General features: G+C 42.1%; 3 protein-coding genes and 1 long non-coding RNA gene across 8 annotated transcripts; 3 read left to right on the top strand and 1 right to left on the bottom strand.

The window, feature by feature from the left end:
• Positions 1-1,393: 1,393 nt before the first annotated feature.
• LOC139553953 (GTPase IMAP family member 7-like) lies at positions 1,394-7,562 on the bottom strand. The gene is made up of 3 exons (XM_071366761.1): positions 7,401-7,562; positions 5,597-5,635; positions 1,394-3,700 (listed from the first exon to the last, which is right to left on the bottom strand). The coding sequence occupies exons 1-3, from the start codon at positions 7,426-7,428 to the stop codon at positions 2,778-2,780; spliced, it is 990 nt and encodes a 329-aa protein (XP_071222862.1). The 5' UTR covers positions 7,429-7,562; the 3' UTR covers positions 1,394-2,777.
• Positions 7,563-30,307: 22,745 nt separating this feature from the next.
• On the top strand, positions 30,308-39,139 carry LOC139553930 (uncharacterized). The gene is made up of 3 exons (XR_011670760.1): positions 30,308-30,540; positions 36,050-36,222; positions 38,271-39,139. It is a non-coding gene; the product is annotated as an uncharacterized lncRNA (long non-coding RNA).
• Positions 39,140-42,556: 3,417 nt separating this feature from the next.
• Positions 42,557-45,066, top strand: pomk (protein O-mannose kinase). 5 transcript variants are annotated; one of them, XM_071366711.1, is made up of 3 exons: positions 42,557-42,770; positions 43,849-44,136; positions 44,232-45,066. In XM_071366711.1, the coding sequence occupies exons 2-3, from the start codon at positions 43,864-43,866 to the stop codon at positions 45,006-45,008; spliced, it is 1,050 nt and encodes a 349-aa protein (XP_071222812.1). In that variant the 5' UTR covers positions 42,557-42,770; positions 43,849-43,863; the 3' UTR covers positions 45,009-45,066. The 5 variants fall into 5 exon arrangements, with proteins under 5 accessions (XP_071222812.1, XP_071222813.1, XP_071222815.1 ...); XM_071366712.1 differs by having other exon boundaries at positions 42,586-42,763; XM_071366714.1 differs by having other exon boundaries at positions 42,757-42,997.
• A 447-nt stretch (positions 45,067-45,513) lies between these two features.
• ivd (isovaleryl-CoA dehydrogenase) lies at positions 45,514-56,723 on the top strand. The gene is made up of 12 exons (XM_071366709.1): positions 45,514-45,773; positions 46,454-46,543; positions 46,876-46,927; positions 47,083-47,252; positions 48,993-49,086; positions 49,224-49,354; positions 53,015-53,111; positions 53,229-53,322; positions 54,528-54,609; positions 54,999-55,103; positions 55,263-55,335; positions 55,527-56,723. The coding sequence occupies exons 1-12, from the start codon at positions 45,651-45,653 to the stop codon at positions 55,658-55,660; spliced, it is 1,245 nt and encodes a 414-aa protein (XP_071222810.1). The 5' UTR covers positions 45,514-45,650; the 3' UTR covers positions 55,661-56,723.
• Positions 56,724-71,466: the final 14,743 nt, after the last annotated feature.

Raw genomic sequence — 71,466 nt, 5'->3', positions numbered from 1 at the left:
TATAGCGCCACCATCTGGTCAATTTTGTAAATGCTGGATATCTATGGCAAGATGCATCATTCACATAAGTTTCGACAAAGTCAGGCCAGTGCTTATATGAAATATTTTGTGTGACTAATGTACGAAGACCGATCCACAGTCCCCTCCCCAATTTTATTGTTGGGAACAATGAAGTAGCCTTCTCAAAACATAAATACATTCATCAATACTTAGTCAGTCTTTTACAAAATCCCAGTAGATTAATACATTTTCTTTACAGTCACTAAATCATGAAACATGGAAATACAACTATCGAAAGGTGCAGAATTATGGGTGATTACTCTCCTTTTATGCATATTTCACCAAACAATTTGATACACATCAAATATTACTCCTGATAAGCATATTGTGTGCAGGATTCATTCACTGGTATCATCACAATCCAATTCCATGCATTCAGTTGATAGGCTTGTCTGCTCATAGGTTTGTAGACTTCCATTGAATCAGAAACACAATCCACAAAATAAATAAGAAAAGGTAAATACAGTGGAGGAACACAACTGGTATAAATGTATAGGCCTCAACCCAAACCAAAGCAAAGCTCTGCAATGTTGGAGATAATGACTTCATTCTTTGCATTGTCTGTAATGTTGTAAAACAATTCCTAGAAATTAGACAGTCCCCTTTGTCTGCAATGTTGTAAAACAATTCCTAGAAATTAGACAGTCCCCTTTGCTAGATCTTTCTCTGTGTTGTATCTGTTTCAGACCTACTACTGATAATTACATGAATCATTTTGTGCAGTAGTATTTACTGACTGCCCGGAAACAGTGAACACATTTGCAACCTTTTTTCTATTGATGAAAACAACGTGTTGGTATTCTATGAAGAGAACACTTTACAGTAAATGTTGTATTTATTGATGACAATTGTATTTTAAAGTTTTGCAAAAGGTGGTTTAAGATATACAGCCCAGGTACAAAAGCAAGACATTCTGAAAATGTATTTAAAGCATGAGAACATTGTTGTTCTGCCATTGTTACGTTTAACGACAGTTCCTAAAAATGCTTCTACGTCATTGAGAAAAGTTGTAAATTGTAAAGTTTTGAAAAACAATCAACATCCTTTTTTCTCTCCTTCATTATGCTTCGACAGACAATACAGTGATGCTCGGATGGGGTTTCTAGTTGTTGGTTTTCTCCCTCACAACATTATGGCCACCTGTAATGGCAGTGAGAGCTAAGCTACCCACATCTGTCCTTGAATGTTCCATGGTGAACACGTAATACTGGCTACAGTTATATCAAGGCTACACCTGGGGACAGAATAGAACCGTCACCGATGTTGACATGTTGACCTGTACAGGGACCTATCCTGACCCCTGAATGCTAAGTAGCAGGATTTTTACACAGGAGACAGTTTCACTCTTTATTTGTTTTAAACAATTTGCAACTAGATATATGAAACATATTCCACTGTAAATTCAGCTAAAGTCACAAACATTTTCATAATTCCCTTTTGTTAACAAAAACAATGATGAATTCCTGTTTTTACTAACATGAGTGGAGCAGCGGTCTAAGACACTGCATCTCAGTGCAACAGGTGTCACTACAGTCCCTGGTTGGAATCCAGGCTGTATCACATCCGTCCGTGATTTGGAGTCCCATAGGGCGGCGCACAATTGGCCCAGCTTCGTCCGGGTTTGGCCGGGGTAGGCCGTCATTGTAAATAAGAATCTGTTCTTAACTGACTTGCCTAGTTGAATAAAGGTTAAATAAATAAATAAAAATGGACACACAGGGATGTTTATTTGGTAACTTCATTGCTATTTAAGCTTCTACACCCAAAATATTTTCATTATTATTTTATGAAAATGAAGGCACTGTTAAAGGACTAAAGAATAATTGGACAAAGTTGTTTTTGGTAAGTGTTTCCCTGGATTTATTTGTAGCAATGGTGACAAGGTCGCGGAGGGACCTAAAAACGTTTTGTAGAACGAAGGTCCGTTCTGGTGACTTTTCAAAAAGGATTCTACTCCAAAATGAATAAAAATGCAATTATGCTGTCACCATCTAAAATATAAATACCCCCTCCAGAAATGATCCAATAACATATTGGTCCATATTAGCAAGCAGGTGTGGTATTTATCAATAACAAGTATTACCTGTAGCCCAACTGATGCAGCATAGTGGCTATATCATTAGCTAGATCACAAACTATAAACCTTATCTTATTGCTAGTTAGCAACATATTGATGAATTGAATGTCCCCAAAAAAACATTACACTGGCACTCATTCAAGTTACATATAGCATCGGTCTCCCCTATGCATTCAACGCCATTGGCGAGCTCTAAAACAGATCATCCCTGCTGTTGCTAAAAACTCTGGTTTTAAAAGGGTGCAGTCCGCACATTTTCTGGAGTTCAGAAATAAAATGTAGAAGCACTAGAAAGCTGAGATCCTCCTCTTTTTAACAGTAGCCATCAAAGCTGAATGTTGTGCAATGACTGGGGCATGCAAGTTTCTTTTCTTGTGGCACTCTCAATTTGAAAGCGCCTCAAGATAAATATTATTTTCTCACATAGAATGCGACAAGCTGACCAATTGAATAGGTAAACTATTCCACAATGGGGTTGTCTGATTTTGCGGTTGATTACTTGTGTTGTTGGACAAATGTATGTGGACCAAAGAAATTCATTATAATAAAAAATTAGGAAAAACCAAAGCTGCAAGGGCACAGCTCCGCCTGGCTCTCATTAGGTTCATAGGTGCCAGGTTTGTCTGGAACAGGCCCAATTTTACACTGAGGCAAGTGTGCCAGCTCCACTTCTTTGTGTCTTGAAAATCTTAGCTATTATGACACCTGCTATTATGACACCTGCTACTCCTACAACAATTACTGTTATTCCAATAGCTTTTGCCACTGTTCCCCCTATAGTAGCTACTAAAAGCACCCCTCCTATGATTAACAGAATAGCAACAAGCAATATCATACGGAACATTAGCTTTCTCCTCCCCTTCTCTACTATCTCATGTCTTATTCTTTGCTCTATGATTCTTTCCTGCTCCTGCCTCTGCTTTTCTTCCTCCGCTTTCCTCTTCTCCTCCTCCTCTTTGATCTTTTTCTGAGCTTTCTCATACATGTCATTGGTGTAGTAATTTCCTCCATTATTCTCCACCATTTCTTTTATTTTCTCCAGAAGCTCTGTAACCTGAGTGGGGTCTTTATCGTTGTTATTGAACGAGTGATATCTGCCCCCACAGGTGTTGAGAAGTTTCTGTACATCCTTGGACTTTCTCAGAACGTTGACCACTTCTTGACCATTCAGCTGATCTTTACAGGTGAACAGCAAGAGGGTGTGCAATGAAGCGTCCTCTCCAAAGTTCTCCTGGATCCACTTCACGGTGTTCCTCTCCTCCTCTGTGAACCTTCCCCCCAGCCTGATCACCAGCAGGAATGCGTGGGGTCCCGGAACAGACATGTTGACACACTCCCCTACTGTCTTTTTCACTTCTTCATCCGTCTTCACTGTGTCGAAGATGCCAGGAGTGTCAACAATATGTACCGGCATCCCACACACCTCTCCAATTGTTTTGTAACACTTGTCTGTCACAGAATTAAGAGAGGCGTTCACTTCAAACACCTTTTTCCCCAGGATGGTGTTTCCGGTTGCACTCTTCCCTGCTCCAGTCTTACCCACCAGAACAATCCTAAACAAATCTAAAAAGACAGGACTGTTCACTACAAGATGTTCTGTTGTTTTATTCTTTCTTAGTGCATTCGGGAAAGTATTCAGACCCCTTGACCTTTTCCACATTTTGTTATGTTACGGCATTTTAATTACATTACATTTTTTTCCTCATCAAACTACACACAATACCCCGTAATGACAGCAAAAACTGTTGTTTTTTTACATTTTGCCAATGTATTTTCAAATAAAAAACTGAAATATCACATTTACAGAAGTATTCAGACCCTTTACTCGGTACTTTGTTGAAGCACCTTTGCAAGCGATTAAAGCCTAGAATCTTCTTTGGTATGACGCTACAAGCTTGGCACACCTGTATTTGGAGAGTTTCTCCCATTCCTCTCTGCAGATCCTCTCAAGCTCTGTCAGGTTGGATGAGGTGTGTTGCTGCACAGCTATTTTCAGGTCCCTACACAGATGTTCAAATCGGTTTCAAGTCCGGGCTCTGGCTGGGCCACTCAAGGACATTAAGAGACTTTTCCCGAAGCCACTCCTGCGTTGTCTTGGGGGTGTGCTTAGAGTCGTTGTCCTGTTGGAAGGTGAACCTTCGCCCCAGTCTGAGGTCCTTAGAGGTCTGGAGTAGGTTTTCATCAATGTTCTATCTGTACTTTGCTCCGTTCATCATTCCCTCGATCCTGACTAGTCTCGCAGTCCCTGCCGCTGAAAAACAACCCCACAGCATGATGCTGCCACCAATATTTATTTATTATTTATTTCACCTTTATTTAACCAGGTAGGTCAGTTGAGAACAAGTTCTCATTTACAACTGCGACCTGGCCAAGATAAAGCAAAGCAGTGCGACAAAAACAACAACACAGAGTTACACATAAACAAACGTACAGTCAATAACACAAAAGAAAAGAAAGATATGCTTAACCGTAGTGATGGTGCCAGGCTTCCTCTACACGTGACACTTGGCATTCAGACCAAAGAGTTCAATCTTGGTTTCATCAGACCAGAGAATCTTGTTTCTCATGGTCTAAGAGTTATTTAGGTGCCTTTTGGCAAACTCCAAGTGGGCTGTCATGTGCCTTTTACTGAGGAGTGGCTTCTGTCTGGCCACTCTGCCATAGAGGCCTGATTGGTGGAGTGCTGCAGAGATGGTTGTCCTTCTGGAAGGTTCTCCCATCTCCACAGAGGAACTCTGAACCTCAGTCAGATTGACCATCGGTTTCTTGGTCACCTCCCTGGCCAAGGCCCTTCTTCCCCGATTTCTCAGTTTGGCTTGGCGGTCAGCTCTAGGAAGAGTCTTGGTGGTTCCAAACTTCTTCCAATTAAGAATGATGGAAGCCACTGTGTTCTTGAGAACAATGCTGCAGACATTTTTTGGTACCCTTCCCCAGATCTGTGCCTCGACACAATCCTGTCTTGGACTCTACGGACAATTCCTTCGACCTCATGGCTTGGTTTTTGCTCTGACATAGACTGTCAACTGTGGGACCTTATATAGACAGGTGTGTGCCTTTCCAAATCATGTCCAATCAATTGCAATTACCACAGGTGGACTAACATCAAGTTGTAGAAACATCTCAAGGATGATCAATGGAAACAGGATGCACCTGAGCTCATTTTTGCCTCTCATTGCAAAGGGTCTGAATACTTATGCAAATAGGTTATTTCAGTTTTTATTTTAATAAATTTGCAAAAAAATCTAAACCTGTTTTCACTTTGTCATTATGGGGTATTGTGTGCAGATTGATAATCGATTTTAGGATAAGACTAACGTAACAAACTGTGGAAGAAGTCAAGGCGTCTGAATACTTTCCGAATGCACTGTAGATTGAGTATAGATCTGAATCGGTTCAGTTGATGGAAATATTAAAGTCCTTATAATCTGGGGTGGTATTTTTGGAGATGAATGAACTCACCAGTAGAGGAGGTCTTGTCTTGGGCTACCAAGGGAACAACTGAATGGTGTAAGACAAAATAATACACAGTGAGACATTTTTTATAATGGCAATAGGAAAAAGAATAACTCATTATATACAGCAATCATTTTAAGTGGACCACAACAAATATCAAATACTTCGGATGCTTAATAAGTGACAACAAACAATACATATATAAAGATAACCTTATCCTATTACTGAACAATATGAAAGCAGATCTAATTATATGGAATAATCTTCACTTACAGTATATCTTACAGGTAGAATAAACCTGATCAGAATGGCTCCTAAAGTTTTTAGATTTATTCTCTGTAATACCAATTACCCCACCTGGGACATTCTTTAAAAAGTATCCTCGGTCAACACAGACTTTATATAGGCAAATAAAACTCATAGAATAAGAAAGGGAAATGGTGGTTTTAACCTCTCAGACTTGGAATTGTATCATCTAGCCACCCAGGGCTTTTACTTGCAACATATCGTTAAACGCACTAAAGAGGAACAACGGGTACATATTTTCATGCATCTGTTTTCAAAGGATAAACCTAAGAACATGACCAACTTCATAGTTAATAACACTAGAACAATATGGAAGACAATGAAACCTATTCTACAGGAACCAATATCACTTCCTGAAAACACAACCCTGTGGAACAGCCCTTGGATAGCTATTCAGAATTCACAAATTAATTGGCCCGCATGGAAATTAAAGGAATGGATACCATAAATGACTTGGTAAAAGGAAATACATTTATTTCCAAGACAGAATTAAAAAGCAATTTTGGATTGACCAATGTAGATATTTTTAAATACAGGCAACTTAAGTGTAATATCAAGAAAGGTCTATTTGAAATCTTTTGGACATCAGAGCAATCTTGAGGGAATCCTATTTGAGTCATAAAAGGATGCTCATATGATAAGTAAGCTGTACAACTACCAAGACTTAAAAATATCTGGATATTGACACAAGATGGAGGGAATGTTGGAAATAACTAACGAGATTACAGTTAACGAAAATGCTGCTTAATCCACTATAAAAACGAATGTATAGAACGTATTATACAAGAGACTCAATTCACAAGTTCTACAGCACAACGGACGAGTCGTGTCTTAAGTGTAAAACGAACATTGACTCGATGTCTCAATAAGTATTACAATGCAAATATACTTTTAATAATGTGTCTGTCTGCATATTTTCGGACAACGCATATGAGGGTGCAGTGATATACCCGATGTGTTGGACAATACTTTTCTCGTCAATCGTTTTGAGAAAAAAAACGTATACTTAAAAACTGGAAATCAACTAATCTTCCATCGTTAACACAATGGAAAGGTCAATGCTTTATTATCTAAACGTTGAAAGTGCGTGGGCAAGGGAAAATATTTTCTGGGGGCACAGTTTGAGGCCATGTTGCGGAGTGTGATACGGGCGCTGGATATGGGGATGTGAACAGGTGGGTCTGTAAAGGGGTGATGTAGTTGATGTTTGTGTGCGTCTGTCTGTATGTTGTCGTTTGTATGTGTATTTTTTGTATTGTAAAAAAAAAACATGAATAAAATCTTACTAAAATGTGAAATACATGTCACATGCCATACTCAGAATCAGATTCGTTGAACATGTCCTGGCTTGACATCAGGCTCTGTTTAATGTTCAATATAAGAGATCCCATTTAAACTACTAAATTCAGTACATTTGGAAACATGACAACATTGAATCAGTTTAACACGGATAATATTGCAAAATGTAAATATTTATAATGTACAGTTGCTGTTCAATACTCACGCTCGTCCTCAGCCATTCTTTCAGTCATTCTTTATCTCCGATATTCTACACACACCAAGGTAATAATATTCTACACACACCGAGGCAATAATAACGGACGTGACTATACCTCACTCCTTCCTCTATAGATATACAGTATGATATCAGAACTGACATGTGACGTTGTTGTGGCCAACCCCATGTTTCAATGCAGGTGCAGAGGGACAAATATAAACCCTGTACAAAGCAGAGGTTTGAGTTTCAGTTTTGTGAACACTTGACGTTGACAAGGTCTATTTCATAGTCCTAACATTTAAGTAATTTGTTTTTTTACAACAATCAACATGATCAACATCGTCATCATCCGTCTTCAACTTTATGTCAGCTGATAGCATTAAACTCTTTACAAAACATAAAAGCAACAACAGGAAATGTAAAAAAAAAACGTGCCTTCAGAAAATATTCATACCCCTTGGCTTTTTCCACATGCACACAATACCCCATAATTTCAAAGTATAATTATTTTGACACATTAAAAATGAAAAGCTGAAATATCTTGAGTCAAAAAGTACTCAACCCCTAAGTTATGGCAAGCCTAAATAAGTGAAACTGTGCTTAACAAGTCACACACTTACAGTTGAAGTTGGAAGTTTACATACACCTTAGCCAAATACATTTAAACTCAGTTTTTCACTATTCCTGACATTTAATCCTAGTAAAAATGACCTGTCTCAGGTCAGTTAGAATCACCACTTTATTGTAAGAATGTGAAATGTCAGAATAATAGTAGAGAGAATGATTTCATTCAGATTTTATTTCTTTCATCACATTCCCAGTGGGTCAGAAGTTTACATACACTCAATTAGTATTTGGTAGCATTGCCTTTAAATTGTTTAACTTGGTCATACGTTTCGGGTAGCCTTCCACAAGCTTCCCACAATAAGTTGGGTGAATTTTGGCCCATTCCTCCTGACAGAGCTGGTGTAACTGAGTCAGGTTTGTAGGCCTCCTTGCTCACACACGCTTTTTCAGTTCTTCCCACATATTTTCTATAGGATTGAGGTCAGGGCTTTGTGATGGCCACTCCAATACCTTGACTTTGTTGTCCTTAAGCCATTTTGCCACAGCTTTGGAAGAATGCTTGGGGTCATTGTCCATTTGGAAGACCCATTTGCGACCAAGCTTTAACTTCCTGACTGATGTCTTGAGATGTTTCTTCAATATATCCACATACTTTTCCTGCCTCATGATGCCATCTATTTTGTGAAGTGCGCCAGTCCCTCCTGCAGCAAAGCACCCACACAACATGATGCTGCCACCCCCGTGCTTCACGGTTGGGATGGTGTTCTTCGGGCTAGCAAGCCTCCCCCTTTTCCCTCCAAACATAACGATGGCCATTATGGCCAAACAGTTCTATTTTCGTTTCATCAGACCAGAGGACATTTCTCCAAAAAGTATGATCTTTGTCCCCATGTGCAGTTGCAAACCGTATTCTGGCTATTTTATGGCGGTTTTGGAGCAGTGGCTTCTTCCTTGCTGAGTGGCCTTTCAGGTTATGTCGATATAGGACTCGTTTGACTGTGGATATAGATACTTTTGTACCCGTTTTCTCCAGCATCTTCACAAGGTCCTTTGCTGTTGTTCTGGGATTGATTTGCACTTTTCGCACCAAAGTACGTTCATCTCTAGGAGACAGAACGTGTCTCCTTCCTGAGCGGTACGACGGCTGCGTAGTGCCATGGTGTTTATACTTGCGTACTATTGTTTGTGCAGATGAACGTGGTAACTTCAGGTGTTTGGAAATTGCTCCCAAGGATGAATCAAACTTGTGGACGTCTATAATCTTTTCTGAGGTCTTGGCTGATTTCTTTTGATTTTCCCATGATGTCAAGCAAAGAGGCACTGAGTTTGAAGGTAGGCCTTGAAATACCTCCACAGGTACACCTCCAATTGACTCAAATGTGTCACGCCCTGGCCTTAGTTATCTTTGTTTTCTGTATTATTTTAGTTAGGTCAGGGTGTGACATGGGGGATGTTTGTGTGTATTTGTCTCGTCTTGGGTGGTTGTATTGTATAGGGGGTTTTGTAGAGTGTATGGGGTTGTGTTCAGTGTAGGTGTTTAGGAAAGTCTATGGTTGCCTGGTTTGGTTCTCAATCAGAGACAGCTGTTTATTGTTGTCTCTGATTGGGAGCCATATTTAAGGCAGCCATAGGCATTAGGCTGTTGTGGGTAATTGTCTATGTCTAACGTTAGTAGCTTGTGTATGCACTTTCGTTTGTAGCTTCACGGTCGTTTGTTGTTTTTGTTTAGTTTGTATAGTGTTCGTTTTTCGTCTTCATAATTAAAGAAGATGTATCTATATCACGCTGCGCCTTGGTCCTCTCTTCCACATCAAGACGATCGTGACAAAATGATGTCAATTAGCCTATCAGAAGCTTCTAAAGCCATGAAATCATTTTCTGGAATTTTCCAAGCTGTTTAAAGGCACAGTCAACTTAGTGTATGTAAACTTCTGACCCACTGGAATTGTAATACAGTGAATTATAAGTGAAATAATCTGTCTGTAAACAATTGTTTGAAAAATGACTTGTGCCATGCACAAAGTAGATGTCCTAACCGACTTGCCAAAACTATAGTTTGTTAACCTTACATTTATGGCGTGGTTGAAAACGAGTTTTAATGACTCCAACCTAAGTGAATGTAAACTTCCGACTTCAACTGTACATATACACATACATACACACACACACACACACACACACACACACACACACACATATATATATATACAGTGCATTTGGAAAGTATTTAGACCCCTTGACTTCTTCCACATTTTGTTACGTTACAGCCTTATTCTAAAATGGATTAAATAATTTTTTCCCCTCAATCTACCAGCAATACCCATCACTAAAAATAAAAATAAAAACTTAAATACATTATTTATGTAAAGTATCCAGACCCTTTGCTATGCGACTCGAAATTGAGCTCAGGTGAATCCTGTTTCCATTGATCATCCTTGAGATGTTTCTACAACTTGGTTGGAATCCACCTGTGGTAAATTCAATTGATTGAACATGATTTGGAAAGGCACACACAGACCTGTCTATATAAGGTCCCACAGTTGACAGTGCATGTCAGAGCAAAAACCAAGCCATGGGGTCGAAGGAATTGTCTGTATAGCTCCGAGACAGGATTGTGTCGAGGCACGGATCTGGGGAAGGGTACCAAAACATTTCTGCAGCATTGAAAGTCCCCAAGAACACAGTGGCCTCCATCATTCTTAAATGGAAGAAGTTTGGCACTACCAAGACTCTTCCTACGGCTGGCCGCCTGGCCAAACTGAGCAATCGGGGGAGAAGGAACTTAGTCAGGGAGTTGAGCAAGAACCCGATGGTCAATCTGACAGAGCTCCAGAGTTCCTCCTTGGAGATGGGCGAACCTTCCAGAAGGACAACAATCAGGCATTTATGGTAGAGTGGCCAGACGGAAGGCACTCCTGAGTAAAAGGCACATGACAGCCCGCTTGGAGTTTACCAAATACAAAACATCACAAGTACCACTCTTCATATTTTCAAGCATGGTGGTGGCTGCATCATCTTATGGATGTGCTTTACATTGGCAAGGGAGTTTTTTAGGATCAAAGTAAACATTTTTATTTTTATTTTCCTAGAGGAAATCCTGGTTCAGTCTGCTTTCCAACAGATACTGGGAGACAAATGTACCTTTCAGCAGGACAATAACCTAAAACACAAGGCCAAATCTACACTGGAGTTGCTTACTAAGACGACATTGAATGTTCCTGAGTGGCTTAGATACAGTTTTGACTTAAATTGACTTAAAAATCTATGGCAAGACTTGAAAATGGCTGTCTAGCAATGATCAACAAACAACTTGCCAGAGCTTGAAGAATTGTAGGTGTGCAAAGCTCTTAAACTTATCCAGAAAGACTCACTGCTGTAACATGTATTTCTGTATTTCACCTTCAATAAATTTGCAACAATTTCTTAAAACATGTTTTCACTTTGTCTTTACGGTTTATTTTGTGTAGATGGGTGAGAAAAAAAACAATCAATTGAATCCATTTTGAATTCAGGCGGTAACAACAAAATGTGGAATAAATCAAGGGGTCTGAATAATTTCTAAAAGGCACTATACAAGTGATTAAAGAAGATCACAGGTCAGGAATCACCTCAGGGGGGGTTGAAATCATGCAGCAGTGTTTAGTGTCTGGGTCTTTTTCCTGATCTGACCCCATGGTTCAATAGTTTGATTGACTGGAGGATGAATGAGTTCCTGTATCGGTTTACTTTGCATAGTGTTTCTCTGTAGCGTCTTTCTGAGGGCAGGACTATGTATTCTGAGTGGAGGACATGGTTGGAGCCCGTGGAGATTTTTGATGCTAGTCTGTTCACGCTCTTGATGTAATTACTGTTGAAGAATTGTTTCACAGGTAGCCCAATTATTTTTGATGCAGTCTTCAGAAGGCGAAAGGATATCTTGTTTGGTGTGGTACGTCATGCAGTGTTGTCATGCAGTATTGTGTGATGGACTGGATGGTCGGTGATGCTCAATGTCATTTTTAGTTGTTGTTTTTCTGCAATTTAAGACCACAGCTCTTTGAAACCAAACAGATCAGAAAGATGTGAAGTATTCTTCTCTAGTTAAGGAGATTGTTAACAGGAAAGGTTCACTCATTAGACTCTGGTCTGTGCTCCCTGGGCCTCGGTCTTCCTGGTCCCCATACAGTACATAGCCCTCTGACCCTGTAATGGTGGTCTGCGCCCCCTGGGCCTCGGTCTTCCTGGTCCCCATACAGTACATAGCCCTCTGACCCTGTAATGGTGGTGTCATGACGTTGGGTTGGGGGTAGGTTTACGACAGTCATAAATACCTCTTTCCCCCTTTTTCTCTCTCCCCACTATAACTGATGTGACATAAGGAAACCCATGGGTTAACATAGAGATTCTGTGTAACATCAGAAGTTGGGGGAAATGAACTATATTCTGATAATCCAACCAACTGAACATATGCGGTGGTACTTAAGGTATATTATGTCAGTTCGGTTGCCCTCTGACACATTCTCATCAATGATAGAATGACATAAACTCTACTGTGGAAAGTATAAATGTCAGAGGTATCGGATTCACATGGAATTGTTGTTTAATTCAAATGTTTGAATATGAGATTATTTGTGAAGAGATTAAATGTAAATTTAGCTTCCAAATGAGAGATCTGTGCTTTCATAAGTTTTCCTCAGCTCAACCAGTGGCCCGCCCCTGTGAAGAGGCATGGGTTAGAAACTTTTCAGACACACCCCTCTACCTCCACTATATAAAGCCAGTGACAAGAATATAACTTCCTGTTCCGGGTACACCAGGACGACGGTCCTGTGTCAGAATGGTTCAGACAATAACTACAGAACTAGGCCAACATCAGCATGGACTTTGATTGTGAATGGTATGAACTTTGAACTCGTGTTCACTACAGAAGTGATATCTCCTAGCCGTTGAGTTGGCAACAGCTGCTACAAACGCAGGTTAGGAAGGACAGTCCGAGTATCCCGTCTTCCACACACAACGTTACTACACGTATCCCGTGACTACCAGAGACATTCTCCAAAGGACAGAGGACTCGGGTTGGCGACACGGTCCATCTACCACCAACCTACTGAAGCGCAGCTCAGAGTAAATATGTATTGCATTTTCTTTTTCAAATGGCCGGTAATTTAGAATGCATCAGATACTGTATTTACGACAGCACAGCTCGCCTATGTTCGAATCTCCCGCTCTTTCACTAAGACTCAGACCCTTTTCTTTGTGTAACAAGCTGTCATATCTGTAACGCCCGCTAGGGACGTTTCTCTGTATGACGTAATTTGTGATCAAGTTATGATTTAATTGTATATGTGTGATTCTGTGTGATTAGTTAGGTATTTAGTAAATAAATAATTAAACCCAATTTTGTATTGCTGATTCAACTTGTTAGCTAGGATTCCTGCAGATAACCAAGGATTTACAACTTTCAGATGAGACTGAATCAAATGACGATTAATGTGACTGTTATGCATGTAAAATATTCCTAAATCTTTAAGAGTTTATTCGAAAGATAACAGCTCTATAAATATTATTTCGTGGTGTCCCTCTCTAGTTAATTAATATTTACATGATTAGTTCAATCAGGTAATATTAATTACGGAGAAATTATTTTATAGAATAGCATGTCATAGCAATCAATCTGGCATAGTCAAAGACACGACAATGGTCTGCGCCCCCTGGGCCTCGGTCTTCCTGGTCCCCATACAGTACATAGCCCTCTGACCCTGTAATGGTGGTCTGCGCCCCCTGGGCTTCTGTCTTCCTGGTCCCCATACAGTACATAGCCCTCTGACCCTGTAATGGTGGTCTGCGCCCCCTGGGCTTCTGTCTTCCTGGTCCCCATACAGTACATAGCCCTCTGACCCTGTAATGGTGGTCTGCGTCCCCTGGGCCTCGGTCTTCCTGGTCCCCATACAGTACATAGCCCTCTGACCCTGTAATGGTGGTCTACACCCCCTTGGTCAGGCAGTTGTGATCCAAAAAGGGTCCCAGAAATTGGACAGAGACAACTATCCACACCTACAAGCAAAGGAGTAGGAATTTAGATAACTTGTTTACACCTAATTAACAAAAAAATACCTAAAACCATAACAGCCTTGCAGTATTGCTCATTGTCTTGTCCTTCATGGTGTTGTTAAATAAGTGAGTAGAAGAAGAGGAGAGGAGGGGGGATGCAGGCAGATACTGGGAGAGCACAGTCTTTTTTTGGGCTGCGGATCTGAACTCTCTGGAACCTTCTTCACGACAGCTAAAAGTCTGAAGCTTCTGCGAATGTGTGCAGGATTCTACTTTACGCACTGTCTCTGCTTAACAGAACCGAATGTAATACCATATTACTGTTACTGTTGGACAAAAAACATTACACATTTTAAATTCGATTTTAGGATGATTGTGCGAACGGTCACATTTTTCTCTTGTGTGGCCGAAACTTTAACAGCGTGCAGGACTAGGCAAAATATGTACTTTGATTGAAAAAAGAAACAGGTACAGATTGTTAACACCATCTGCTCTAAAATTCGCTCACTGCACATAATTCAAAACACTGTACAGTAATCCCTCGTTTATCGCGGGGGTTACGTTCCGAAAATGACCCGCGATAAGTGAAATCCGCGAAATAGAAAACTTTTTTTTTTTTTACAATTAGCAACTATTACATGTATACAAATACAGTGACTCACGTGTAGGCCGTTTCGTCGACATTATGGGTTTAGGAGATGTTCGAAATTACAAGATAATTTGGCCAACTTAATGTAAATTTGCCAAGCTGTTTTATGTACGTACACATAACTGCACGAGACGACAAAATGATAGCACAATTCGTAGCATGTTTTGATACAAGAAGCGGGAGTGAGTTTTTAGCGAATCAGAATGCAGAGCACAATGCACCAAAAAAAAAAAAAAAATGCATTATGAAAATCCGCGAAATAGCGAATCCGCGATAAGTGAACCGCGAAGTGGCGAGGGATCACTGTACTTCAAAACACTGTACTTCAAAACAACACTATACTTCAAAACAACTGAAAAAGATCTAAATGCATATTCCCATGAAACTGATTGAGATCAAATGATTGGCATGAAGATGCTTTATTATCATTCACGATTGACAGTGTGAAATGTGAAGGACATGCATCGACCACGTCATCCCCATAGTGGCCGTACGTACATATCCCAACCAGAAGCCATAGGCAATATCCACACTAAACTAAAGGGAAAGGAAAGGGAAAGGGGGATAACTAGTCAGTTGTACAACTGAATGCCTTCAACTGAAATGTGTCTTCCGTATTTAACCCAACCCCTCTGAATCAGAGAGGTACGGGGGCCTGCCTTAATCAACATCCACGTCTTCGGCGCCCGGGGAACAGTGGGTTAACTTCTCTGGGATATGTGGGACGGTAGCGTCCCACTTGGCCAAAAGCCTGAAAAAATGTAGTGCGCCAAATTCAAATATATTACTATAAAATTCAATCTTTCATGAAATCACACATGAACACCAAATTAAAGCTACACATGTTGTGAATCCAGCCAACATGTCTGATTTCAAAAACGATTTACGGCGAAAGCACACCAAATGATTATGTTAGCTCAGTACATAGCCACAGAAAAACACACCCATTTTCCCAGCCAAAGATAGTAGTCACAAAAAGCGGAAATAGAGATAAAATGAATCACTAACCTTTGATGATCTTCATCAGATGACACTCATAGGACATCATGTTACACAATACATTTATGTTTTGTTCGATAATGTGCATATTTATATCCACAAATCTCAGTTTACATTGGCGCCATGTTCAGAAATGCCTCCAAAATACCCGGAGAAATTGCAGAGAGCCACGTCAAATAACAGAAATACTCATCATGTCACGCTCTGACCTTAGGATTCTTTGTTTTCTTTATTATTTTGGTTAGGTCAGGGTGTGACGAGGGTGGTATGTTTGTTTTTGTCTTGTCTAGGGTTTTGGTATGTCTAGGTGTGTGTGTGTAGTCTAGGCATTATGTAAGTCTATGGTAGCCTAGATTGGTTCCCAATCAGAGGCAGCTGTTTATCGTTGTCTCTGATTGGGGATCCTATTCAGGTTGCCATTTTCCAGTTTGGTTTTGTGGGTTATTGTCTATGTTGATGTTGCATGTCTGCACTCATTGTTTATAGCATTCACGTTAGTTTTGTTATTTTGTTCGTTTGTTTAGTGTTCTTCTTGTTTACATTTACGTCATTTAGCAGACGCTCTTATCCAGAGCGACTTACAAATTGGAAAGTTCATACATATTCATCCTGGTCCCCCCGTGGGGAATGAACCCACAACCCTGGCGTTGCAAGCGCCATGCTCTACCAACTGAGCCACACGGGCGTTATTTCGTCTTCCATTAAAAGTGTGTATTCACATCACGCTGCGCTTTGGTCTCCTCACTACGATGAACGTGACACATCATAAACTTTGATGAAAGATACATGTTTTACATAGAATTAAAGATACACTTGTTCTTAAAATGCAACTTCTGTGTAAGATTTCAAAAAAAGTTTACGGAAAAAGCACACCATGCAATAATCTGAGACGGCGCTCAGATATAACAACATTTCTCCGCCATGTTGGAGTCAACAGAAATACGAAATTACATCATAAATATTCCCTTACCTTTGATGATCTTCATCAGAATGCACTCCTAGGAATCCTAGTTCCACAATAAATTGTTGTTTTGTTCGATAATGTCCATTACTTATGTCTAAGTAGCTACTTTTGCTAGCATGTTTAGTGCACATGTCCAAACGCTCGCGCAGATGCAGGCGAACTCGGATGAAAACTTCAAAAAGTTGTATAACAGGATTTGTATAACAAGTCGAATAAACTGGTCAAACTAAGTAGAGAATCAATCTTCAGGATGTTGTTATCATAACTATCCAATAAGGTTCCAACCGGAGAATTCCTTTGTGTCTCTAGAAGTTATGGAAAGCAAGACGATATTGTTTGGAACGCGCGTGACCAGGAACTGGCATTCTGCCAGACCAATGACTGAAACACCTCCCATCCAGCTCAACATCACAGTAGAGGCTTCATTCCACATTCTACAGACTGTTGACATCTATTGGAAGGCGTAGGAAGTGCAAACAGATCCATATCTTACAGGGAATTGAATAGGCGATGAGTTGAACATCGACCAGCCTCAGAATTCTCACTTCCTGTTTGGATTTTTTCTCAGGTTTTTGCCTGCCATATGACTTTATTAATACTCACAGACATCATTCAAACAGTTTTAGAAAGTTCGGAGTGTTTTATATGCAATAATATGCATATATTAGCATCTGGGACAGAGTAGGAGGCAGTTCACTATGGGCACGCAATTCATCCAAAAGTTAAAATGCTGCCCCCTATCACAAAGAAGTTAACTGCCTTCCTCAGGGGCAGAACGACAGATTGTTACCTTGTCAGCTCGAGGATTCAATCCAGCAACCTTTCGGTTACTGGCCCAATGCTCTAACCACTAGAGGCTGGTGCTTCCGCTTTAAAGGAGCGGGACTCTAATCCGAACGCTTATAAGAAATCATGTTATGCCCTAAGAAAAACCATCAGACAGGCAAAGCTTCAATACAGGACTAAAATAGAATCCTACTACACCGGCTATGACGCTTGTAAACAGGACTGTATCATGGGTAACAAAGGTAAACCCATACGCGAGCTTCCCAGTGATGTGACCCTACCAGAAGAGCTAAATGCCTTCTATTCTCGCTTCGTGGCAAGCAACACTGAACCATGCACGAGAGCATCAGCTGTTATGGATGACTGTGTGATCGCGCTCTCCGTAGTCTATGTGACTAAGAAATTTAAACAGGTTAACATTCACAAGGCCGCAGGGCCAGACGGATTACCATGACACGTACTCAGAGCATGTGCTGATCGGCTGTCAAGTGTCTTCACTGACATTTTCAAACTCTTCCTGACTAAGTCTGTAATACCTACTTGTTTCAAGCAGACCACCACGGTCCCTGTGCCCAATAATGGCAAGGTAACCTGTCTAAATGACTATCTGCCCGTAGCACTCACATCTGTAGCCATGAAATGCTTTGAAAGTCATGGCTCACACCATCATCCCAGACACCCTGGACCCACTCCAATTCGCATACCGCCCCAACAGATCCAGAGATGACACAATCACTATTGCACTCCACACCTGCCCTTTCCCACCTGGACAAGAGGAACACCTGTGTGAGAATGCAGTTCAATGACTAAAACTCAGCATTTAACTGCTTAGCTCATCACTAAGCTAAGGACCCTGGGCCTGAACACCTCCTTCTGCAACTGGATCCTGGACTTCCTGGTGGGCCGCCCCCAGGTGGTAAGGGTAGGCAACAACACATACGCCACGCTGACCCTCAACACGGGGGCTCCTCGTGGGTGCGTGCTTAGTCCCTTCCTGTACTCCCTGTTCACCCATGACTGCGTAGCCGTGCATGACAACGTCATTAAGTTTGCCGACGACACGACGGTGGCAGGAATGATCAACTAATCACAACCTATAGAGAGGAGGTCAGAGACCTGCCGGTGTGGTACCAGTACACCAACCTCTCCCGCAACGTCAGTAAGACAAAGGAGCAGATCGTGGACTACAGGAAACGGAGGGCTGAGCACGCCCCCATTCACATCGACAGGGCTGTAGTAGAGTGGGTTCCTCATGTTCCTCTGTGTCCACATCACTAAGGATTTAGCATGGTCCACACACACCAACACAGTCTTGTAGAGGGCACAACAACTCCTCTTCCCCCTCAGGAGGCTGAAAAGATTTGTCATTGGCCATCAGATCCTCAAAAAGTTATACAGCTGCACTATTGAGAGCATCTTGACTGGCTGAATCACTGCTTGATATGGAAACTGCTTGGCAAGGTGCAACAGAGGGTAGTGCGTACGGCCAAGTACATAACTGGGACCGAGCTCCCTGCCATCCAGGACCTCTATACCAGGCGGTGTCAGAGGAAGGCCCTAAAAATTGTGAAAGACTCAAGCCACCCAAGTCAGACTGTTCTCTCTGCTAACGCACGGCAAGCGGTACTCTTTACACCAAGTCTGGAACCAACAGGACCCTGAAAAGCTTCTACCCCCAAGCCATAATACTGCTAAATACTGTAGTTAGTTAAATAGTTAACCAATAGCTACCTAAACTATTGACCTTTTCTGTACTACCTTTCTTGACTCATCACATACGCTGCTGCTACTGCTTATTATCTGTCACTTTATTCCTAGTTGTACATATCTACCTTAATTACCTCGTACCCCAGCACAATGACCGGTACTGGTACCCCGTGTAAATAGCCAAGTTATTGTTACTCTGTGTATTTATTATTACTTTTATTAGTATGTGTTTATTTTTCTATTTTCTTTCTCTCTGCATTGTTCGGAAGGGCCCGTAAGTAAGAATTTCACTGTTAGTCTACACCTGTTTTTTACGAAGCTTGTGACAAAAAATTACTTGTTTTGATTTTGAAGGGAGGGTGACCACAAAAATGTGTGGGTAAATTAGAGATAAAGAAACACATGCGGAGAACGTGATTTGAATCTTCAGTTCTGGGGAAGAGGCTTCAGGGGTGTAGGGACTGGTGTGGAACGGGGTGGTTACCTTCGGATCCAGCCTCTGCCTTTTTATAGGTTTTAGTTCATGCTTTTAGGTCACACATTACGTGCAGGTTTCAGAAGATAAAGGAAACTAAATCAAATGTTTTTTTATCTAAAGAAACATTGAACATCTATTAGAGTAGAACCAACTCCCCTGCTTTTACACTATCATTTGACTATTTGGCCATTTTCTGATGTTTTGTGGAAAACTGAGCATAATACGTCAATCGTGTTACTCATAAATACTGTAAGTAGGCTAGAAATGTTTCAGCACATAAAAAAAATGTTAAAGCTTGAATTCAATTGCCCGTTCCTGTTGAACATAACAAGCTTCCATTCCCTCTGTCACAAGGAGAGTAATGGCTAATTTAAGAATATATCGTGAACCCTGTTACGGTCAACGCTGTCACTTTTCTAGTATTTCTTTCTCAAATTAACCTCTTGAAATTGTAAAATAAAAGTGTCATTAAGTTGAACGTGTTGTTTATGACAAAATTGTACAATTAGGTGAAATAAATTGTTATTTTTGACCAAATTACACTACCAGGCAATATTCGTGGAACGAAACTACTGTACTGCCACTACTACTTCTGTGCTACTTAAAACAATTTCAAAATAAGATCTGTGTTTTGTTTTTTTTACACAAAGCTCTGCTAGTGGTTCAGTCTCTGGTCTTGTCCCATCTTGATTACTGTCTGTTAATATGGTCAGATGCAGCGAAGAAGACCTAGCAATGCTGCAGCTAGCTGAAAACAAAGCAGCACTAATATAGTTAGTCTTATCAGATTAATTGTGATATACCTAGTTTATCAGAGATGCCTCAACCCCCCCCCCCCCCCCCCCCACCCACACACACACACACACACACAACTCTATTTCTCTGTGTTTATGTCTCTGCTAAGGCGTTGTGGTTGGCCCTCTGCAGCACAGCAATAATGATCGCAACAACCTGTACTTTCCATCCTGTTGCAGAAACCAAAGCATTCTCCTGTCCTGTTGAGAAACTCTAGCAATAGCTGCCTTATCTCTGAAAAACTATCAGCAGTATAATGACTCAAATCTCAGAGTGTCACAAAAAAACAGCCTGAATAAAAAACAATGTGTTTATTAGGATACGTTTTATAATGCAATTTTAGCCCCAAGTGATACAAATTATGACTGTTTAAAGGCCCAGTGCAGTCAAAAACATCAAGAAAGAGACTTCCAAAAGTCATTGCAATAACAGCTAGTTTTCGGTTTTCCCCTCCCCACTCAGACCACTCCCAGACAGTCCTAGAAAAATTCATGATTGAGAAATTGGTCTTGCTAAGAAGCTATTTCTGTTTTTTTTTGACAATTTTTATAAAAAATAATCACATTAACATACTTAATTGTTACAGAGAAATTATTTATATATTGAAATAAAAAACAGCTGCATTCGACTTTTACGACCAAAAATTAAGTAGGAAAATATTAATTGTGCATTTGGAAAACAAGTTAATTAATTTTCCATCCATTTATACTGGGGAAAACCAGGACAGATCTTTTTTTATTTATCAAGCAGTACAATAACATACATTGATTACTTAAACATGATAATTGTTATATTGTAAGTTGCCATTTGTACCAATATCTTTGAGAAGGCAGTAGATACTATAGCTGTGTTTACTACTTAACTGCAGTCTCTACTACTGCTACTACCACCACTATACTACCACCATCACCAAGACTAACACCACCACTACTACCACCACCACTAATACTAATACTACCACTAATGCCACCACTAATACTACCACCACTACTACCACCACCGCTACTACCACCACCACTGCTACTACCACCACTAATACTACCACTAATGCCACCACTACTACCACCACTAATACTACCACTACTACCACCACTAATACTACCACTACTACCACCACTAATACTACCACCACTACTACCACCACCGCTACTACCACCACCACTGCTACTACCACCACCGCTACTACCACCACCACTACTACTACTACCACTAATACTACCACCACCACTGCTACTACCACCACCACCACCGCTACTACCACCACTGCTACTACCACCACAACTAATACTACTACCACTACTACCACCACCACTACTACCACCACCACTAATACTAACACCACTACTACCACCACCAGTAATACTATCACTAATACTACAACCACCACTAATACTACAACCACCACTAATACTACCACTACTACTGCCACCGCCACTAAACAAATCCAAATATATTTTACATTTGAGATTCTTCAAATAGCCACCATTTGCCTTGATGATAGCTTTGCACACTCTTGGCATTCTCTCAACCAGCTTCACCTGAAATGCTTTTCCAACAGTCTTGAAGGAGTTCCCACATATGCTGAGCACTTGTTAGCTGCTTTTCCTTCACTCTGCGGTCCGACTCATCCCAAGCCATCTCAATTTGGTTGAGGTTGGGGGATTGTGGAGGCCAGGTCATCTGATGCAGCACTCCATCACTCTCCTTCTTGGTAAAATAGCCCTTACACAGCCTGGAGGTGTGTTGGGTCATTGTCCTGTTGAAAAACAAATGATAGTCCCACTAAGCGTAAACCAGATAGGATGGCGTATCACTGCAGAATGCTGTGGTAGCCATGCTGGTTAAGTGTGCCTTGAATGCTAAATAAATCACAGACAGTATCACCAGCAAAGCACCCCCACACCATCACACCTCCTCCTCCATGCTTTACGGTGGGAAATACACATGCGGAGATCATCTGTTCACCCACACTGCGTCTCACAAAGACACGGCGGTTGGAACCAAAAATCTCCAATTTGGACTCCAGACCAAAGGACAAATTTCCACCAGTCTAATGTCCATTGCTCATGTTTCTTGGCCCAAGCAAGTCTATTCTTCTTCTTGGTGTCCTTTAGAAGTAGTTTCTTTGCAACAATTTGACCATGAAGGCCTGATTCACGCAGTCTCCTCTGAACAGTTGATGTTGAGATGTGTCTGTTGATTTTAAGATGTGATAAAGGTTTATAGCTCCATATACTACACCTCCCTCCCCCCTCTTAGATAGAGCTTACAATCAAAATGTTTTTTTTTCTTTACCTTTCAACAATATCTTTTTAAAACAAGTACATTCTTTTTAATACTGCTGTAGAGTCAAAGGTAACTGGTTCTCGAGTTTCACTTACAGTACCAGGCTTTTCCTCTGACTCACTCAAGCACATAGTCCTGTAGCCTCGCTGGTAGTTTAGTATACCTGGCTGCTCTGGTGCACCTACTGGTGTGAGTCTCTTTGACAGAGGGTTCTGGAGCTCTGACTGGTGTGAGTCTCTTTGACAGAGGGTTCTGGAGCTCTGACTGGTTTGAGTCTCTTTGACAGAAGGTTCTGGTGATCTGACTGGTTTGAGTCTCTATGACAAAGGGTTCTAGTACTCTGACTGGTTTGAGTCTCTTTGACAGAGGGTTCTGGTGATCTGACTGGTTTGAGTCTTTATGACAAAGGGTTCTAGTGCTCTGACTGGTTTGAGTCTCTATGACAAAGGGTTCTAGTGCTCTGACTGGTTTGAGTCTTTATGACAGAGAGTTCTAGTGCTCTGACTGGTTTGAGTCTCTATGACAGAGAGTTCTAGTGCTCTGACTGGTTTGAGTCTCTATGATAGAGGGTTCTAGTGCTCTGACTGGTTTGAGTCTCTATAACAGAGAGTTCTAGTGCTCTGACTGGTTTGAGTGTTTATGACAGAGAGTTCTAGTGCTCTGACTGGTTTGAGTCTCTATGACAGAGAGTTCTAGTGCTCTGACTGGTTTGAGTCTCTATGATAGAGGGTTCTAATGCTCTGACTGGTTTGAGTCTCTATGACAGAGAGTTCTAGTGCTCTGACTGGTTTGAGTGTCTATGACAGAGAGTTCTAGTGCTCTGACTGGTTTGAGTCTCTATGACAGAGAGTTCTAGTGCTCTGACTGGTTTGAGTGTCTATGACAGAGGGTTCTAGTGCTCTGACTGGTTTGAGTCTCTATGACAGAGAGTTCTAGTGCTCTGACTGGTTTGAGTGTCTATGACAGAGAGTTCTAGTGCTCGGACTGGTTTGAGTGTCTATGACAGAGAGTTCTAGTGCTCTGACTGGTTTGAGTGTCTATGACAGAGAGTTCTAGTGCTCGGACTGGTTTGAGTGTCTATGACAGAGAGTTCTAGTGCTCTGACTGGTTTGACTGTCTATGACAGAGAGTTCTAGTGCTCTGACTGGTTTGAGTCTTTATGATAGAGGGTTCTAGTGCTCTGACTGGGTTGAGTCTTTATGATAGAGGGTTCTAGTGCTCTGACTGGGTTGAGTCTCTATGACAGAGAGTTCTAGTGCTCTGACTGGTTTGAGTCTCTATGACAGAGAGTTCAGATGATCAGATGAGCTCCTGCATTTTTCAGCATTTTCTTTAAAAAAGATAGATTTAGAGTTAGTTAAACTTGGATTTTTTGTGGAACTGAGAGAGATACAGCTTCAATTGTATTCAACTGTAACTGACTTGATACAGCTTCAACTAGCACTGACGTGTCAAGTGAGAGGTGTCAAAGACCATTAGCCCAACAATGGCAGGAGAGTCGAATAGTCTACCCCAACCAAATGGAGAGGCCTTAGAAGCTCCCTCCTGCTGTTCAGAGGTAATTAAAATACAGTACCCTGTGAGTGTAAAGAATGATAAGGCAAGAAAAGAGCACAAAATGAAGCTCCTTATGGAAAATCAAGAGACACTTTTTGCTGACTATTACAAAAATGGGAACATCAGCAACCTTATCTTCCACACAAACCATCCCCTGGCATGGCACAGTGCTATATTAGCACACTACCCCTCTGTTAAGAGAGGGGGGGTTAACGAGGGGTGGAAACTCAGGATACTTGACAACGAGGACTCTGAGTCAGCTAACATAAATCTATATAAGTCTGGAACAGTATTGGTACAGGGCAACCCCAAACAGTTTCAGCTGGACTTTCACCTAATCAAAGAATTAGCCCAGCAGGAGAAGCTCTCCCTTGATAAAGATACCCCCACCCCAAGCGGGTCAGACCAGACCTCTTCATCATATAACCCCACAGACGAGCAACCCTCAGCAGACAGTCAACCTCCCAGTACAGAGCACTTCTCCCTCATTGAAATGAAGGATAAATTCACCCAGCTGGAGGTAAGGCAGGTGGAGCTGGAACAGCAGGTGATTACACTCCAGTCAGCACAGACCCAGACAACAGTCCAGCACAACAACCCCTTAACCAGACCAGGAGAGCTGGAGGTGGAGAGAGACATATCTGCACTCTGGACAGTGGTGAGACAACTTCAACAGGAGAAAGAGCAGAAGCAGGAGCAGAACAAAGCACTAGAGGAGAGGATCAGACTGCTGGAGGAGAGGGAGAGGGGGATGGAGGAGAGGATCAGACTGCTGGAGGAGAGGTTGAGGGGGATGGCATGTGACAGAGAACAACCCACTAGGGAGGTGGCCATCCCCACAGAGACGCCAGCAGAACAGCCCACCTCAGCACCGGACAAAAGTCTCGACACCACAGCAGAACAGTCCACACCAGACCCTGACCATAGAGTCAACATCACAGCAGAACAGACAAAAGAAAAAACCCAAGCCCAGCAGCTCTCACCCCCCCTGAGCACCCCCCCTGTCAGCCACCCTGATAGCCCTCCTGACAACCCCCCCACACCCACTGAGAACAAACACAAGACACAGATTGTTCTCCTTATGGACTCAAATGGGAAATATATAGAAGAAAAAAAACTTTTTCCCAAACACAGTGTGTCTAAACTCTGGTGTCCAAACACCCAGCGCGCCCTAGACCTTCTGTCTGAGGACAAACTAGGCTCACCTAGCCACATAATAATACACACAGGCACAAACGACCTGAGAGCAAAGCAGGAAAGGGTGGCCACAGCACTGAAGGGAGTGATTGAAAAAGCTTCTTCTACTTTCCCCAATGCACAAGTGGTTATCTCCACCCTGCTACCACGAAAAGACTTCCACCCTGCTACAATACAGCGGGTAAACGCAAGCATTTCCCGTGACTGTGCCTCAAAACCAAATGTTTTCCTGGCCCACCACTCCACCCTGGACTTGAACAGCCTCTATGACCAGGTCCACCTCTATAAGGCAGCAGTGCCCACCTTTGTCCGGACTCTAAAGGACATCGCTCTCAAACGCAGCCCCAACACTTCACACAGGAGCAACAGATCAATAGACACCCCACCCAGACCAGCGAGACACCCTCCAAGACCTGCAGGACCCCCCCGTGGACCTACACATAGAGGACCCACGCCAAGAGGACTTACATCCAGACCACAGCACCCCCAGACACATCCACACCCCCACCCCAACCAATCAACACCCCCCCACATCAACCATGCCCACACCCCATTTAGGCCCCCTCAGATCAGACCTATGCCACTCCTGCCCACCCCATGCACCCCACCCCCGCAAAGAGAGCATCAACATGGAAGTCACACATACGCCCAGGTAGTGAGCGGGCAAACAGGCCCAACCCCCACTCTTACACTCGCCCAAGCCAACGGCATGTACCAGATGCTCAGCAGGCTCTGCTCACACTTACTGGCCTGAGGCCAAACCACACGGCCAACAACATTGGACACTTTATGGAACAAAAAGCCTTCACTATATCATCCTGGAATATCCAAGGCCTGAGGTCATCTGCCTTTGGCCTAAAGAGCAGGAACACGGACTTCACCAAAGAAATCGGTAATGCAGACATTGTCATCCTGCAAGAAACATGGTATAGCGGAGACGGACCCACTGGTTGCCCTCTAGGTTACAGAGAGCTGGTAGTCCCATCCACCAAACTACCAGGTGTGAAACAGGGAAGGGACTCAGGGGGAATGCTAATTTGGTATAGAGCAGACCTAACTCACTCCATTAAATTAATCAAAACAGGAACATTTTACATTTGGCTAGAAATTCAAAAGGAAATTATCTTAACAGAGAAAAATGTCCTCCTGTGTGCTACCTATATCCCCCCACTAGAATCCCCATACTTTAATAAAGACAGCTTCTCCATCCTGGAGGGGGAAATCAATCATTTCCAGGCCCAGGGACATGTATTAGTCTGTGGCGACCTAAATGCCAGAACTGGACAAGAACCTGACACCCTCAGCACACAGGGGGACAAACACCTGCCTGCAGGTGACAGCATTCCCTCCCCCATATGCCCCCCTAGGCACAACTATGACAACATAACCAACAAAAACGGGTCACAACTCCTGCAGCTCTGTCGCACGCTGGGTATGTACATAGTCAATGGTAGGCTTCGAGGGGACTCCTATGGTAGGTTCACCTATAGCTCATCTCTTGGCAGTAGCACTGTAGACTACTTTATCACTGACCTCAACCCAGAGTCTCTCAGAGCGTTCACAGTCAGCCCACTGACACCCCTATCAGACCACAGCAAAATCACAGTCTACTTGAACAGAGCAATACTCAATCATGAGGCATCAAAGCCAAAGGAACTGAGTAACATTAAGAAATGCTATAGATGGAAGGAATGCAGTTTGGAAACCTACCAAAAAACAATTAGGCAACAGCAAATTCAATCCCTTTTAGACAACTTCCTGGGTAAAATGTTCCACTGCAATAGTGAAGGTGTAAACTTGGCAGTAGAAAATCTTAACAGTATATTTGACCTCTCAGCTTCCCTATCAAATCTAAAAATCTCAAATAGAAAACCGAAGAAAATGAACAACAATGACAAATGGTTTGATAAAGAATGCAAAAATCTAAGAAATAAATTGAGGAACCTGTCCAACCAAAAACATAGAGACCCGGAAAACCTGAGTCTACGCCTTCACTATGGCGAATCACTAAAACAATACAGAAATACACTACGGAAAAAGAAGGAACAGCACGTCAGAAATCAGCTCAATGTAATTGAAGACTCCATAGACTCTAACCAATTCTGGGAAAATTGGAAAACACTAAACAAACAACAACACGAAGAATTATCTATCCAAAATGGAGATGTATGGGTAAACCACTTCTCCAATCTTTTTGGCTCTATAACAAAGAATAAAGAACAAAAACATATACATGATCAAATACAAATCCTAGAATCAACTATTAAAGACTACCAGAACCCATTGGATTCTCCAATTACCTTGAATGAGTTACAGGACAAAATAAAAACCCTCAAACCCAAAAAGGCCTGTGGTGTTGATGGTATCCTTAATGAAATGATCAAATATACAGACAACAAATTCCAATTGGCTATACTAAAACTCTTTAACATCGTCCTTAGCTCTGGCATCTTCCCCAATATTTGGAACCAAGGACTGATCACCCCAATCCACAAAAGTGGAGACAAATTTGACCCCAATAACTACCGTGGAATATGCGTCAACAGTAACCTTGGGAAAATACTCTGCATTATCATTAACAGCAGACTCGTACATTTCCTCAATGAAAACAATGTACTGAGCAAATGTCAAATTGGCTTTTTACCAAATTACCGTACAACAGACCATGTATTCACCCTACACACCCTAATTGACAACCAAACAAACCAAAACAAAGGCAAAGTCTTCTCATGCTTTGTTGATTTCAAAAAAGCCTTCGACTCAATTTGGCATGAGGGTCTGCTATACAAATTGATGGAAAGTGGTGTTGGGGGTAAAACATACGACATCATAAAATCCATGTACACAAACAACAAGTGTGCGGTTAAAATTGGCAAAAAACACACACATTTCTTCACACAGGGTCGTGGGGTGAGACAGGGATGCAGCTTAAGCCCCACCCTCTTCAACATATATATCAACGAATTGGCGCGGGCACTAGAACAGTCTGCAGCACCCGGTCTCACCTTACTAGAATCCGAAGTCAAATGTCTACTGTTTGCTGATGATCTGGTGCTTCTGTCACCAACCAAGGAGGGCCTACAGCAGCACCTAGATCTTCTGCACAGATTCTGTCAGACCTGGGCCCTGACAGTAAATCTCAGTAAGACCAAAATAATGGTGTTCCAAAAAAGGTCCAGTCGCCAGGACCACAAATTCCATCTAGACACCGTTGCCCTAGAGCACACAAAAAACTATACATACCTCGGCCTAAACATCAGCACCACAGGTAGCTTCCACAGAGCTGTGAACGATCTGAGAGACAAGGCAAGAAGGGCATTCTATGCCATCAAAAGGAACATAAATTTCAACATACCAATTAGGATCTGGCTAAAAATACTTGAATCAGTCATAGAGCCCATTGCCCTTTATGGTTGTGAGGTCTGGGGTCCGCTCACCAACCAAGATTTCACAAAATGGGACAAACACCAAATTGAGACTCTGCATGCAGAATTCTGCAAAAATATCCTCCGTGTACAACGTAGAACACCAAATAATGCATGCAGAGCAGAATTAGGCCGATACCCACTAATTATCAAAATCCAGAAAAGAGCCGTTAAATTCTACAACCACCTAAAAGGAAGCGATTCCCAAACCTTCCATAACAAAGCCATCACCTACAGAGAGATGAACCTGGAGAAGAGTCCCCTAAGCAAGCTGGTCCTAGGGCTCTGTTCACAAACACAAACACACCCCACAGAGCCCCAGGACAACAGCACAATTAGACCCAACCAAATCATGAGAAAACAAAAAGATAATTACTTGACACATTGGAAAGAATTAACAAAAAAACAGAGCAAACTAGAATGCTATTTGGCCCTAAACAGAGAGTATACAGTGGCAGAATACCTGACCACTGTGACTGACCCAAACTTAAGGAAAGCTTTGACTATGTACAGACTCAGTGAGCATAGCCTTGCTATTGAGAAAGGCCGCCGTAGGCAGACATGGCTCTCAAGAGAAGACAGGCTATGTGTTCACTGCCCACAAAATGAGGTGGAAACTGAGCTGCACTTCCTAACCTCCTGCCCAATGTATGACCATATTAGAGAGACATATTTCCCTCAGATTACACAGATCCACAAAGAATTCGAAAACAAATCCAATTTTGATAAACTCCCATATCTACTGGGTGAAATTCCACAGTGTGCCATCACAGCAGCAAGATTTGTGACCTGTTGCCACAAGAAAAGGGCAACCAGTGAAGAACAAACACCATTGTAAATACAACCCATATTTATGTTTATTTATTTTAACTTGTGTGCTTTAACCATTTGTACATTGTTACAACACTGCATATATATAATATGACATTTGTCATGTCTTTATTGTTTTGAAACTTCTGTATGTGTAATGTTTACTGTTCATTTTTATTGTTTATTTCACTTTTGTATATTATCTACCTCACTTGCTTTGGCAATGTTAACACATGTTTCCCATGCCAATAAAGCCCCTTGAATTGAATTGAAAAATTGAGTTCTAGTGCTCTGACTGGTTTGAGTGTCTATGACAGAGAGGTCTAGTTCTCTGACTGGTTTGAGTCTCTATGACAGAGGGTTCTGGGCCCAGATTCACAAAACCTTCTTAAGGAGAAATGTATTCTTAACTGCCATTTTTTCCTTAACTACAGATTTAAGAAGAAAGTTAAGCAAAGTTGCTATTCCTCAAAAAGATTCTTGGAAATGCTCTTGCGCTATTTCTTAAGTTTCTCCTCCTCTTTCTCCAGAGGGTTCTGGTGCTCTGTCATTTGTCATGTTTTGTCTGTGCTCTGTCTCTTTAATTCAGACCGGGAGGTCGAAGAGGAGAAACAGAGTCAGTGATTGTGACTTCCTCTTGTCTCTGTACTTGCCTATTCTGTCGGGTCTGAGATGCTTTCTGTTTCTGCGGTAGCGAGCTCCTACTGGTGTGATGACATCAACTGCAACTGCACCGCCCGCAACTGCAGGGCTCTGCAGAGAGTGGTGCGGTCTGCCCAACACGTCACCAGGGGCAAACTACCTGCCTTCCAGGACACCTACAGCACCCGTTGTCACAGGAAGGCCAAAAAGATCAGCAAGGACAACAACCACCCGAGCCACTGCCTGTGTGTATTGTACGTATTGTTGTGAATTGTTAGATATTACTGCACTGTTGGAGCTAGAAACACAAGTATTTCACTACACCCGCAATAACATCTGCTAAAGATGTGCATGTGACAAATCAAATTTGATTTGATTTCATATGATCTCAGTTCATCTCTGATTCTCACTGTTGATGGCTGCCGTCATATTGCCCTCTCCATGCACACTCTCGCTCCCGGAATGAAGGAAGCGGTGATGCCATTTTATAGTAACATGTCTTCTGCTGTGGCTGTCTGTGTTTCAGGCCATGTTGGACATTTTGGGAGTCACTGGCTGAAGGGCTGCTTTAGTTGCAGGTAGGATGGAGCGTAGGACACGTCCCATATGTGTAGCTGAGCAGGGGAGCACTGGACAGGTGTATTTCTTAGGTTCAGGAGAGCTATGTGAGGGTCAACACCTGTTTGTGCTGTGGATCTCAGCATGTTTTTCACTAACGGAATAGTCTTCTCAGCCATTCCGTTTGACTGGGAAAACCCTGGACTTGAATTTGTGATTTTGAAATCCCACGCTTTTGCAAACTGAGCCATCTCAGCACTTGCAAAGGGTACATGGTCTGCAATATCATGTCTAGCATACACAGCGTTCCACTTTGCTACCACATTACCTGATGTCTTGTCCGACAGCCTCAGCACCTCTGGATATTTGGAGTAGTAGTCCACTATTAGGAGGAATGAGCGTCCTTGGAACTCCAAGATATCAGCAGCGATTTTTTTTTGCCATGGAGTGTCAGGCACTGAGTGTGGTAGGAGTGGTTCTTTTGGTTGCTGTGCCTTTAAACAGCTTGGAAAATTCCAGAAAATGATGTCATAGCTTTAGAAGCTTCTGATAGGCTAATTGACATCATTTGAGTCAATTGGAGGTGTACCTGTGGATGTATGTCTAGGCCTACCTTCAAACTCAGTCACTCTTTGCTTGACATCATGGGAAAATCAGCCAAGCCCTCAGAAAAAACATTGTAGACCTCCACGAGTCTGGTTCATCCTTGGGAGCAATTTCCAAATGCCTGAAGGTATCACGTTCATCTGTACAAACAATAGTACGCAAGTATAAACACCATGGGACCACACAGCCGTCATACCGCTCAGGAAGGAGACGCGTTCTGTCTCCTAGAGATGAACGTACTTTGGTGTGAAAAGTGCAAATCAATCCCAGAACAACAACAAAGGACCTTGTGAAGATGCTGGAGGAAACAGGTACAAAAGTATCTTTATCCACAGAAAAATGAGTCCTATATTGACATAACCTGAAAGGGCGCTCAGCAAGGAAGAAGCTACTGCTCCAAAACCGCCATAAAAATGCCTGACTACGGTTTGCAACTGCACATGGGGACAAAAATCGTACTTTTTGGAGAAATGTCCTCTGGTCTGATGAAACGAAAATAGAACTGTTTGGTCATAATGACCATCATTATGTTTGGAGGAAAAAGGGGGAGGCTTGCAAGCCAAAGAACACCATCCCAACCGTGAAGCACGGGGGTGGCAGCATCATGTTGTGGGGGTGCTTTGCTGCAGGAGGGACTGGTGCATTTCACAAAATAGATGGCATCATGAGAAGGGGAAATTATGTGGATATATTGAAGCAACATCTCAAGTCATCAGTCAGGAAGTTAAAGCTTGGTCGCAAATGGGTCTTCCAAATCGACAATGACCCCAAGCATACTTACAAGTTGTGGCAAAATGGCTTAAGGACAACAAAGTCAAGGTATTGGAGTGGCCATCACAAAGCCCTGACCTCAATCCTATAGAAAATTTGTGGGCAGAACTGAAAAAGCGTGTGCGCGTAAAGAGGCCTTCAAACCTGACTCAGTTACACTAGCTCTGTCAGGAGGAATGGGCTAAAATTCACCCAACTTATTGTGGGAAGCTTGTGGAAGGCTTTCCAAAACTTTTGATCCAAGTTAAACAATTTAAAGGCAATGCTACCAAATACTAATTGAGTGTATGTAAACTTCTGACCCACTGGGAATGTGATGAAAGAAATACAAACTGAAATAAATCCTTCTCTCTACTATTATTCTGACATTTCACATTCTTAAAATAAAGTGGTGATCCTAACTGACCTGAGACAGGGAATTTTTACTAGGATTAAATGTCAGGAATTGTGAAAAACTGAGTTTAAATGTATTTGGCTGTATGTAGGTGTATTTTATTCATTTATTAAACCTTTATTTAACCAGGAAGGGCTCATCAAGTTTTAAAATCTCTTTTTTCAAGAGCGTCCTGGCCGAGATAGGCAGCACCAAGTCATTACAAAAATTACAGACAAACACCATGAAAAACTACAAGTAATCTAGTAAAAACCATAGAATTCACAAGTGTATAACAAAATCAAAAACAGCAAATTAAAAACATTGACCGGTCAGGGAATCAGTCTCAAGATCATTCATCAGTGATTTAAAAATACCAATCGGGACAAGTTCTTCCAGTTTAAAAGTATTTTGTAAGGCGTTCCAAGACGATGGCGCAGAGTACATAAAAGCCCTTTTACCAAATTCAGTTCGGACATTTGGAACAGTTAGCAGGATAAAGTCCAGCGAATGAAGAGAGTACCCACCACATTTCTGAACAATAAAAATGCCCAAATAAAAAGGTAGTAAACCAGTGACTGAGCCTACGAGTGACTAGAGAAGGCCAGCCAACCCTGGTATACAAAGTGCAGTGGTGCGTAAGGGTTTTGCAGTTTAAAATAAATCTCAAAGTGCCATGGTAAAGGGTGTCAATTGATCTCAAACACTTAGCGGAAGCTTTCATATATAAAATATCCCCATAGTCTAGTAAAGGCATAAATGTAGCTGATACTAGCCTCCTTCTGGCTTCAAAAGAAAAACAGGCCTTATTCCTAAAATAAAATCCCAATTTCAGCTTCAATCTTTTTGTAAATTGTTGAATATGCAATTTAAAAGAGAGGCCGTCATTAATTAAAATTCCAAGATATTTATATGAGGTTAGTCTCAATCTCAATGCTCAATGTGTATGCAAACTTCTGACTTCAACTTTATGGCTGAGCGATGGCGTGCGGCTTAGACAAGATGCAGTAGATGGTTTTGAATATAGTATATACATATGAGATGAGTAATGTAGGATATGTAAACATTATTAAAGTGGCGTTATTTAAAGTGACTAGTGATACCTTAATTGAGTCAATTTATTTAAGTGGCCAGAGATTTGAGTCTGTATGTTGGCAGCAGCCTCTCTATGTTAGTGATGGCTGTTTAAAATTAACTTCTTCAGGACTGGTGGGTCCCCTGTGGGAAGGTTGAGCTAAAGTAGGCTAATGCGATTAGCATGAGGTTGTAAGTAACAAGAACATTTCCCAGCACATAGACATATCTGATATTCTTGTTAATCTAACTGCACTTTCCAATTTACAGTAGCTATTACAGTGAAATAATACCATGCTATTGTGTGAGGAGAGTGCACAGTTTTGAACATGAAAAGTTATTAATGAACAAATTAGGCACATTTGATAAAACATTTTGAACAGAAATGCAATGGTTTATTGGATCAGACTAACAATTTGCACATACACTGCTTCCATCTAGTGGCCAATATCTAAATTGCACCTGGGCTGGAATAATACATGATGGCCGTTCTCTTGCATTTCAAAGATTATGGTACAAAAAAAACGGTTGTTTTTTTCTTTGTATTATCTTTTACCAGATCCAATGTTTTATATTCTCCTACATTCCTTTGACATTTACACAAACTTCAAAGTGTTTCCTTTCAAATGGTACCAAGAAAATGCATATCCTTGCTTCAGGGCCTGAGCTACAGGCAGTTAGATTTGGGTATGTCATTTCAGTCGAAAATTTAAAAAAAGGGGCTGATCCTTAAGAGTCCTCTTAGAATAAACCTATATTTCTCCCCCTGATTTGCTTTGGGGTCTGTGTTATCGAAGAGTAACATAAACTGCTAACAGAGTTATGTACTATTATGTTGAAGATGCACTATGCAGAAATCGCTCCGCCATTTCCTGGTTGCTAAAATTCTAATTATTTGCCTAATTTTAGTATATGTGAGGAAACAAGCATGGTGTAGTGTAGAGAAACATTGTACCATCTAAACCGCTGTGAAATATATTTTCAATTACCAAAAATATTGTATTTTCAGCTGTTTGAAGCTGGTGTACAAAACCGAAAGTAAAAGAGGCAAAAACAAAACTTAATGGGATGCATAGAAATACTGCACATAGAACAGATCTACCGCTTATTAGACTTGCTTTTAATGAGAATGACAAGTCTATAACACGCATTTCTATGTGAATTTGGTCGGTCACCCAAAAAGTTTCATATTGCAGCTTTGATGGTGTATAGCTCCATCTACTAAAATCTTTAGCTACAGAATATCTCACCACCATGCCTTTCCATCTTCTCCTCTCTCTCTTTCATGCCTTTCTTGAGCGCATAAAGAGATGGGCTGTCAACAGTTTAATTAAATATGTTGGGTTGTGAAAACATGTTACTATCGATGTTCCCGAACAGATTTAATTTGGTTTCGCAAATTAAGTACTGGGTAGCTGCAGGAACAGGGTTGGCGAGCCCATTGCACACAGAGTTTGGGAGGAATATCATCTGTCGTTCAGCAAGTGGCTGCATGCTCCTCAAATAGTGGTGGATGCATGGGTGTTGTTGAAGAATATTTACTATATGCTTATGTTGAATCCTATATTTATGCATATATGCTTATGTTAAATAATATATTCATGCTATGTTAATTATTTATGTGAAAAATGGAGGAACTGTAGCTGAATAGTAAAATGCCAGTGTTTGGTAACTTGAGGGTAACCAGCTTTGCATAACTTGTATCAGAGGAACCATGAGAACAGGATGTAGGGAGGGTTTGTGACAGAATCAGGCAATTGGCAGAACGCCCAGAATATTGTGCATTTGACTGAGAGCAGGTGCTGTGGGAACACAAACAGTTTCTGCAAAAGATATAGAGAACAAGGCAGTTCCTAGGCCGTCATTGAAAATAATAATTTGTTCTTTCCTGACCTGCCTAGTTAAATAAAGGTACATTTTTTTCATAAAATAAAAAAATAGGACAGTCCTTATAACTATGGTGTGTGAACAAAGGTTTATTGAGTCCTACTCTAGCTGTGTCTGGAGTGGGTCTCCGTTGCTGCAGCTCGTATTAAAGAACTACATCTCTTAACAGTTCTTCCCTTTTCTGGCTGATTTTTCCCATAACAGTGTGAAATAAGGTTTTTTATAAGCCCAGCCATTTCTATATGCAATCCAGTATGAAAGCAGAGTTTTGATGGTTGCTGCTCAAAAGAGGAGGATCCCAGCTGCTACTATTTATCTCTCAGCTGCTAATATTAAGCACACGCTCTACTATAAAGCCTGGCCCTATGGCTAAGTTTGCATATCTGTCTAACCCTGCTGTACCATACAATATGACTCTAGAACAGTATTACACCATTTTTAAATGGAATGCTCAACAGTGATTATTGATCTCTCTCTCTCTGCCATACTCACAGTTCCCTCACTCAGATCGTATGTCGGTGGGTTGATGGCCCTGCAGGCCTGTTTGAGGGACAACTGGACAGAACATATCAGAATGCTTGGACCTCAGCTAAGACCCTCCTCTCCTTCCTTGTCTTTCAAGGGAAGACACTTCTCTACTATTCCGGTTTGACATGATGCTCTCAAGGTGTGTCTCTTTCTCATGTTGCGTAGTATCACCTGTAGATGACTCCTAGACACTTTCACATATGGGGCTCCCGAGTGGCGCAGCGGTCTAAGGAACTGCATCTTAGTGCTAGAGGCATCACTACAGACACTCTAGTGCGAATCCAGGCTGTATCACAACCGGCCGTGATTAGGAGTCCCATAGGGCGCCGAACAATTGGCCCAGCGTCGTCCGGGTGTGGCTGGTGTAGGCCGTCACTGTAAATAAGAATTTGTTCTTAACTGACTTGCCTAGTAAAATAAAATAAACAAATAAAAACATATTTTGCCTCTGAATTGGTGTCCACATCAGCCTATATACTTGTTACAGTTGAAGTCGGAAGTTTACATGCACTTAAGTTGGAGTCATTAAAACTCCTTTTTCAACCACTCCACAAATGTAAGGTTAACAAACTATAGTTTTGGCAAGTCGGTTAGGACATCTACTTTGTGCATGACACAAGTTATTTTTCCAACAATTGTTTACAGACAGATTATTTCACTTATAACTCACTGTATCACAATTCCAGTGGGTCAGAAGTTTACATACACTAAGTTGACTGTGCCTTTAAACAGCTTGGAAAATTCCAGAAAATTATGTCATGGCTTTAGAAGCTTCTGATAGGCTAATTGAGTCAATTGGAGGTGTACCTGTGGAGGTATTTCAAGGCCTACCTTCAAACTCAGTCCCTCTTTGCTTGACATCATGGGAAAATCAAAAGAAATCAGCCAAGACCTCAGAAATTAAATTGTAGACCTCCACAAGTCTGGTTCATCCTTGGGAGCAATTTCCAAGTGCCTGAAGGTACCACGTTCATCTGTACAAACAATAGAACGCAAGAATAAACACGCAGCCGTCATACCGCTCAGGAAGGAGACGTGTTCTGTCTCCTAGAGATGAACGTACCTTGGCGTGAAAAGTGCAAATCAATCCCAGAACAACAGCAAAGGACCTTGTGAAGATGCTGGAGGAAACAGGTATAAAAGTATCTATATCTACAATAAAACGAGTCCTAGATCGACATAACCTGAAAGGCCTCTCAGCAAGGAAGAAGCCACTGCTCAAATAAACGCCATAAAAACGAGCAGACTACGGTTTGCAACTGCACATGGGGATAAAGATCGTACTTTTTGGAGAAATGTCCTCTGGTTTGATGAAACAAAAAATAGAACTGTTTGGCCATAATGACCATCGTTATGTTTGGAGGAAAAAGGGAGCGGCTTGCAAGCTGAAGAACACCATCCCAACCGTGAAGCATGGGGGTGGCAGCATCATGTTGTGGGGGTGCTTTGCTGCAGGAGGGACTGGTGCACTTCACAAAATAGAATGGCATCATGAGAAGGGGAAATTATGTGGATATATTGAAGCAACATCTCAAGTCATCAGTCAGGAAGTTAAAGCTTGGTCGCAAATGGGTCTTCCAAATCGACAATGACCCCAAGCATACTTACAAGTTGTGGCAAAATGGCTTAAGGACAACAAAGTTAAGGTATTGGAGTGGCCATCACAAAGCCCTGAACTCAATCCCATTGAAAATATGTGGGCAGAACTGAAAAAGTGTAGGCGAGCAAGGAGGCCTTACAAACCTGACTCAGTTACACCAGCTCTGTCAGGAGAAATGGGCTAAAATTCACCAAATTTATTGTGGGAAGCTTGTGGAAGGCTACACGAAACGTTTGACCCAAGTTAAACAATTTAAAGGCAATGCTACCAAATACTAATTGAGTGTATGTAAACTTCTGACCCACTGGGAATGTGGTGAAAGAAATAACAGCTGAAATAAATAATTCTCTCTACTATTATTCTGACATTTCACATTCTTAAAATAAAGTGGTGATTCTAACTGACCTAAAACAGGGATTTTTACTAGGATTAAATGTCAGGAATTGTGAAAAACTGAGTTTAAATGTATTTGGCTAAGGTCTATGTAAACTTCCGACTTCAACTGTACCTGTGTGTTAGAATACTGCGTCCCTTTCACGTAATTTGAATGATCCCTCCACTGCCGCATGCTCTCTCTTTCTCTCCAGGATAACATCAGGGAAAGCAGAGAGGAAGAGGACACTTCAGGGGAAGCAGAGAGGAACAGGACACTTCAGGGGAAGCAGAGAGGAAGAGGACACTTCAGGGGAAGCAGAGAGGAAGAGGACACTTCGGGGGAAGCAGAGAGGAAGAGGACACTGCGGGGGAAGCAGAGAGGAAGAGGACACTTCGGGGGAAGCAGAGAGGAAGAGGACACTTCAGGGGAAGCAGAGAGGAAGAGGACACTTCAGGGGAAGCAGAGAGGAAGAGGACACTTCGGGGGAAGCAGAGAGGAAGAGGACACTGCGGGGGGAAGCAGAGAGGAAGAGGACACTTCGGGGGAAGCAGAGAGGATGGGGAAACATCAGGGGAAGCAGAGAGGACGAGGAAACATCAGGTGAAAGCTCCATCTACTACAAAGAAACTAATGCCTTATTTGCTACGTGGGTTTTATCTTATCGAATAAAAGGATGCTTAATGCTTAAGAGTTTACTGATATAAGTAGGAGACGTGACATCCTGGCAACTATGAGAAAAAACACTTCATATCGGAGTTGTCTTGGGATGGCTATGCATATTCATGTTATGAGGCTAGTAGCATAGCATCTCTCCCCATTGAATACAGGCAGTTGACGTCAACAACCCTCATGGAATATTCAAAAAAGGATTACAATAAAGAGATGTAATCACAAATCAAAAGAAAGGAGAGACATGCATCTTGTCAGTATATCCATCATCTTTGGGGGAAGTTGTTTTGCTGTTGTCACCAATCCCAGGCTGCCAGACAACATCGACGACTTCATCCCCCTCATCCTAAACTTTGCTAACTCTTGTTCAGCTGCTCTTTGATTAAATTGGTTTAATTAAATGTTTACATTGGCTTCAAGTATTTGTTATTTTACTGAACATTGCTAGATGACACTTCTATGGAATTAGACATTTCACAGGGTAACCAGAAGCATAAAGGCCATTTTCCAGTTGGTTTTGGCTCAGAGTAAAACACACCAATCCCTGTCCTAATTTCAACAACGTGTACCAATGTGATATAAATTGTATTTTTTAGTAGTAAATCTCAGTTGTATTTTTAGACCTGTTTTCAACTTCAGTACCAAAAATGTTGTGGCTGCTCCGCATATGATATAGTAATTACAAAAGTGTACAATGCTGAAAGTAGAGCTTGTGTTTAAAAGCTCTCGTATGGTGTTTGTCATTCGAATTTTGTTGGGCACTATGCTGGCCCAAAGGTTCCATGGCCACAATAAAGCTAGATTATGAATCAGAATTTCATGGGAATTTTCAACCACAATTCATTTGGACCAGGATAACAGAGGACCTACTGCCTGGCGTCTCTGGATCTGCAGATAGATAAAGAGAAGATATTGACTCAACACTCACCAGCCAATTATTATTTATTTAACTAGGCAAGGCAGTTAAGAACAAATTCTTATTTTACAATGATGGCCTACCGGGGAACAGTGGGTCAACTGCCTTGTTCAGGGGCAGAACGACAGATTTTTACCTTTTCAACTCGGGGATTGCAATCCAGCAACCGTTTGGTTACTGTCCCAACGCTCTAACCACTAGGCTACCAGCCACCCCGATCAGTGTTGGCAATGCAGTAGTACTGGAAATGACACCCTTCAAATACTGAGGAAATTTGCAAATGAATTAAATGCCCTTAATTTGCATTGCGAATGTTGCTTTGATGGATACTAAATATGACTGGTTGTGATTAACAGTATAAACGTAAGAGTGGTAATGTAACGAAGCAGCAGTATTTTGACCCAGCAGATGGCAGTAATCCACCTTCAATAATGAGCAGGGTGCAGGAGGTTTAGGCTTGAGATCCAAAGGCGTAGAATTCACACATGTGCCTATAATCCAAATCAAGCAGATTGAGTGCCATTACTCAGTGTTGAAGTTATTAAACCCACACCCACATTTCTGAAACGTTTTAACTGCTGTGCTCTGCTCACTATACTCAACCTAAAGTGCAACACATCCAGTTTTATAAAAATAAATATGAACACAGAGCAGTTTAGAAGTTACATGTTAAATATAACACCAGAATTGGATGACCTTATATGAGAGAGAGAGAGAGAGAGAGCGAGAGGGAGGTTTATCTCTAAACCTGCGTTGGAAACACATTAAAAAATATATTTAACCTTTAACTTATTTAACATACAGTATGTATTAGTCACAACAGATGATGGCAATGCACCATTCGACACATATCTACGATTGATATTAGTGCTGTCACAATGCATCTTGATATGGCCTATAGTGGTGACATAATGTACTGTCAAACAAAGCTGAGAGAGAGAGAGAGAGAGAGAGAGAGAGAGAGAGAGAGAGAGAGAGAGAGAGAGAGAGAGAGAGAGAGAGAGAGAGAGAGAGAGAGAGAGAGAGAGAGAGAGAGAGAGAGAGAGGGGGGGGTTACTGGAGAGCTAGCTTCATCCAATTCACTGTAATTAGCCTGTATATTAGTCTAGGTTACCTTTAGTTGGCCATGTTTCAAAGCTTTTATGATCTCTATTAGGATAATTCATAGGACTTACTACACTCCTGCCAGAAAGCATGTAATGCACCCAGAAATGTCATATCTCTGTTGGAGATGCAAAAAGCATTTGTGGACACCATTTTTAGATACACTATGTGCTATTATTTCATTGTGTCTAGGAATGTATATCCATCAATTTCCACGATTATGTCTGTTGGGAAATTGAAATATTGGTGATCAACATCAGAAAAAGTATTGTAATCTAGGTCTAATAGCTGCAAAACGATGTATAGCCATCAATCTGTAAGTCTCAAATCCAATCTCAATAACAAACTTGAGGACTGAACTATCTAACTACATCCTATTAGACTATATATTATCAAATCAAACATAAAGCAGACATTTTTGACAGCATTTGGAAACCGTATGTTGACCAAAGTGCTGTATAGTGGGCGTTTTGTTTTGTGTTGTTTTGTTTGTGAATGTCAGTTTGTTTTGGTTAGATTTTTTGGCCTTAGTGTTTTGCTTGTGGATCCCTCTGTGAGAATGAATGTAGATTTCTGTGGGTGGGTGGGAAGTGGGTGGGAGGGAGATGTATACTGACACTGTGAGATTATACTTTTTGTATTTATTTATTGTTTTTTAAATGTGTGTATTTAGTCCCCCCGTCTCCCTGTCCACCCACGACTGCGTGGCCACGCATGACTCCAAACCATCATCAAGTGATGTGTTATTGACTGTACGTTTGTATATTTGTTTATGTGTAACTCTGTGTTGTTGTTTTTGTCGCACTGCTTTGCTTTATCTTGGCCAGGTCGCAGTTGTAAATGAGAACTTGTTCTCAACTGGTGAAATAAAAAATAAAAAAAATAAAATCAAGGCCTAATCACCGACAACAATGAGACTGCCTACAGGGAGGAGGTCAGAGACCTGGCAGTGTGGTGCCAGTAGAACAATCTCTCTCTCAACGACAGCAAGACAAAGGAGCTGATCGTGGACTACAGGAAACGGAGGGGCGAGCATGCCCCCATTCACATCGAAGGGGCTGTAGTGGAGTGGGTCAGCCCAGTACATCACTGGGGCCCAGCTCCCTGCCATCCACGACCTCCATACCAGTAGGTGTAAGAGGAAGGCCCGAAATTCTTTCAAAGACCCCAGCCATAGACTGTTCACTCTGCTACCGCACGGCAAGCGATACCAGAGCATCAAGTCTGGGACCAAAAGGCTCCTGAACAGCTTCTACCCCCAAGCCATAAGACTGCTGAACAGTTCATCAAATAGCTACCCGGACAAAAAAAATATGCTTTTTTTTATTGTCACATAGACCGGATAGGTAAAGTGAAATGTCTTGTTTTACAGCATCAGCCATAGTAGTACAGCACCCATAGAGCAAATGAGGGTTAAGTGCCTTGCTCAAGGGCACATCGACATGTTTTTCACCTTGTCGGCCCAGGTATTTGAACCAGCGACCTTTCGGTTACTGACCCAACGCTCTAACTGCAAGGCTACCTGACTATTTGCATTGACTCTTTTTTGCTCTGACCCTCTTACGCTGACAATGCACAGCGAACACTCACTGGACTTGGTACTGGTACTCTGTGTATAGCCGGCATTGTAAATAAGAATTTGTTCTTAACTGACTTGCCTAGTTAATGAAAGGTTAAATAAATAAATAAAAATATATATAGCCTTATTGTTATATTCCGTTACTATTTTTCTACTTTTATTAGCCAATTGTGTTACTCTGCAATGTTGGGGAAAGGCTCGTAAGTAAGCATTTCACGGTAAAAGTGTATATCTTTTGTATTCGGCGCATGTGACAAAATGTGATTTGATTTGCTGCGAGGGGACTTTTATTATGAAGTTGAACTTCAAGTAGAAGTTTTACCCGGATGTAATTGTTCAACGTTGGAGAAATGAATGACAACAATATACTGTTGATAAAGAACAAGTCCTAAATAGATAAGAAACTAGGTCAGAGCGTCTTCTCTCATCATGTAAAGTAAGGGGTAAGTTAGTTACTAGCTGCTAACCTGTAGTTCCCACTCGGTTTCTAAAGTTAGCTAGCTAGCATGTAGCACAATATTAATGGACTAAAGGAACCTAACGTTACGGCTTTACTATGTTTAAAGGCGAATTGGCTCTGGAGGCCAAAAACAGCCAAATACTCCATCTAAACGAGAATCGAATCTCAATTGCGGTAGCTACCGTTCTCGAAACATAAATCCCTCTACTGGTATGTTCATATCACATACAAATAATTTCACAAACGCAAAATACACATGCATGTAGACCAGAGGCTGGAACACGCGTTGTAAAAATGTAGATGTTGTCTGTGTAGTAACACCCATTCTTGATATGAAAGATCAAGGTACAAAACCGTACTGCAAGCGATGCGTGTTAATCTTCAAACCGAGTGTCGATGCTCTTGACCAATCTCCCCCTTACAGAAGACACTTTCGTCCAATCACTGGAGCTGAGAGTCGTGATCAAGGGTTAGCTAGCATGCAGCTGCTTAGCCGAGTGTTGAGTTGGCTAGCAACTGCTTGTTGTGTTGTGAACACGTTCATCTGATCTGACAAACGCCATAGACTGTGAATAGGGCATGCTTTGTGTGTGCAATATGATTTATGTATGTATGTATGTGGAATGGAGGTCAAAACGTGCCGTAAACTCACTCCACAGCTAGTTTGAATTGTTGCGCATGGAGCCAATCAAGAGGTGCAGGTTGGTACGTTGTCCAGGAGGGAGGTCACGTGTGTTGCGGTGCAGAAAACCACTGGTTCGAGGCCAGTATTGGGCAGTCTGAAAGTGGCTGTTAACAGCGCACGTTGACGTCGGTTTCATATATAGTTAGCTAGCTATGCAAAGACAGAGGGTGCTTGAAGTATCAAGGTTCGTTTCTGTTTTCATTGTGGATTCTAGATCATGGCCCACTGCAGAGCTAGGTTGCTGTAACTCCTAAATGCCAGGGAGGGAGACTGCTTGCAATTTATGACTGAATGTCATAGCTACAGTAGCTAAGCCAATTTTAGGTCTGTGGGTTTCTAAAAGTTGCCTACGTTACTTCTCTTCCTTTGTGAGCAGGCTCAGGACAGCAACATGGGCAGAAGCAACAGCACTACCTCGCGCAGTGTTCCAGTGGTGCTGTTGTGCCTTGGTGCTCTGCTATTGGGCAATGTGGTGATCTACTTCTACCTGGACTCACTGCAGCAGAGTGGCGACGGCGACCCCCACCTGACTCCTCATGGCGCGTGTCCGCCCCGTCACTTTAGGATGGCCAACATGAGGAACTGTTCGCCCTGGCTGGAGTGTCCACAAGTACGCACAGAGGTGCGCAAGTTGAAGATGATCGGCCAGGGAGCTGTTAAGCAGGTTAGCCACACAACAACAGAGAACATTGAAACCTATGCCCAATTTCGTCTGACGTAATTTAGTGTTTATTCAATGTCCTCCTCCCCCTCCCATAGGTTTTCCTGTCTGAGTGGAAGGGTCACAAAGTAGCCCTGTCCAAGCTCTCCTCCCCGGAATACCAGGAGGACTTCCTCCATGGGCTCTCCATGCTCCAGGCCCTCCAAGGGCCCCACGTGGTGGTGCTGGTAGGCCTGTGCTCAGAAGACCACACCCTGGTCACAGAGTACCATCCGCTGGGCTCTCTGCTCAACCTGGTTGCCGTGCTGGCCCAGGAGAGGCACCGCGTACGGGATACCTGGCAGACCCGCCTGCGGCTGGCACTGGACTACGTCTCCATTCTCCATTACCTCCACACCAGCCCCGCCGGGACCAGAGTCATGTGTGACTCGAACGACCTGGTGAAAACCCTGTCACAGTTCCTGCTGACCAGCGACTTCCACCTGGTGGTCAATGACCTGGATGCCCTGCCAGAGGTCGGGGCCCCTGCGGGCTCGCTAGTGAGATGTGGCCACCGGGAGCTCACAGGGGAATTTGTGGCCCCAGAGCAGCTGTGGCCCCACGGTGACGGCCAGCCATTTGCCGATGAGCTTATGCCGGGGTACGATGAAAAAACAGATATTTGGAAGATTCCAGATGTTACAAGTTTCCTGATGGGGAGGGTAGCGGGAGGTGACGTGGTCCACTTCCACCTCTTTCAGATCAACGGGGAGTGTAAGAGAAGAGACCCTCATCTTCGCCCCTCTGCAATGGACGTCCTGAGCGTGTACAGATCAGTCTATGCTACCATGATGAGAGATAGTCCCGGTCCTGGTGCCTCCAGAGACATGCTTTAATCTCACTTTTTCTTTGTACTGATAAGAAACTGGACTGTGTAATAAAAAATTAAATAACTTTTTGTCACAGTTTTATCATTTACCCTTTGAGATGTTACCTTTTGAAAATCAAATGACAATTGATATATTTTTATTTTATTTTTTACATTTGCTCACTTTTATCTTCGAAGCATTTGTGTTGCAATAATCTGTATAGTCTCTGATGCAAGTAGCCCATAATGTCATATGATGTGCTCCAGGACACAGGGTGGCGCTAATGCACCCGTTATTCCATTAACAGCTGACAGAAAACCTTCGCGCATAGTAGAGGGAATTCCCTTCCAAACATGGGGTGTATTAATTAAAAACAATTGTTGCAAAACAATTTTGTATTTTGCAACAGAAACCGTTTACGCCAAACGGAAAACGTTTCGCAACAGAAAACGAGAGTTTCTATAGGACAAATTCAGGTAGGTCCCGCCCCGTTTTGTTCCGTTTGGTTCTTAACCTGTTTCCGTTGCAAGACGTAATGAATGCATCCCTGGTTTGTGGATTGTTGTAGCAGGTCGGACACAATTCCCGTTCTCCGTAATTGTGTAATTATCCGACCTTGCGCTGATCTTGACTGTTTCGGAGCATACAGTCTCGCACCGCAATTTAACAATGTTTGCAGTCAGGAGTGCATTCCGCCTGGGTGCAAGAATCACTGAGATTTCAAGACGAGGATGCGCTGCCGGTCTTCCAGTGGATGATGTCGTCAACGGGCTTACTGAGGAGCAGATACAAGTAACGTTAGATAGCTACTTCAGTCAGCTAGCTAACGTTAGTTGAAAGTTAACGGCCAAAGACAGCTGACATTATACAGTCAACAAGCTCAGTTGAAAGTCTGTATTGTGGGTTTTTATGAAGGAACTAAACAAAAAGGTGTCAAGGACGCGTAGCTAGTGTTAGAGGCCAAAATGACGGACTGCTACTGTTATGACATAACGTTAACTGTTGTGGCGAGAGTCTTATTTAGATGGCTTTGGTTGTACTAACTACCTATGTCGTCTCGACATAGAGACGCTCGTTGTTCAGCTCAGTTAGGCTACCAGCTGTAGCTCTCTACTAGTCGGTTCAGAGCAAATTTATGCACGGGGCAAACAATGCTTTCAGACCTCTGGTAGCTACTGGTATGATCCCACACAAATGTTACGTGCGGACTGCTAAAGTTGGTGTGGACGAGGGGTGGGTTTCTTGTGCAGTTTTTGATTGGGTGAAAGTTCGTGCCTGCATGTGACGCTACTTCCCTCTGAAAGGGAATAACAATATCAAAATATGTTGATGCTATCTAGTAGTTATTGTATTGATACATTTGTTTTTTTTTAACAGTACTCTAACAGTATACATGAGAAAATATTCCGTTTGAAATTCATGTTGATACATTTTTTCTTGATATTTTTGCTGTCATTCCCTATTTTGTCCAGCTCCGACAGACAATCCGGAGGTTCCTAGCCGAGAAGCTGGCACCCATTGCCGATGAGATTGACAAGAGCAATGAATTTGTTGGGATGCGGGTGAGATGATGACATGTACAATTCTAAGAAGAGCTAGCAAGCTAGGACAACCTTACCATAATAGGATGGTGTGTGTGGTATTCTTCTTGAATAATTGTAATATCTTACTGTGGACTGCACTACAAACAGTAGTAATCCACCTCAAATGAATAACAAGACATCATTAGGATCCATGACCTAAATCATAAAAATACTGGACATTGTATTACAATAGAGGTAACTCTTAATGTTCTTCATGTAGGTCTACATTGAGTGTGTATTTAGTGACTAAAACTATGAACTTTGTAAGAGCCCTGGTTTACACCTGGTAACCTCTTGTTTTTTTCATGCAGGACTTTTGGAAAGACATGGGTGATATGGGACTCCTGGGTATCACTGCCCCATGTAAGAGATGGATATTGATTTCGGTTGATGTATCACTATGCTATTTATCCCGGTGTAAAATGGTTTACCAGTAGTTTCACCAATGGCCGTGATGGTGATCTGATCTAGAAGTAGCATCATCACTATGTTAACTTCTCACCCCCCCCCTCTCTAAGTGGATTATGGCGGTTCAGGATTGGGTTACCTAGATCATGTGATTGTGATGGAGGAAATGTCGCGAGTGTCGGCAGCTGTCGCCCTCAGCTACGGGGCCCATTCGAACCTCTGTGTCAATCAGATGGTGCGCCATGGCAACACGAAGCAGAAGGACAAGTACATGGCCAAGGTGTGGATGATATTTGTAGTCCCATACATGCTTAATTGCACCCTGAAGTATACAGGCAGCCTCAAAGTGCAATAGCCAGGTGTTCTTTTTATTTCTTTGATATGAAATGTATACCGTTGTCTTTTCCCAGCTCATGACAGGAGAGCATGTTTGTGTCTACTCTATACAGGCAGTTTCAAATTGAAATAGCCATGTTACAGTGCATTCGGAAACTATTCAGATCCCGTCACTTCTTCTACATTACAACCTTATTCTAAAATGGATTAAATAGTTTTTTCCCCCTCAATGCACAATTACACACTACACACAATACCCCATAATGACAAAGCAAAAAAAAAAGGAACTATCACATTTTACATAAGTATTCAGACCCTTTACTCAGTACTTTGTTGAAGCACTTTGGCAGCAATTACAGCCTTGAGTCTACTTGGGTATGACGCTACAAGTTTGGCACACCTGTATTTTGGGAGTTTCTCCAATTCTTCTCTGCAGATCCTCTCAAGTGCTGTCAGGTTAGATGGGGAGCGTCGCTGCACAGCTATTTTCAGGTCTCTCCAAAGATGTTCAATCGGGTTCAAGTCCGGGCTCAGGCTGGGCCACTCAAGGAAATTCAGACTTGACCCGAAGCCAGTCCTGGGTTGTCTTGGCTTTGTGCGTAGGGCTGTTGTCCTTTTGCCACAGTCTGAGGTCCTGAGCGCTCTAGAGCAGGTGTTCATCAAGGATCTCTCTATATTTTGCTCCGTTCATCTTTCCCTCGATCCTGACTAGTCTCCCACTCCCTGCCGCTGAAAAACATCCCCACAACATGGCGCTGCCACCACCATCCTTCACCGTAAGGATGGTGCCAGGTTTCCTCCAGACTTGATGCTTGGCATTCAGGCCAAAGAGTTCAATCTTGGTTTCATCAGACCAGAGAATCTCGTTTCTCATGGTCTAAGAGTTCTTTAGGTGCCTTTTGGCAAACTCTGAGCGGGCTGTCATGTGCCTTTTACTGAGGAGTGGCTTCCATTTGGCCATTTTACCATAAAGTCCTCAACGGTGGAGTGCTGCAGAGATGGTTGTTCTTCTGGAAGGTTCTCCCATCGCCACAGACGAACTCTGGCGCTCTGTCAGAGTGACCATTGGGTTCTTGGTCACCTCCCTTCTCCCCCGATCGCTCAGTTTGGCCAGGCGGCCAGCTCTAGGAAGAGTCTTGGTGGTTCCAAACGTCCTCCATTTAAGAATGATGGAGGCCACTGTGTTCTTGGGGATCTTCAATGCTGCAGACCTTTTTTTGGTACCCTTCCTTAGATCTGTGCCTCGACACAATATTGTCTCGGACCTCTACAGACAATGACTTCGACCTCATGGCTTGGTTTTTGCTCTGACATGCACTGTCAACTGTGGGACCTTATATAGACAGGTGTGTGTCTTTCCAAATCATGTCCAATCAATTAAATTTACCACTAGTGGATTCCAAGTTGTAGAAACGTCTCAAGGATGATCAATGGAAACAGGATGTTCCTGAGCTCAATTTTGAGTCTCATAGCAAAGGGTCTGAATGCTTATGTAAATATGGTATATTTTTATTTTGAATACATTTCAAAAAACCTGTTCGTTGTCATTATGGGGTATTGTGTAAAAACAATATTTTTAATCAATTTTCGAATAAGGCTGTAACGTAACAATGTGGAAAAAGTCAAGGTCTGAATACTTTTTGAATGCACTGTATGTCTTATCTTTCTAATATAATTTCCCCAGCTCATGACAGGAGAGCACGTGGGTGCCTTGGCAATGAGTGAGCCCAACGCCGGATCCGATGTGGTGTCCATGAAACTGAAGGCCAAGAAAGAAGGTGAGCCCTCTGGAATACTCTCCTTATAGCCCCTTTCCGTAGTAGCACAAGTTCACTGAGCCAGTTCCTTACCTCTTAAATGGCATCTTTGCTCATAATGCTGTCCATCTCCTCTCTGGGTTTTTATTTTGCTGAAGGTGACCACTACATTCTTAACGGTGGAAAGTTCTGGATCACCAACGGGCCAGATGCCGACGTTCTCATTGTGTACGCTAAGACAGACCCGAAGGCTCACCAAAAGGGTATCACAGCTTTCATTGTGGAGAAGGCAAGTATTTATCATAGGCAATGAAACCAAACGCCTTCCATATTCCACTTACAACAGCTTCACCAGTTATGGGTCTGGGTCTATTTACACTTGACCAGTTATGGGTCTGGTCCTATTTACACTTTACCAGTTATGGGTCTGGGCCTATTTACACTTCACCAGTTATGGATCTGGGCCTATTTACACTTCACCAGTTATGGATCTGGGCCTATTTACACTTTACCAGTTATGGGTCTGGGCCTATTTACACTTTACCAGTTATGGGTCTGGGCCTATTTACACTTTACCAGTTATGGGTCTGGGCCTATTTACACTTTACCAGTTATGGGTCTGGGCCTATTTACACTTTACCAGTTATGGGTCTGGGCCTATTTACACTTTACCAGTTATGGGTCTGGGCCTATTTACACTTTACCAGTTATGGGTCTGGGCCTATTTACACTTTACCAGTTATGGGTCTGGGCCTATTTACACTTTACCAGTTATGGGTCTGGGCCTATTTACACTTTACCAGTTATGGGTCTGGGCCTATTTACACTTTACCAGTTATGGGTCTGGGCCTATTTACACTTTACCAGTTATGGGTCTGGGCCTATTTACACTTTACCAGTTATGGGTCTGGGCCTATTTACACTTTACCAGTTATGGGTCTGGGCCTATTTACACTTTACCAGTTATGGGTCTGGGCCTATTTACACTTTACCAGTTATGGGTCTGGGCCTATTTACACTTTACCAGTTATGGGTCTGGGCCTATTTACACTTTACCAGTTATGGGTCTGGGCCTATTTACACTTTACCAGTTATGGGTCTGGGCCTATTTACACTTTACCAGTTATGGGTCTGGGCCTATTTACACTTTACCAGTTATGGGTCTGGGCCTATTTACACTTTACCAGTTATGGGTCTGGGCCTATTTACACTTTACCAGTTATGGGTCTGGGCCTATTTACACTTTACCAGTTATGGGTCTGGGCCTATTTACACTTTACCAGTTATGGGTCTGGGCCTATTTACACTTTACCAGTTATGGGTCTGGGCCTATTTACACTTTACCAGTTATGGGTCTGGGCCTATTTACACTTTACCAGTTATGGGTCTGGGCCTATTTACACTTTACCAGTTATGGGTCTGGGCCTATTTACACTTTACCAGTTATGGGTCTGGGCCTATTTACACTTTACCAGTTATGGGTCTGGGCCTATTTACACTTTACCAGTTATGGGTCTGGGCCTATTTACACTTTACCAGTTATGGGCCTGGGCCTATTTACACTTCACCAGTTATGGGTCTGGGTCTATATTCCCTCTAGTTTTTTTTGTTCGGCTTTAAGCAAATTGCAGGTCTGCTGAGTGCAAACTTAAACGTTTTGAAAAGTCTGTGTAACTTCCAGCGCGTGTTTACTGTGAACTCTGAATATGTACCCACTTTAAGTTACAGGTTTACTGTGAACTCTGAATCTGTACTGGCTTTAAGTTAGTTTTAAGTGGTCAAGTAGGCTACTGTGTCTATTTGATCATAAGGTGGACCTACCAGAGTGGCCTACCATCAAAAACAATGGAGAAAATGCATCCTATAACATTTTAACATGGAAATAGCTGTTCTATCATTCAGCCTACAGTAGCAGCCAATGTTTGGTGTTCAATGTAGGCCTACATTCCATGAGATTTTTTTTTTTTTTAACATGCAGGGCTTGGCATTAACCTGTTTATCCACTTGTCCTTCAGACAAGGAGGTGACTGGAAATGTTGTTTAGGCAAACCACTTTACAAAATAAAATGCATTATACCATTTACAGAGAAACAGACAAATTAATGTTCCCTCTGCCTATTGGCTACTTAGCTTATTCAAGCTTGTCTCAAAATACAACACTGCCCCTTTAAGACAATCTCTTTACCTGACTCGTTTTTCAAATATGTCTAGGAATGTACATATTTTGTGCTCTTGTAGGAAGCAATCACTCCCCTATTGCTGTCTACAAATGATCTATAACTGGGCTAATAACTCACTAACTAGCAAAGGATATGAACAAAATGTGCACACGTGGCTACATGCAGCTCTCGCTTTGATCTCAAACCAAGCGCATCTACTCACAACTGCTCATGCTGTAAACACAGTCCAGTTCAAAGTAAATGGAACAGATATGACCATATATGGTCTGTTTGGATATAGGCCTATTGCAGGTCTGATTGGTTATGCCGCACCGGTCTGTGTAGAGTACGTCCTGTGTGTCAATGCAATAGAATCCTACTCCGATGCGTTCTGCCTACAACAAAATCTGTTGTGTAGTTTGTTTTGTTTCGGTATGTTGCATTGAAAGTGGCTAATATTACGTTGATTCGATCATAATTGCCACAGTAAAGGGAAACGTTGAATGTTTACTGGGAAACTGTAGAACAGTGGTCACCAACCCTTTCTGAGTCAAGATCACTTTGAGTCAAAATGCAAGCTGAGATCTACTGCTCAGATTATATTTTTATGACTTAAACATAAGCCTATGCAACATTAACAAATTAAAAACAGTACTGTAGCAATGAGGTTTGTGCAGTAGGCTATAGGCCCAATACATGAATACCGCATATTGGCTTTGCTTGAATTGCCCTGCCAATGCATAGTTTTTATTTTTTTATTTCACTGGCCTGAGGGAGAGGGCGGCAGACTGAAGGTCTGCCTCAACATCCCTCCGCTCTCCTTTTCCGCCGCTGACACTGACCAAAATGGGGACACGGTCTTTCAGCTGATGGCGAAACTCAAGTCTCACCACATTATTTCTGCCTACAAATTCATGTTACTCCTATGAACAGAGAAAGTTAAATATTCCTTGATTATTAAAAGACCAAAGCCGCTAATAATAACAACGCCTATAGATACACTTTCCTACTAATTTATTACTGCTGCAGTGCTTGTTGTAGCGTTGAGTGTAAATAGGAAGAACAAGCATTTTATGGCTTATAAGTGTTGAATACAGTCTCTCTAGTCATGGTTTTTAAATCTCACAGTATCAACTTTGCTTTCTTTTATGCCTGCTAAATTACTGGAGACACAGTAATATGAGCCATCCGATTGGCCAGCGGTAAGCCTATAGTGCACTTGATTTGCTCTCCGGGCCCGGGTACCTTCAGACACATGAAATGGTTCCAAATGGTAAGTTTGCCTACCCATTGCACAGGGTAGCTGAATCGGCTGCACCTACTGACAATAGCCCGAGACGAATAAAACAAAATAGGAACACAAGGCTTTATCGTTGGGTTTTACAGAAATGTTTGGCTATCGACTAGGAATGCCTTGGACGATTGACCGGTTGGTGATCACTGCTCTAAAAAGTTGAGTGAAGTTCAATCTCTGGCTTCTCTCCATGGGTTGATATTTGTTCTGCACGACCGCATGCAGTTTTAGAGGGTCCGTTGCTCTGGACCCGTTTATACTTAATCAGTTATGGGTCTGGGCCCTTTTACACTTTCTTTTATTATGATCAATAATGGAAACGCTTCTGTCTCGGCCTCTACATGGACTTTCCCAACATTTCCCAGGTTTCCCAGTAATCGTGTTTTGGAGGATTCTGGATTTCTGGAAAACCTGGGAGTTTTGTGAAAGATACTAGAATTTTGCAACCCTAGTCTGGACATATTGGTAAATGTGTGCCCAACTTTTATTCCTACAGGGAATGCCAGGGTTTAGCACAGCACAGAAGCTGGATAAACTGGGAATGAGGGGATCCAACACTTGTGAACTTATCTTTGAGGACTGCAAGATTCCAGGTGTGTGCATGCGCGCATGTGCCTGAGCATGTATGCACATCTGTGTGAGTGTGTTCAGAAATATTTTTTATCATTATGAATTACGTTTTCAATTGCAACGTTGTCTTTTGATTACAGAGGAGAATGTCTTGGGTCCTCTCAACAAGGGAGTCTATGTGATGATGAGTGGACTTGACCTGGAGAGACTTGTGCTTGCAGCAGGACCTATCGGGTAAATATACATATTCTGGGTTTATAACACATGCCCATGAGCCTATTCTGTCTACGTCTATCTAAACACAGCAAAAAAAGAAATGTCCTTTTTCAGGACCCTGTCTTTCAAAGGTAATTCGTAAAAATCTAAACAACTTCACAGATCTTCATTGTAAAGGGTTTAAACACTGTTTACCATGCTTGTTCAATGAACCATAAACAATTAATGAACATGCGCCTGTGGAACGGTCATTAAGACACTAACAGCTTACAGATGGTAGGCAATTAAGGTCACAGTTATGAAAACTTAGGACACTAAAGAGGCCTTTCAACTGACTCTGAAAAACACCAAAAGAAAGATGCCCAGGGTCCCTGCTCATCTGCGTGAACGTGCCTTAGGCATGCACTGCACTCATGCCACTGCAAGGAGGCATTTTTATGTTTTGTCTCACCGGGGGTGATAATCGGATTCGCGTTTAGTGTCGAAGGAATGAGCGTCACACCGAGGCCTGTTCTCTGGAGCGGGATCGAGGTGGAGGGTTCGTCATGGTCTGGGGCGGTGTGTCACAGCATCATCGGACTGAGCTTGTTGTCATTGCAGGCAATCTCAGCGCTTTGCGTTACATGGAAGACATCCTCCCTCATGTGGTACCCTTCCTGCAGGCTCATCCTGACATGACCCTCCAGCATGATAATGCCACCAGCCATGCTCATTCTGTGCATGATTTCCTGCAAGACAGGAATGTTAGCTTTCTGTCATGGCCAGCGAAGAGCCCGGATCTCAATCCCATTGAGCACGTCTGGGACCTGTTGGATCGGAGGGTGATGGCTAGGGCCATTCCCCCCCCAGAAATGTCCGGAACTTGCAGGTGCCTTGGTGGAAGAGTGGGGTAGCATCTCACAGCAAGAACGTGCAAATCTGGTGCAGTCCACGAGGAGGAGATGCACTGCAGTACTTAATGCAGCTGGTGGCCACACCAGATACTGACTGTTACTTTTGATTTTGACCCCCCCTTTGTTCAGGGACACATTATTCCATGACTATTCTGTTAGTCACATGTCTGTGGAACTTGTTTAGTTTATGTCTGTTGTTGAATCTTATGTTCATACAAATATTTATACATTTTAAGTTTGCTGAAAATAAACGCAGTTGACAGTGAGAGGATGTTTCTTTTTTTTTTGCTGAGTTTGTTCTGCAATGAAGAAAATGCTCCCCTCTTTCAGCATTATGCAATCTGTGATGGACTTTTCCGTTCCCTACCTGCACGTTAGAGAAGCTTTCGGACAGAAGATTGGACACTTCCAGGTGGGAAATCAACCAAACCATTCTCAGGCGTTCAAATAAGAAAGGGCACTTGTGTCAATCATTACATTTACATTTACATTTAAGTCATTTAGCAGACGCTCTTATCCAGAGCGACTTACAAATTGGAAAGTTCATACATATTCATCCTGGTCCCCCCGTGGGGAATGAACCCACAACCCTGGCGTTGCAAGCGCCATGCTCTACCAACTGAGCCACACGGGACCAATCATATTCCACTTACAACAAATCTCCACCTATTTCTCTTGCATATACCACCTCCTTTTAAGGTTTTGAAATGACTACATTTGATGTGAGAATTAATAATGCATTCAGGTATAACAACTTTATTTTGCCTTTCCTGGAATTGATGTTTTTTCCCTTCCTACCAGTTAATGCAAGCAAAGATGGCCGACATGTACACACGCCTGGGTGCATGTAGACAGTATTTGTATAACGTGGCACGAGCCTGTGACAAGGGACACTTCAGTTCCAAGGTGAGCATTCTCGATTATTAATGTGAAATTCATAGAGGTAATGTAACAGCAAATGTATTGGATGAAAGTGTTGATGACAAATGTAATGTTACATTTTATAATGTAATATGATAGAAAAACAATATTGGATGGCACAATATTAACTTGGTGTTATTGCAGGACTGTGCTGGGGTCATTCTTTATTGTGCTGAGAATGCCACTCAAGTTGCTCTGGATGGAATTCAGTGCCTGGGTAAGAACCAAGCCAGCCATGCACTTTTATAGAAACATGTTGATCTTTGTAGCTAATGTTAACACTGCATGTGCAACTGTTTTACAGTTGTGTTCATCCTAACTATAATCTCTCTGGGGAGGTGGAGGGATCGGAGGGCTTGTTTTTCATTTGATTTATGACAAGTCATTGTTGCGTTTCTCCACCTGCAGGTGGCAACGGCTACATTAATGATTACCCCATGGGCCGTTTCCTGAGGGACGCCAAGCTGTACGAGATCGGAGCAGGCACCAGTGAGGTGCGCAGGCTCATCATTGGTCGAGCCTTCAATGCCATGTACAAGTAGACCTTGAAAGCTGAAGAGAAGTACACGTACTGGATCAAGACTCACCCAAAGGCCTTACACGAAATGTCATTATACACTCTTAGAAAAAAGGGTTCTAAAAGGGTTCTTTGCCTGTCCCTGTGTAGTAGAACCCTTTCACCCAATGAAGAACTGTTTAAGAACCCTTTAGTGAAAAGTTTCTACCATGGACCAAAACGGTCCCTCTAGGAGAAACAGCCGAGGGAACACTTTATGATTCTCCATATCAGCTTTAGTCACGGGCAACAAGCACCGGAGTATCACCAATGGTTCACGTTCCAAGATTGATGATTCGTCTGGTGTGGACTTAGATCTCTGCCTCCAGTGTTTAGATACAATAAGTAGTCTGGTATCAACCCAATGAAACTGTATTTATCATACACTGAAATAATAGGAAATGGTAAAAGTAACAATTTCATTTATTTATGGCATTTAATAGGGTTTTATTGATTCTACCCTGCAGTGAAATGACCTTAGTCTATATAGTGGAGGACTCTAGTAGTGTGTCTGAAGCCGTGAACGATACAATACGCTCTTATGCAAAGAGTTATCTTGCAAGCAGCAACATTTTTAAATCATGACAAACTTCAGATTAAAATATCCCCCTTCCATTAGTTGTTGCCTTCCTTTGGTGTTTTCTGGGTACATAGCTTTGTACACAAGTGGCTACAATTAACGACTTTTAAAACTATCGTTATCTTTTTGTTGTGTTGTCACACTTTCTTATTTTTTGTTTTTTTTTCAAAGTATTTGTAAACAACTTTCCATTTACCTCAGTGGTGAGCTGTGTAGAAAATCCTCTCCATGAATGAATGTAAAGTGAAGATAGTCAGCAAAAACAATGATATTTTCCATTATAGAAAATCATTGTTTACTTTTAAGAGCATATTCGAATGGTTAAATCAACAAAAAATTGTCTGAAAGGAAGAAGAAAAAGTCTCTTTAAATCAGCAAGATTTGTTAATTCCTCAAGATTTAGTTTCAAACTAAGTATCCAAATTAGTTGGTTTCCTGTTTGTGTAGAATAAAAAATTACTTGATTTTGCACCATTGGGCCATGTCTTATTTAAAATTAAAACGGAGTGTGATGTCTAATATTAAAGTCTCTATGTATTGCTCGCCGGAGGTAGAATACCTCATGATAAGATGTAGACCATGCTATCTACCAAGAGTTCTCATCTATATTATTTGTAGCTGTCTATTTACCACCACAAACCGATGCTGGCACTAAGACCGCACTCAACGAGCTGTATAAGGACATCAGCAAACGCTCTTCCAGAAGCGGCGCTCCTGGTGGCCGAGGACATAAATGCAGGCAAACTTAAATCGGTTTCCTCTAACTTCTACCAGCATGTCAGGTGCAACCAGAGGGAAAAATACAACTCTAGACCACCAGTAGTCCACACACAGATACATACAAAGCTCTCCCTCGCCATCCATTTTCCAAATCTGACCATAATTATATCCTCCTGATTCCTGTTTACAAGCAAAAACTAAAGCGGGACGTACCAGTGACTCGCTCAATACAGAAGTGGTCAGATGACACGGATGCTACGCTACAGGACTGTTTTGCTAGCACAGACTGGGATATGTTCTGGGATTCATCCAATGGCATTGAGGAGTATACCACCTAGTCACCGACTTCATCAATTGTATTTATTTATTTAACTACGCAAGTCCGGTAAGAACAAATTCTTGTTTACAATGACGGCCTACCAGAAGGCAAAAGTCCTCCTGTGGGGAAAAAAATATAGGACAAAACACATCACGACAAGAGAGCCATAACACTACATAAAGAGAGACCTAAGACAACACAGCACAGTATCAACACATCAAATCTAATTTTGTCACATTCACCTTACAGTGAAATGCTTACTTACAAGCCCTTAATCAACAATGCTTTAAGAAGTTAAGATTTTTTAAATTAAGTGGTAAGTAAAAAATGTATTAAAAATAATTAATAATTAAACGGCAGCCCTAAAATAACAAGCAAGGCTATATACAGGGGTTACCGGTAGAGAGTCAATGTGCGAGGGCACCGGTTAGTCGCGGTAATTGAGGTACTATGTACATGTAGGAAGTTAAAGTGACTAGGCATAGATTATAAACAGAGTAGCAGCAGCGTAAAAGGGGGGTCTTTGGTAGCCCTTTGATTAGCGGTTCAGGAGTCTTATGGCTTGGGGGTAGAAGCTGTTAAGAAGCCTTTTGGACCTCGACTTGGCGCTCCGGTACCGCTTGCCGTGCTGTAGCAGAGAGAACAGTCTATGACTAGAGTGGCTGGAGTCAGACAATTTTTAGGCCCTTCCTCTGACACTGCCTGATATAGAGGTTCTGGATGGCAGGAAGCTTGGCCCCAGTGATGTGCTGGGCTCTACGCATTTGCCCTCTATAGTGCCTTGCGGTCAGAGCCCGAGCAATTGCCATACCAGGCGGTGATGCAACCAGTCAGGATGCTCTCAATGGTGCAGCTGTAGAACCTTTTGAGGATCTGAGAATCCATGCAAAATCTTTTCAGTCTCCTGAGGGGGAAATAGGCTTTGTTGTGCCCTCTTCATGACTGTCTTAGTGTGTTTGGATCATGATAGTTTGTCAGTTTGGATCATGATAGTGTTTGGATCATGATAGCTTACTCACATCGGCTACGGAGAGTGTGATCATCCGGAACAGCTGGTGCTCTCATGCATGTTTCAGTGTTACTTGCCTCGAAGCGAGCATAGCTCGTCTGGTAGGTTCTTGAAACTGGGCAGCTCGTGGCTGTGCTTCATTTTGTAGTCTGTAATAGTTTGCAAACCCTGCCACATTCGACGAGCGTCGGATTAGTACGATTCAATCTTAGTCCTGTACTGACACTTTGCCTGTTTGATGGTTCGTCGGAGGGCATAGCGGGATTTCTTATAAGCTTCCGGGTTCGAGTCCCACTCCTTGAACGTGGCTGCTCTACCCTTTAGCTCAGTGCGGATGTTGCCTGTAATCCATGGCTTCCGGTTGGGGTATAAACGTACAACAACATCGATGCACTTATTGATGAAGCCAGTGACTGATGTGGTGTACTCCTCAATGTCTTCGGAAGAATCCCGGAACATATTTCAGTCTGTGCTAGCAAAAGATTCCTGTAGCTTAGTATCTGCTTCATCTGACCACTTTCTTATTGACCGAGTCACTAGTGCTTCCTGCTTTAGTTTTTGCTTGTAAGCAGGAATCAGGAGGATATAATTATGGTCAGATTTGCCAAATGGAGGGCGAGGGAGAGCTTTGTACGTGTCTCTGTGTGTGGAGTAAAGGTGGTCTAGAGTTTTTTTCCCCCCCTCTGGTTGCACATTTAACATGCTGATAGAAATGAGGTAAAACTGATTTGAGTTTCCCTGCATTAAAGTCCCCGGCCACTAAGGAGCGCCGCCTCTGGATGAGAGTTTTCCTGTTTGCTTATGGCCGTATACGGCTCATTGAGTGTGGTCTTAGTGCCAGCATCAGTCTGCTGTGATATATAGATGTAAAAAATATAGATGTAAACTCTCTTCGTAAATAGTGTGGTCTACAGCTTATCATGAGATACTCTATACCTCAGGCGAGAAAAACCTTGAGACTTCCTTAGATTTCATGCACCAGCTGTTTTATCCTACCGAAAAAGCATAAAACCCGCCAGCTGTATGTTAATCTTGTCGTCGTTCAGCCACGACTTGGTGAAATATAAGATAATACCGTTTTTAATGTCCCGTTTGTAGGATATACTTGCTCGTAGTTCCTCTATTTTATTATCGATCGATTGATTGTACGTTGGCTAATAGGACCGATGGTAACGGTAGATTACCCTCTTGGCGACGGATCCTTACAAGACACCATGGACCGTTGTCCACGATATCTCCGTCTTTTCCTCCTGCGAATGACGGGAATGAGGGCTTTGTCGGGTGTCTGGAGTAAATCCTTCCCGTCCGACTCTTTGAAGAAGAATTCCTCCAGTACGGGGTGAGTAATCTCTTTCCTGATATCAAGAAGCTCTTTTCGGTCACAAGACACGGTGGCAGAAACATTATGTACAAAATAAGTTACAAATAACGCGAAAAAACATGCACAATTGGTTACGGGATCGTAAAACGGGGGCCATCTCCTTCTGCGCCATTATTAAACATGACAGAAACATTGTAGCAACACTATATGGCAGCAGCACCACATGGTACAAACATTGGGCACAGACAACAGCACAAAGGGCAAGAAGATGGAGACAACAATACATCACGCAAAGCAACCACAACTATCAGTGTGTCCATGATTGAGTCTTTGAATGAAGAGATGGAGATAAAACGGTCCAGTTTGAGTGTTTTTTTGCAGCTCGTTCCAGTCGCTAGCTGCAGCGAACTGAAAAGAGGAGCGACCCAGGGATATGTGCGGTTCGGGGACCTTTAACAGAATGTGACTGACAGAAAGGGTGTTGTATGTGGAGGATGAGGGCTGCATTAGGTATCTCAGATAGGGGGGAGTGAGGCCTAAGAGGGTTTTACAAATAAGCATCAACCAGTGGATCTTGCGATGTGTATACAGAGATGACCAGTTTAAAGAGGAGTTTAGAGTGCAGTGATGTGTCCTATAAGGAGCATTGGTGGCAAATCTGATGTACTTTATCATTCGGTCATCAGATTTGCCACATCTAGCAGCTCGAGAGCACCCTTACATGCCGATCTATAAATTATGTCTCCGTAATCTAGCATGCGTAGAATGGTCATCTGAATCAGAGTTAGTTTGGCAGCTGTGGTGAAAGAGGAGCAATTACAATATAGGAAACCAAGTCTAGATTTAACCTTAGCCTGCAGCTTTGAAATGTGCTGAGAGAAGGACAGTGTACCGTCTAGCCATACTCCCAAGTACTTGTGTGAGGTTATTACCTCAAGTTCTAAACCCTCAGAGGTAGTAATCACACTTGTGGGGAGAGGGGCATTCTTCTTACCAAACCACATTACCTTTGTTTTGGAGGTGTTCAGAACAAGGTTAAGGGCAGAGAAAGCTTGTTGGACACTAAGAAAGCTTTGTTGTAGAGCGTTTAACACAAAATCTGGGGAGGGGCCAGCTGAATATAAGACTGTATCATCTGCATATAAATGGATGAGAGAGCTTCCTTCTGCTTCCGCTATGTTGATGTAAAATGAAAAGAGTGTGTGGCCTAGGATCGAGCCTTGGGGCACTCCCTTGGTGACAGGCAGTGGCTGAGACAGCAGATGTTCTGACTTTATACACTGCACCCTTTGAAAGAGGTAGTTTAGAGAGACACCAATACTCCTTAGCCGGCCCACAAGAATGGAATGGTCTACCGTATCAAAAGCCTTGGCCAAGTCAATAAAAATAGCTGCACAACATTGCTTAGAATCAAGGGCAATGGTGACATCATTGAGAACCTTTAAGGTTGCAGTGACACATCCATAACCTGAGCGGAAACCAGATTGCATACCAGAGAGAATACTATAGACATCAAGAAAGTCAGTCAGTTGATTATTGACAAGTTTTTCCAACACTTTTGATAAACAGGGCAAAATAGAAATTGGCCTATAACAGTTAGGATCAGCTTTATCTCCCCCTCTAAATAAAGGATGCACCGTTGCTGCCTTCCAAGCAATGGGAACCTCCCCAGAGATGAGAGACAGGTTAAAAAGGTCAGAGATAGGCTTGGTGATGATAGGGGCAGCAACCTTAAAACTTCTTCACGATCGGTGTCCCATCCACGGGACGGCTAGGCTAACGTAGGCTAATGCGATTAGCATGAGGTTGTAAGTAACAAGAACATTTCCCAGGACATAGACATAGACATCTTACTGCACTGTCCCATTTACATTAGCTATTAAAGTGAAAGAATGCCATGCTATTGTTTGAGGAGAGTGCACCGTTTTGAAATTGAAAAGTTATGAATAAACAAATTAGGCACATTTGGGCAGTCTTGATACAACATTTTGAACAGAAATGCAATGGTTCATTGGATCAGTCTCACACTTTGTACATACACTGCTGCAATATAGTGGGCACAATCTAAATTGCAGCTGGGCTGGAATAATACATTATGGTCTTTCTCTTGCATTTCAAAGATGATGGCACAAAAACGGTTGGTTTTTTCTTTGTATTATATTTCACCAGATCTAATGTGTTATATTCTCCTACATTACTTTCACATTTCCATTAACTTCAAAGTGTTTCCTTTCAAATGGTATCAAGAATATGCATATCCTTGCTTCAGGGCCTGAGCTACAGGCAGTTAGATTTGGGTTTGTCATTTCAGGTGAAAATTGGGGGGAAAAGCATCCGGTTTTTAAGAGGAAAGGGTCTAAACCATCTGAACCAGATGGGTTTTTGGGTCATGTTTAAGGAGCTCCTTTAGCACCTTGGACTCAGTGATCGCCTGCAGGGAGAAACTTTATAGCGGGGCAGGGGAAAAAGAGGGAGGAGCATCGGGGATAGTCACATTAGAAGGGGTGGGAGATGGAGGAAATGTTCGACGGGCAAAGAGGCATGGCAGATTCAAATAGGAATCCTGACTTAATGAAGTGGTGATTAAAGAGCTCATCCCATGTGCTCCTTGTCAGTAAGGAGGCTGCAGGTAGCCTAGTGGTTAGAGCATTGGACTAATAACCGAAAGGTTGCAAGATCGAATCCCTGAGCTGACAAGGTAAAAATCTGTCGTCCTGCCCCTGAACAAGGCAGTTAACTCACTGTTCCTAGGCCGTCATTGAAAATAAGAATTTGTTCTTAACTGACTTGCCTAGTTAAATAAAGGTCAAATAGACATAAGTAACAACCACATCAACATTAAGGGACACGGGCAGCTGTGAGGAGGAGGGTTTATTCTCCAGGTCTTTAACCGTTTTCCAGAACTTCTTGAGGTTAGACCCACAGAGAGAGAACTGCTCCTTAAAGTAACTAACTTTGGCCTTCCGCATATCCTGAGTGCACTTATTTCTAATTTGCCTGAATGAGAGCCGATCAGCCTGAGTGTGCGTGTGCCGAGCGATTTGCCAAATGGAATTCTTGAGGTGGAGTAACTCTGACAGATTACGGTCGAACCAGGGGCTGAACCTGTTTCTAATTATAATGTTCTTTATGGGCACGTATTTGTGAATGATACCACTGAAAATATCAAAAAAGAAAGTCCAAGCGTCTTCGACAGAGGGGATTAAGCTGATTCTATACCAATTTACAGAGGCCAGTTCATGAAGGAAGGCTTGCTCATTACAGTTTTATAGCAAGCGTCTATGACAAGTCATGACAGGTAATTTCACTGAGCAGCCATTACGAACACAGGCTGTAAAACAGTGATCACTAAGGTCATTACAGAAACACCAGACTGATACCTATCAGGATCATTTGTAAGGATAACATCAAGGAGAGTAGTCTATTCTGGGTGTTTGAAGTCATAACTTGTGGGATTGGTAATAATCTGAGAAAGATTTAGGGAGTCCAATTGCTTTAGGTTTAAGCATGTCCCAGTTTAGGTCACCTAACAGGATAAATTCAGACTTAGCGTAAGGGGCCAGGAGAGAGTTTAGGGCATTTAGGTTACAGGTCGGTGCTGATGGTGGCCGATAACACCCAGCAACAGTCAACAAATAGTTATTTTAAAGTTTAATTCATAAAACTAGCAAATCAAATTGTTTGGGGACAGAATTGGTGGAGACAACCGAGCACTGAAGGTGTTCCTTGGTTAAGATTGCCACTCCACCACGTTTGGAAGATCTGTCTTGCCGAAAGAGGTTATAACCAAAAAGGTTAACATCAGTGTTCAAAACACTCTTTCTTAACCACGTCTCGGTAATGACCAACACATCTGATTGGAGCTGTCAACCCACACTTTCAATTGATCAATTTTAGGTAATAAGCTTCTAGTGTTAACGTGCAGAAAACCCAGGCTTTTACGAGAGAGGAAATCAGTGAAGCGGATATCAGAGCACAAGTCAGAATTGGGGCTAGCAACAGTAGATGGGCCAGGGTGTATATGCACATTTCCATATATAATCAGCAATAATACAACCAGGGCACGGCAGAGGACAGGTAGAGCTCTGCAGTGTTGTTTTATAACATTTGCATGTGCATTAGATGGCAACAAGATCATATTGTACAGCAAACATGAATACAAAGCCAGTGAGAGATGGTTAGATGGGAGGCCAAGAGTCCATGTAACCAATAGAGAGTCAGAGTCCCGAGTTTGGGAACAAACATAGACTGTCCCACGGTTGGGTAAACAAGCAAGTTCAAAGGCCACAAAGCACGCAAGAGTCATGAGGCAAATAGCATTTTTATTTAAAAAAATTATTTCACATTTATTTAACCAGGTAGGCCAGTTGAGAACAAGTACTCATTTACAACTGCGACCTGGCCAAGATAAAGCAAAGCAGTGGGACAAAAACAACAACAGAGTTACACATAAACAAACATACACAAAATAACACAAAATAAAATAAAAATATAAAGATCTGTAAAGCACAAGCGAAATAACAACTTGCGGCTAGCCATTGTAAGTTCAGAGTCACTCGCCTCAACAGTGCCTGTGTGCTGGAGGAGAGCAAAAGCTTGGGAGAGAGGGGTGACTGTGTCGGGGGTACCTATACCAGACAGGGGGAGACAGGCCAGGGCAGACGGTGAACAGATCGTCAGTTGGAATCCAAGCAGCAGAGCAGCAGGCAACAGGAGTAGGTGTCACACCCACTTGGGAGAAGCTTTTTTCGGGAGGCAGATTCCTTGTAGAAAATCCCAGCTAGCTCACTAACATAGCTAGCAAGTCTCCGTTCGTCTTTTCCGTGTTGAAAAGAAGGTCGTTAGCTAGCTATATCTTTTCAGTGTCAGCGAATGGTCCTTTACGACGTCCAAACAAAGTTGTCCTGTGGCTGCTGTATTTTGGGGATTCTGAGGAGGATATCTTCTCTGCACAGATGGAGGGGGCTTCAAAGGCCTCAAAGGCATTTGGGTGGAGAGTGTCTGTGAAACTCTCCCGCCATTGTTAGGCTCAGGAGTTTTCACACGTCTCACTTCACACGTCAGTGCTAGTTTCAGTCGGATTCTTTCCTAGCAGCGTGTTAGACTTCTTTATTAAGCTTAATATAGCAAAAATAACCTAGAGATTGTCTTTTCCTTTTTTGGCTTCAGAAAGTAGGTTCAGACCGAATATTACTCACTCAATTTTGGTATTTCCAAGTTCTGCTGTGCTGTGTTTCTTTTAGAGGTTTTGGCACGTTAGAAGTATTTTTTTCTGGATAGTCCTTGGTATTAAAAGTCCATTCAGGTAATTTTGTACACAATCAAGGTTTTAGGTATGGAATTGTGAACTGGAATGAAGGTTTTGATGTTGAGGTTAGTGTCCTGTATAAGTCCTTCCAAAAACAATTCAGGTTTATCTACATTTATCCAACTCCAGTTCTATATTTTTGCAGAAGAACTTAGGAGCATATGCTCTATGTGTCTATTCGCTCTCACTCCCTGCTAGGCGATTGAATAAGTGCATCGACGACATCGTCCCCACAGTTACCATACGTACATTTCCCAACGAGAAGCCATGGATTACAGGCAACATCCCCACCGAGCTTAAGGCTAGAGCTGCCACTTTCAAGGAGCGGGACACTAATCCGGACGCTTATAAGAAATCCCGCTATGCCCTCCAACGAACCATCAAACAGGCAAAGAGTCAATACAGGACTAAGATGGAATCTTACTACACCGGCTCTGATGCACGTCAGATGTGGCAGAGCTTCAAAACTATTACAGACTACAAAGGGAAACCCTGCCGCAAGCTGCCCAGTGGGGCGAGCCTACCAGATGAGCTAAATGCCTTTTATGCTCGCTTTGAGGCAAGCAACACTGAAGCATGCATGAGAGCACCAGCTGTTCTTGACGACTGTGTGATCATGCTCCGATGTGAGCAAGACCTTTAAACAGGTCACCAGCCACAAAGCCGCGGGCCAGATGGATTACCAAGACGTGTACTCAAAGCATGTGCAGACCAACTGCCAAGTGTCTTCACTGACATTTTCAACCTCTGCCTGGCCGAGTCTGTAATACCTACATGTTTCAAACATACCACCATAGTCTCTGTGCCCAAGAAAGCAGGTAACCTGCCTAAATGATTACCGCCCTGTAGCACTCACGTCGGTAGCCATTAAGTGCTTTGATTGGCTGGTCATGGCTCACATCAACATCATGCCAGAAACCCTAGACCCACTCCAGATCCACAGATAACGCAATCTCAATCGCACTCCACACTGCTCTTTCCCACCTGGACAAAATAAACACCTATGTCAGAATGCTGTTCATTGACTACAGCTCAGCGCCCAACACCATAGCGCTCACAAAGTCCATCACTAAACTAAGGACCCTAGGACTAAACACCTCCCTCTGCAAATGGATCCTGAACATCCTGACGGGCTGCGTCCAGATCCTCAAAAAGTTCTACAGCTGCACCATCGAGAGCATTCTGACCGGTTGCATCACCGCCTGGTATGGAAACTGCTCAGCATCTGACTGTAAGGCGCAACAGAGGATAGTGCGTATGGCCCAGTACATCACTAGGGCCAAGCTTCCTGACATACACAACCATTCAAAAGTTTGGGGTCACTTCGAAATGTCCTCGTATTCCATGAGAACATACATGAAATGAGTTGCAAAATGAATAGGAAATATAGTCAAGATGTTGACAAGGTTATGAATAATGATTTTTAATTGAAATAATAATTGTGTCCTTCAAACTTTTCTTTCGTCAATGAATCCTCCATTTGCAGCAATTACAGCCTTGCAGACCTTTGGCATTCTAGTTGTCAATTTGTTGAGGTAATCTGAAGAGATTTCACCCCATGCTTCCTGAAGCACCTCCCACAAGTTGGATTGGCTTGATGGGCACTTCTTACATTCCATACGGTCAAGCTGCTCCCACAACAGGTCAATAGGGTTGAGATTCGGTGACTGTGCTGGCCACTCCGTTATAGACAGAATACCAGCTGACTGCTTCTTCCCTAAATAGTTATTGCATAGTTTGGAGCTGGGCTTCGGGTCATTGTCCTGTTGTAGGAGGAACTTGGCTCCAATTAAGCGCCGTCCACAGGGTATGGTGTTGCAAAATGATAGTGAGTGATAGCCTTCCTTCTTCAAGATCCCTTTTACCCTGTACACATCTCCAACTTTACCACCACCAAAGCACCCCCAGACCATCACATTGCCTCCACCATACTTAATAGATGGCGTCAAGCACTCCTCCAGCATCTTTTCATTTTTTTCTGCGTCTCAAGAATTGTATTCTTTGTGATCCGAACACCTCAAACTTAGATTTGTCTGTCCATAACACTTTTTTCCAATCTTCCTCTGTCCAGAGTCTTCTTTTTTCCATCTTAATATTTTCATTTTTTTGGGCCAGTCTGAGATATGTCTTTTTCTTTGCAACTCTGGCTAGAAGGCCAGCATCCCGGAGTTTCCTCTTCACTGTTGACGTTGAGACTGGTGTTTTGCGAGTACTATTTAATGAAGCTGCCAGTTGAGGACTTGTGAGGCATCTGTTTCTCAAACTAGACACTAATGTACTTGTCCTCTTGCTCAGTTATGCACTGGGGCCTCCCACTCCTCTTTCTATTTTGGTTAGAGACAGTTTGCACTGTTCTGTGAAGGGAGTAATACACAGCGTTGTACGAGATCTTCAGTTTCTTGGCAATTTCTCGCATGGAATAGCCTTCATTTCTCAGAACAAGAATAGACTGACGAGTTTCAGAAGAAAGTTATTTGTTTCTGGCCATTTTGAGCCTGTAATCGAACCCACAAATTATGATGCTCCAGATACTCAACTAGCCTAAAGAAGGCCAGTTTTATTGCTTCTTTAATCAGAACAACAGTTTTCAGCTGTGCTCACATAATTTCAAAAGGGTTTTCTAATGATCAATTAGCCTTTTAAAATTATAAACTTGGATTAGGTAACACAACGTGCCATTGGAACACAGGAGTGATGGTTGCTGATAATGGGCCTCTGTACGCCTATGTAGATATTCCATGAAAAGATTAGCCGATTCCAGCTACAACAGTAATTTACAACATTAAGAATGTCACTACTGTATTTCTGATCAATTTGATGTTATTTTAATGGACAAAAAATGTCTAAGTAACCCCAAACTTTTGAACGGTAGTGTGTGTACTAGGCAGTGTCAGAGGAAGGCCCAAATAATTGTCAAAGACTACAGTCACCCAAGTCATAGACTAGAACAGGACCCAAAGGCTCCTTAACAACTTCTACCCCCAAGCCATAAGACTTCTGAACAACTAATCAAATGGCCTCCTGGACTATTTCGTTTTTACACTGATGCCTCTCAATGTTTGTTATCTATGCATAGTCACTTTAAAAATGACCTCGACTAACCTGTACCCCCGCCTATTGACTCGGTACTGGTACCCCCTGTATATAGCCTCATTATTGTTATATACATTTCTTGTTACTTTTTGATTGATTAGATTTTTTTACTTTAGTTTATTTAGTAAATATTTTATTAACTCTATTTCTTGAACTGCACTGTTGGTTAAGGGCTTGTAAGTAAGCATTTCACGTTAAGGTCTATCTACACCTGTTGTATTCGGCGCATGTGACAAATAAAATGTTATTTGATTTCCTGCATTTTTGTAAGTAATTAAACTGAAATATAGTGAAGTATAAACAACTAGCGTAAATCAATGGATCTGATTCATTTGACTCAACGCCATTCCATCACAGAATCCTCCATTTAATGCATCTTCTACCCTGTGGTAAGTTCGGGGCACGAACCAGGGACCCTCTGCACACATTAACAACAGTCACCCACGAAGCATCGTTACCCATCGCTCCACAAAAGCCGCGGCCCTTGCAGAGCAAGGGGAACAACTACTTCAAGGTCTCAGAGCAAGTGACGTCACCGATTGAAAGGCTATTAGCGCGCACCGCCGCTAACTAGCTAGCCATTTCACATTCGTTACACCTGCACAAAACAAATTCATGCTGGTAATATTAGCTATTCAGAACTTCTCTTTTATATAACGTTTCATGCTTATTTTTCTCACTGCCAATTGCTCACGCAAAACGTCACCAAATATGTGCAATATTGAAAAATAATTTGGTTACAAATATAACTGGGTGTGCAGAGCCGTGGCGGAGTGGTAACACTCCCCGCTATCAATACCTGTGTGACTCCTCGCCAGAGACCGAGGTTCAAACCTTCAGCCGACACTTCCAACTTTCGCCCCTCTCTACCACAGGTGGCACCTTGTATAGCCATTAAAGTCTCTGTCTGACCACATACCATAGAATAACTATTGTGATGCATAATTGCCATGGTTTACTATTAATTGCCATGGTAATTTAGAATGTTCAGTCAAAGAGCATTATGGGTCATGTAGTTATTCCAAAAGTATAGTTTTTAGTAAGGTTTATGTGATCTGATCTTGTAGGCTATACATTTGCAGCTAAAAGCTGAATTACAGTATACTGACAATAATACAAAATTAGATGGGTAGGAAAATGAAGGATCTTGACCTTCAACAAATCTTTCATTTTAACAAATCTTTCATTGAGTTATTTATTTACAATAGATAGACTTTTCTAGATAACTTAATCCTTAATCATCATCTAACAACATAACTCTGGCCCTTGAAAAAAGTCAAAGTTACATAGGCACAATTTAACAGCAAAAACTGGCCTATGCATCACAATATAACTTCACTATAAATGGACACCATGTGTAATCAGAAATAGAATTTCTCTTCAAATCTAATTCTAAACGTGTCAGGTGTCATACTCCACTGACAATCCACATTTATTTTCAGTGTAGCGCTTTGTCTGTAAAGAAATTAAATTCTCAAAAATGGGATTATTCTGTTCAAATGTTTGATCTCTGGATATGCTGCTAATATTCTCAACTTCGGAGCATTTAAAAAAAATCTCTGTCCAATTGATCATAGCACTTGTTACTTTCTCTTCGAAATTCAATGATTCAATAGGCTGTGCCTCTTTAAAGCCCCAAGTAAAGAAAATAGGTCTAAAATTGTAGGACGCAAATCTACCACCAGTTCGTGTCCTACGGTAATATATACAGATTTATTTTTTAACGCAACGTGCAACAAAATGTCAAATTCTATAAAATGATGTTGGAGGCGGCTTATGGTAGAGAAATTAACATTAAATTCTCTGACAACTGCTCTGGTGGACATTCCTGCAGTCAGCATGCCAATTGCACACTCCCTCAACTTGAGACATCTGTGGCATTGTGTTGTGTGACAAAACTGCACATTTTAGATTGGCCTTTTATTGTCCCCTGCACAAGGTGCACCTGTGCAATGATTATGCTATTTAATCATCTTCTTGATATGCCACACCTGTCAGGTGGATAGATTATCTTGGCAAAGGAGAAATGTTCACTAACAGGAATGCAAACAAATTTGTGCACATCATTTGAGAGAAATAAGCTTTTGGTGCGTATGGAAAAATTCTAGGATCTTTTATTTCAGCTCATGAAACATGGGACCAACAATTTACATGTTGAGCTTATATTTTAGTTCTGTCTAGATGGTCCATATTGCGAACGAAATGAACCTTCTAGTTGATGCAATCTTCCAGCTATTATTTAACTCTCTAACCTCTAATTGTCTAGGCTTATTTTTTATTGATGTAGTTCTGTCCTTGTCCTTTTCTTGTCTATTAATGTTCTATATTATGTCATGGTTCATGTTTTGTGTTGACCCCAGGAAGAGTAGCTGCTGCTTTTGCAACAGCTAATGGGGATCCTAATTGTAGTATCCTTTAAGGCTTCTTAGAGTTACGACTCATGAGACTTAAGTACGGTTTAGTATTTAATGGTAACTTAGATTTACATTCTCTTATGCACCTGGCTTAAACTACCTGAAGCTTTCTTAATCATAGTTAAATAGGCAGACATAGGAAATAGCTACGGATAGCGGGAAGCAAACCCCCGTCTTGAGTCAATACTGCCATCTATTGGTAAACATAAATATACCAGGTTACTACACTAATAAAATACCAAATATCCCAAACTCGGTCCTGGGGCCCCACCCTGGATACACGTTTTGGTTTTTGCCCTAGCAATAAACAGCTGATTTAAAATAATCAAAGCTTGATGAGTTGGTTATTTTAATCAGCTGTGTAGTGCTGTGGCAAAAATCAAAATGTGCAGGACCGAGTTTGGGAGACCTTTGGTCTAAGCTACCTACTTCCCTCTGAGCAAGAACACAATGAACTAACAATATAGCCTATTTTATGACATGGGTGTAAAAATGAAGTCTGAATTTGGTGTACTTTTGCCCCCATGTGGTGATTTGTAGCTTTTCATTCAGTTACTTTAGTTGTGTATGCAATGTAATAAGGGCTTTTTCCATGTCAGGGCTTTTGCCATGTCAGCAGCTATCCTAAAAATGATAACAATTCAGTTCATGATTTGGGGGGGGGGGGAAATAGCTCAATTAAGCATTATTTTGTGAAACACTTATTTTATGTACTTTATAAATACAATAAAGGCAGAGGATAGAAAAAATATATAAATTGTGTTTGTGGCAAGGAGAAACAGCAATTACTAGTTACCTTCTACATATCGTTGCCTCTCCCTCCTCCATGCTATCTCCCTCTTACACTTCGGAGCCTTTGAGCCTTTGTCTTCTCCTCTCATATTACAAAAGCCTTTGACCAGCTCCTTCTCCCAAGTGCATCTCTCAGCAGTCTGCAACAGAGAAAGTACACTGGCTACCATTACTCGAGTTCCGCTTGCAAGTGCTCAAATCATGGATTGTCAGCTTGTTTCCACTACTCCTGCAAC

This window comes from Salvelinus alpinus, chromosome 25 (genome assembly GCF_045679555.1).
Source record: "Salvelinus alpinus chromosome 25, SLU_Salpinus.1, whole genome shotgun sequence".
NCBI classification, from domain to species: Eukaryota; Metazoa; Chordata; class Actinopteri; order Salmoniformes; family Salmonidae; genus Salvelinus; species Salvelinus alpinus.
The sequence above is the reverse complement of the archived record's forward strand: the minus strand, read 5'-3'. Positions and strand labels throughout refer to the sequence as shown.

What these genes read in the sequence shown, in the direction of transcription:
- LOC139553953 (XM_071366761.1), bottom strand. Translation starts at nt 7,428, where the DNA reads ATGACTGAAAGAATGGCTGAGGACGAGC. An exon ending in AAGAATGGCTGAGGACGAGC is followed by an intron (nt 5,636 to 7,400) that starts GTGAGTATTGAA and finishes TACACCATTCAG; the next exon opens with TTGTTCCCTTGGTAGCCCAA. An exon ending in AGACAAGACCTCCTCTACTG is followed by an intron (nt 3,701 to 5,596) that starts GTGAGTTCATTC and finishes CTGTCTTTTTAG; the next exon opens with ATTTGTTTAGGATTGTTCTG.
- pomk (XM_071366710.1), top strand. Translation starts at nt 43,466, where the DNA reads ATGGAGCCAATCAAGAGGTGCAGGTTG. An exon ending in CAATCAAGAGGTGCAGGTTG is followed by an intron (nt 43,493 to 43,848) that starts GTACGTTGTCCA and finishes CTTTGTGAGCAG; the next exon opens with GCTCAGGACAGCAACATGGG. An exon ending in GCCAGGGAGCTGTTAAGCAG is followed by an intron (nt 44,137 to 44,231) that starts GTTAGCCACACA and finishes CCCCTCCCATAG; the next exon opens with GTTTTCCTGTCTGAGTGGAA.
- ivd (XM_071366709.1), top strand. Translation starts at nt 45,651, where the DNA reads ATGTTTGCAGTCAGGAGTGCATTCCGCCTGGGTGCAAGAATCACTGAG. An exon ending in TTACTGAGGAGCAGATACAA is followed by an intron (nt 45,774 to 46,453) that starts GTAACGTTAGAT and finishes TATTTTGTCCAG; the next exon opens with CTCCGACAGACAATCCGGAG. An exon ending in AGGACAAGTACATGGCCAAG is followed by an intron (nt 47,253 to 48,992) that starts GTGTGGATGATA and finishes TAATTTCCCCAG; the next exon opens with CTCATGACAGGAGAGCACGT.